Raw genomic sequence first — 72,089 nt, forward strand, 5'->3', positions numbered from 1 at the left:
ATTACGTATACGTAGACATAGAGATAGTGCATCAGTTTTGAAAGTTTGAACCCAAAGTTAACAATGCAATTTCTACTGGACTCATCCGAGGACCTAGGATGACGGGATTCGCAGCTACAGTAAAAACACCCGCCCCATGCACGAAGCATGTGAAGCTAGTACAAATAGTAGTAGCACTATTGTTGATTGGACTCATCCGATAACCAGTTGCAATGCACGTACAATTATGTATTCGGAAAATATTTTTTTGCCTCGTCGCAGCACCCACTTAGAGAAGCGAATCGAAAGCCATTCATAAATTTAGTAAGTCTATCACAGGCATATCATTTTATTACATACAACAGGTCATGAACCCACAACGACAACGACGATACATTCTAGTAAATACTAAAGTTCTCATCACACAACAAATAACAAGCAATGAAATGAACTTTAGCTCAACCACTCCTCGGTGTTGGAAACACTTTCTTTGAACCAGAAGTGATTCTCTGGGAAGGGGCAGCCACTGTCAGTCTCGAGACCAATGCAGGACTGATCATCCAGGATGAAGCGGGCTATGTCAGGACCCATAGTGCGATGGTAGGGAAGCATAGAAAATGACCAAGGTATAGATATAGTTGCTTCTCATAAATGGTAGTAACGTTGTGTCAACAACAGCTGGATCGCCTTTCACCATGATTGGATAGTTTTGTCCAAGGAAGAGCGAGTTTCCTCCAAGACTTTCAATACTGAACCAGGGAGAAGGTGTTGGCACTAGTACACTAGTATCCACCCCGAATGCCCTGCAACAGATGTTGGAATAGGTCCGGAGAGTCCGACCATGCGAGACAACACCTGCTTCCTTAGTAACATCAGTAGTGCCCTGTGTACAGACAAGAAGAGGTGATCCATCGGAATAAGTTGCCAAGCGCCACTAAGTATATGGGTCTTGCTCGTCCTCATGCTCGTGATCATCAGCATCGTCATCTCCCCCTTGGTTATTAATATTTTCAAGTATAGGTGGTGGGATGTTCGCATGACCTTGGAAACACAAGAAGGTTAATTAATTAGTAAATGGAAACTAGCTAACCCGCATGCATGTGGATGAAACAATTATAATTATGGTGGAAGACAAACATACCGAAAGCATGATGGTTCCATGCAAAAACAGTGCCATGAGTGGTGGCAGCAAACACAAGACCCTCGTATTGAATTGCATCACAATACTCATCCATGTACAGAAATTGATTTTCCAGCAATATCCATCGAGGCGTGGAAGTAAGGAAGGCAACAAGCTTGTCGAAGATAGCAACAACTCCATAGTTCGTGTAATCCCAAGAGCGGTTGGGAACTTGACAAATTCCTATCTTCCGTAGATGACAGTTACCATGATCATATTTGAAATCACATAGATCATCTGTGTGCTCAACCTTTGGGCAGTCTGAGATTTTTGGAAGTGGAACCCAGTGACGAGTGTACACATTCACAAGTTCCCACTCGCAGTTGTACCTAATATAAACAACCCAATCTTCATTTGCGCCTGCCCAAGCCTTGCCCTCAAGCGATGGCATCTTCACATCACATGTATCATTATCGAGCGACATCAACTTGCACAAGGCGAGGCTTCCGTCGTCCCCGCGCCAGTGAGCAGGGTCACGGTGAAGAAGATAGGGGAGATCAAACCGCTCCTGGACCCTTGGGTTCCTTGTAATGATGTTATTAGTTGAGTCAAGAATGGTCTTGAACGAATCTGCCATGCTAGCCAAGGTGATGACATCGCATCGATCAATGAGTTCCTCCACCGTGTCATCATTCAGATTAGGGCAAGAATAACGGGGTCATTTCCGGCCTATTCCCTCCATGGAGAAGACGATCGAATAATGGCAGAAGGAAGGGTGAAGGCAAATGGAGGAGGGAGGAAGAGCGTGCGACAGCAGTTCCAAATCAAGAGGGAAAGGCAAAGAGTCGGTGGACGGTTGCCACGGTACACGAAGAGGCGCCCCGGCCTACATAGGCGCCTGTTCGGAAATTGTACAAAAGGACTCGCCGTTGTCTCACTGACATGTGGGAACGGGACCACATGTCAACGAAACATGGTGTGTAATTTCTCATGCAAAATGCGACCGGGCCGCGTTGGCCCGAGGTGCCACATTAGTTATCAACCTTTTATTTTTTAATGGCGTGCTATTCAGTTTTGAAGCACGACTAACTGGTACTGTATGCAGAGAAAATATAAACTACTCTACCACTACTCCACCTCTAGGACTAGTAGTATAAAAAAGATATATAGGTTGGAGCTTCAGCGCTTTCTTGCTAAGGGCTGCCCACTTGCTACTCACACTATCATCCTCTCTCCAGATCTAAAAAAGACGGCCTCTCTCTCCCTCCTCACAGGTGGTCACAGATCCACCGGGGAAGAAAAGACGTGCAGCATTGACGCACTCATCATTGGCGAGCGAGGTCACGCACTGACGACAAGGCCGTCCTCTCAGACCTAGCACCCGCGCGGGATGGCCTCCTTCCCCAAACTCGCTACCATAGTGTTTGCGAAGGATGACGACCACGAGCGAAGCCACTTCCCACTGACCCTCAGGTATGCTACCTCTTTTCGAACCATACCCTTGTTCTATTGGCCCATCTTCCATGTCGCTGCATGTGGATCTTTTTCCACTCCACCATCTCCCCAATTTGCTATCCTCTGCTCTGCTGGTCACGTAGACGAAAACCTTAACTTGCACTATTAAAGGAAACCCTACTTCATGCATACTAATCCATGTCTGGGTTGAATAAGGAAAGGAAGGGAGACTGTACTGTCCAAGAGACTAGGCATCGAACCCGCATCTAGGTTGGAAAGGGGAAAATCAGTAGCTAAAGAGAACAAAAATGGGACATAATCCACATATGCTACCTGGATATTTGTTGCTCTGGGCAACCATACCTCCCTCACCACTCTATGCGTCCGTGGAGGTACATCGTACTGGTGCGTCCACTGTCCGAATGGACCTCCCATGCCATTATTGCCACTTTTTTGCTTTTAGTATAACGCCAACGGTCAAGTAAAGCAATGCTACTGCTAAAGTGATGCCACATTTAACTAATACCGCACTCAATCTAATGCCACCATTGTACTGTACCCTGTAATAAAATAACTACTATACCGTTGCACTAGCCACTGGATTAGTCTATATTTGTACTATTCGAATGGTGTTGCATTAGCGCATGGACATATATAAAGTCTGGCAAGCTTTCCCAGATATATGCTCAAGAAAACTACTACCTATTTTTCTAAATACTAGATGTTCTGGTACTTTAAATTGAACTGCGAAAACGTCTTATATTAAGGAACAGAGGGTAGAGATTTCACTCAAATTATCCCTATAAAGCTAGTCACACCTTTGTTAAAATTAAGTTTCATTATGTTATCGGAGGAGGTCTGTATGTTTGTCTTTAATGCCTGTCAACTACATACCTGACATCATGATGTAATGTTAAGTCATTTCCTTTTCTATAGTGTCACTGAATTGTTAAGGGGTTGATGGCATTTTATTTTAGTTGAGCTGCACAAAATATGCTTAAAATAAGAGGAAAGGTCAGGAATGGCTCAATTTTTTAGAAACAAACTATGTATGCCTTCCTGACATCAGCCATTGTTGCCTTATTTATTCCTTCAAGCAGGTGGTTAGAAACAGTCTTGCTACCTTTTCCCATTAAGAAATTGGAATGCTTATATTTGTGAGTCTATGCTTCAACTAGTGCCACTTTTATAGTAATCACACTTTCAATATCTATGCAAACAGGGATACTTGATTTTAGTGGAACTACACAAAATGTCCAAATGGTTCAACATTAGGAGCATGTTTTCTTCCAAACCTTTATATCCAATTGGTGGCACTATGAGCTGTTCATTACGAAGGTACATGGTTTGCTACTATCTTACTACTCTTTTTGTATTGTCATTAGATAGTAATACTAGTGGTTTGCATGTGAATTTATTGGCAGGGTGGACCTACATTGGAGGTGCATGACAGGATTCAATGTTTGGATGCTCAATTTCGGTTGTATCGATTTCACCTCTTCCATCACTACGAACATGGATATCCTTGGTCTGATGAAGAATAGGCGCTATATTTCTGCTCTAAACGAGCAAATTAGTTCAATATGAAATTGACCAGGGCAAAACATGATTGTATCAAATTGTCCAGTGCAAAACATGACATATGCTAAGCGGGAGAGACGTGTTTAAACCGAAAATACAAGGTGGGGTATATGTTTACTAGCTGCTTGATATTTGTGCAGATAAATATGTCTGCCCTTTGCTATTTGGCATACAAACAAAGTGACCGTAATTTTGGTTGAAATGCACAAGAGAATAGTATAGTCACTGCATGCAGTGCCATTTGAAAATAGACACAGAAAGATTGGATAGTCACTTCATGGACTGCAGAAAAGTAGTACTGTACTATTTATTGGCCAACACTAGGTGCTTCATTGCTTTGGTTTGATTATACAATGAGCATCATTTTGCCTAAGTTAAAGTTTGTATTCCGAAAATAGTCTCGCCGTGTGATTGAGAGAAGACCAAATCATATTGAAGTGGATGTTCCTCCATCATGTGTGGTTCATTCTCATGGTTCCAGCTGTTGGTGAAACCACTTACGTTTGTAAGAGGAATTGTAGACTTCACAAACAAATTTGTCTTTCACTCTGTACTGAATGTTGGCCAAGAGAAGAATCCATGTTAGTAGGAAGAACATATGTTTTTTCTAGATCTTTGCTTTTGGAGCTACATATTTGTATATGATCTGTGAATCATTGAGATGCATTCACATGTTGATCTTATGTATGGGAATCGTACTAGTTGGTTTTGAATTTGGGCTACTAATGTGAACATATTACAATGCCAGGCCTATGAGTCTCGTGTGAACATTTCAAACAGATCGGCTCTTACAGCTATGACAGCATGATCCTTATTTCTGTGTTCTCAGTGTTTACAAGTTACTAACAGTTCCTTATTTTTGTTCGCTCAGTGTTTATAAGTTACTGATCGATCACTAGCTAGCCTACTAATGCGCTCCTGGCAGTTTTAGTTATGACGCAAATCCGAAGTGGCAGTTTTTTGAATAAAAATGCCTACCTTTGAAGAAACTGACAAGCTGCTCTCAAGAAAATGCCATGAGAATCTGAAGAAACTGCGAGCAAAAACGTTCGCAAATGCCTTATCTCCTAGCGAACGTTCATCAGCTAATGCGGTCCTACACGTACACCATCCGACCTACTCGATCCTACACGTACACTATCCGACCTACTCGATCCTACACGGATAAATAGCGGATCACACACGTACTACCTCCTTTCCGGTTTGCAGGGCTCAATTCAAAAAACGACCTACTCGATCCTACACGAATAAATAGCGGATCACGCACGTACTACCTCCTTTCCGGTTTCCAGGGCTTAATTCAAAAATCTCACCAAACAAGGTAGATGATGAGTGGTGGAATCATTTTTGACAAGGAGGGAGTACCTCATCTGGATGATTCGAGTGCACTCGTTTGATCGTCATGCCGGCGTGCGACCCAGCACGGACGGGACGCACCATTGACGGGACGGGACGACACAGTCATAATTTCAGTTTTTTTAGTTTCCATGGCAAGCTGGCACGCTAAGCCATGCCTGCTTATGCATTGAATTCTGATGACCGCGATGACCGTCGCGTTTCCCGCGACACGCTGGTTCGCCTACCTTCCGCCTATAATTACTGTTTCCCGGGCTTCTCCGATGGCACCATCACCCAACTTGCCCTATCTTCATAAGCCCCCACCGGCCCGACGTTGCTCGCCACTTATCCTCGCTCTCGCCACGTCCGCCATGCCCCCGCCCGTTCGCGAGAGGCGACGCTGGAGGCGGTCACCGCCAGAACTAGTGTTCGGTTTTTCACCGGAAGGCAGACGGAGGGAGGAGGCATTCTATCGGTCTTTAGATGGCAATGCGGAGTATGAGGAGTTGTTGAAACGCGACCACCTTGCGGAGGAGTAGCGTATCGCCGATTTGCACCGCCAGAGGGACATGGAGCAGCAGCGCATCGACGCTCTGAGTCGCGAGCAGAGCGCCCGCAACTAGGCAGACTACATGGAGGCCGGCGCCCGGCAAATAGCCCTGGAGGCTGTCGGGCACGCACGCGTTCGCAATGCCGAATTTTACTACCTGCTCGTCAAGTCGGTTTCCCCCTTAGAAGCCGAAGCTTCGGTGGAGCACGCCGGCATGGAAAGGGCCAACGTGCACGAGCAATGCGCCCTATCACACCTCTGGTAAGTCCGAGGCGAGGCGGAGGACGCCGGTGCCGGCGTTTAGCATGTACCGCAGATGGCGGCCGTCATCGTCTAGTTAGCTAAGAGTAAGTTAGTACTTGTACACTACTAGAGTATTAATGGGAGTAGATAGTTAACTTGGATCTGATGGTTGTCAACGTGGAAGTTCAGTACTCTATATCTGGATCAAACCAATTACTTTGCTCTGAATGTTGAACTTTCCGATTGAACGTATGGAATGGGCTGTTATTTTTTAAATGGGTTGTATTTGTCCGCCACGGGTTTAGAGGCTGACTTGTGGGCCTACCAGGTTGAGGCGTACACAATCAGGAGATGATTGTACGTGGAGAGGATGACAACAGGGACCCACCAAGGTCATGGCAATATGCAAGCAAGTGCCTCCTTATTTCAAGCCAATAAAAAAATGGCTCCTCCTAATGGATTTTTGACATCTGGGTCCCATGCCATTGTCAACGTAGTCAATAAACTAGAGAATTGCACAACGAGCGGCTGACACCAGGGACCCAACAACTCGCCTAGTTATTTTATACTTTGGGTTAATTTGATAAATGCCACTCCAAATCTGGTGATTCCGAGAAATGCCACTACAATTTCCATACTTTGAAAAATGCCATTTCATGCCATTTCCAGTGGCATTTTTCCAAGTCCGGAGTCACGTTTTTCAAAGTTTGCAAAAATTGTAGTGGGGTTTTTCAAAGTTTGCAAAAATTACAGTGGCATTTTTCAAAGTTTGGAAATTGTAGTGGCATTTTTATGAATCGCCATAATTTGAGTGGCATTTATCTAATTTGTTTTTGAGACGGAAGAAGGGTGTCAACTGGGCTGTGCGGGGCAGTCTGGCCTATCTAGACAATCTTTTCTTTTATGTTTACCACAGACTAGCCCAGTAGTTTTTTTCTTTCTGACAATGGCTAGCCCATTTTTTTGTGATTTGTCAAGTAAGTCACTTTGCCAGGCCTGTTGGGCTGCAAATCTTGCAAGACGGGGAGAGCTTCATTCGGCTGGCCGAGAAAATGGCCTATCAGTAATGAGAAATGGGCTGTACATTTTTAAAGCACATCAAACCGACAATTAGTTTCAATTTTTATTTTCATTTTGAGATTTTAAATTGCATTGATTTTTATGCGTGAACATTTTTTTGGATTTTATATTGATATACATTTATTTTTAAAATCAGTTTGAATGTGATTCGAAATTTCGGGATTAAAAACAGTTCGGACCGCACCGAAATATGCAAAATTTCGTATAATTTTTTAACAGTGGCCACAATATGGGCTGTAATGGTAACAAAAAGAATATGGGATCCAAAAAAACCTTAAGAATTAGCAAATGGACTGTAAATTATTAGAAATAATGGCACATGGGCTGTATGCTGTTTTCCATAGATTTGAGGCTTTCAAAAAAAAAGATTGACGCACAAGCAGTGACTGTTGGATGTCCATCCAACGACCGTCGTGCTTCTTCAATTTCTGCTCTTCCTGCTCCAGCCGCTCAAACAAGCGCCGGCGGGACTGCCTGCTTCCTCCTCCCACAGCCGGATGTGTTACCGCGCAGGCCTCACCACCCCATTGTACACCCATCGCTGGCCTAGCCATCCCTCTACTCACCCACACCTGCTGTTATTCTCCAGCGATGACAGACGAACCAGTAAACCCTCGTACTCCCCTCCGCCTGGGAAACAACTGCCGAGTCTTCCCTGGCTCCGTGTCGTTCCCTTCCTAGTCCTCGCCGTCGTCCACCGCCCAGGAATGACATGCATCAGAAGTGGACTGTACGTGGAGAGGCTTACAGCTGGGTCCACGGCTACATGCAAGGAAATGCCTCCTTAATATGAGCAAAATAATGATTCCTCCATCTGACAGCTGGTACCCACCGGAAGGGCCTCTCTATTTCACGAAAAAACATTCCTCCGCTGACAGGTCGGACCCACCATCTATATCTTCGCACGCAAGGAAGTGCCTCCTTATTACGCACAAAAAATGAACTCCCCTGCTAGCTAGGACCCACCATAGTGGGAGGCTGACTTGTGGGCCTACTAAGATGATGGGGACGGAGAGCTTTGTCAACTTAGTCAATATGAATGATTCTAGCTCAGTGACCGTACAATGTCCATCCAACGGCCGTAGTGCTTCTTCAACCTCTGCTCTTCTTGCTCCAGCCGCCCAAACAAGCGCCGGCCGTGCCGCCGGCTCCTTCCTCCCGTGTCCGGCTGTGCTGCCACTGCTGGCCATGCCATCCCTCTATACTCACCGACACCTCATGTTATTCTCCGGCGACGGCATCCTCACACCGCAGCCGAAGTAGTCAACCCACGTACTCCCCTTTGCGTGGGCATCCACTGGCGCGTCTTCCCCGGCTCCATGTCATCCCCTTCCTAGACCTCGTCGTTGTCCACCACCCTGGTGCTCTCGGCGCGGGGTGGTCAACGTGGTCAAGGAACGACTTCCATAGGAAGAGTACTCTACGTGGAGAGGCTAACGGCTGGGTCCACAGCCGCAACAAGGAAGTGCCTCCTTATTATGCGGAAAATAATGATTTCACAAAAAAATGTTTCCCCCCTGACTGCTGGGACCCACCAGCTACATCTTCGCACGCAAGGAAGTGCCTGACAGTTGGGACCAACCCGGTCGAAGCATACGTAGCGTTGTCATTCTGGTCGCAAACGTGTACGTACATACTGGTCGATGTAGAGGCGCACACGTGTGGTAGTAGAGGCGCGCACGTGTCACAGTAGAGGCGCGCACGTAGCATGTACACGTACGTACATCGGCCAGGGTGCAAGAAATTAAATACGGCCACATACGTACATAGGGCGGGGTCTCAAACGCCTACTCGCGCATACGTACGGCCAGGGCTCGTGTACATGGTTGTGGCTGGGTCAGAATGAAGAAACTGCATCGTCGTCGTGTTCATGGGGAGGCAACAGAATGCGTTGTGTTCATGGGGAGGCAACGGAAAGCATGCTGTTCATCGGGAGCCAACCGGCTTGGACGGAACAGTCGATGGAAACGAGGCCTGGCGTACCGCAAAACGGAGGAAACAACCTTGTGTTCGACCGGCCATGGTTGAAACGAGATCCTGTTCATCGGGAGGGGTCTGGCGTACCGCAAAACGGAGGAAACGGACCTCCTACGGTCGAAACGGGGTCCTATTGATCGGGAGGGGTGTGGCGTACCGCAAAACGGATGAAACGGACTTGTGTTGGAGCGCTACGGTCGAAACGGGGGTCCTATTCATCGGGAGGGGTGTGGCGTACCGCAAAATGGGACTCCACGGGATACTGTTCATCTCCACCGTCGACCACCTCCAGCCTCCAAGGGCTACTGTTCATCCATCATCGACCTCCTCTAGCCTCCACCTATGATTGTTCATCCACGAGCTACTGTTCATCCAGCCTCCACCGACTACTATTCAACCAGCCCTCTCCAGGGGTCCTGTTCAACCACCCCTCCACGGGCTACTGTTCATCCAGCCCTCCACCGGCTACTGTTCAACCAGCCCTCCACCGACTACTGTTCAACCAGCCCTCCTCGGGGTCCTGTTCATCCAACCCTCCACGGGGTCCTGTTCATCCACCGGCTCGATCGATCGGGGTACTGTTCATCCAGCGGCAACGGCCTCTACTACCACGGGGTCCTGTTCATCGAACCCCCACCGGGAACTGTTCATCCAAACCCCCCAACAATGCTCACTGTTCATCAAGAGGCAGCATCGATAGGCTTCAGTTAGCAGCAATAGCGAAGGAATCACTCAGGTTCAGTTAACAGCAAGGGATCTATCGATCGCTCGGGTTTAGTAACGCGTAGCCTGCAGTGCAATCGCTCGGGTTCAGTTAGAGCAACGCCTTGCTCGGGTTCAGTTAGAGCGCAACGCCTCGCACACACGCACGTATGTATGAGAGAAACACGCATCGCTCGGCCCCTCACCACCCACCGTAACCGGGAACTCCCCCGATATTTTCCTTGCCCTCGCTTCTAGCATGGTTTTCTCCATCATGGATGGCCCAAAGAATGTCATGCAGCTGCATCTCCGGCCCGCCCAGGACGAAAAGCCCATTTCCTGTCATGATTTTTGTCAAGAAGTAGGACCCCACCACATCAAGATGATACCGGGTTTTGTCACAATTATCGTCATAGAAGTGGCATAAGCATGACAGAAAAAAATTTCGTTCGGCCCAAAATGTCACGGATGTGTCTTTTTTTGTAGTGGAGGGAGCCGGCCCTGCCGAAGGTGGTATGTTGCCGTGTCAGGGAGGAGGACGAGCACGTCCGTTGCTACATGGCTGCTATGGACGTCAGGTTCTCCAATACCTGGCAGGTTCTTCGGGGATCTCACCCGAGCTATGATCCTGTGATGGTTCCTTCTCTTTGGGTGTGCGCCGCCCGCGCCTGAGGAACCACGAGTGAACTAGATTATTCTGTAGTATTCGATCTTTATTAGCTAGCCGATCGATATATAATATTCGAGACGATGTATCCGAGATTATATATATTATTCGAGACGATGTATTCGAGATTATATATATATTATTCAATAATATTCGAGACAATGTATTCGACATTATATTCGATGATGCATATTATGTACTATGATTCAGTTTTTCCTTATTGATTGCATGCATGCATTGTAATTTGAATACTAAATTGTTTTATATTTCTTCTGGATTAGTTAAATAAAAGCTATGGAGGACAATACCGTCAGAGAAGGAGAAGAGGCCCTGATCCAGATCATACGCTCCCCTGGACGGCCAGATGATCAGAATGAAGAAGATGACGGCTCCCAATATCTGAACAATACCGGGGAGGGTGATATGATATTCGATCGTGATGACTGAATTGATGAAGTCTAGAACTATGATTATGTTGACGAAGAAAATGTTGATCTTGAAAGGACAGAGACCGGCGAGGTATATTTATATAAGCAAGCATCTGGTGATCATTGATACGTCTCCAACGTATCTATAATTTTTGATTGTTCCATGCTATTATATTATCTGTTTTGGATGTTTAATGGGCTTTAATATGCTCTTTTATATTATTTTTGGGACTAACCTATTAATCGGAGGCCCAATGCCAGTTTATGTTTTTTTCCTATTTTAGAGTTTCGCAGAAAAGGAATACCAAACGGAATCCAAACGGAATGAATCCTTCGCGATGATCTCTCTTGGATCGAAAGCAAACCAGGAGACTTGGAGTTGAAGTCTGGAACGCCACGAGGCGGCCACGAGGCAGGAGAGCACGCCCCCACCCTCGTGGGCCCCTCGTAGCTCCACCGACGTACTTCTTTCGCCTATATATACTCTTATACCCTGGATCGATCGCAGAGAGCCACGAAACCACTTTTCCACCGCTGCAACCTTCTGTACCCATGAGATCCCATCTTGGGGCCTCTTCCGGCGATCTGCCGGAGGGGGAATCGATCAAGGAGGGCTTCTACATCAACACCATAGCCTCTCCGATGAAGCATGAGTAGTTTACCACAGACCTTCGGGTCCACAGTTATTAGCCAGATGGCTTCTTCTCTCTCTTTGATTCTCAATACAAAGTTCTCCTCGTTGTTCTTGGAGATCTATTCGATGTAATACTCTTTTGTGGTGTGTTTGCCGAGATCCGATGAATTGTGGATTTATGAACAAGATTATTTATGAATATTATTTGGTTCTTCTCTGAATTCTTATATGCATGATTTGATATCTTTGCAAGTCTCTTCGAATTATCAGTTTAGTTTGGCCTACTAGATTGATCTTTCTTGCAATGGGAGAAGTGCTTAGCTTTGGGTTAAATCTTGCGGTGTCCTTTCCCAGTGACAGTAGGGGCAACAAGGCACATACTATATTGTTGCCATCGAGGATAAAAAGATGTGGTTTATATCATACTGCTTGAGTTTATCCCTCTACATCATGTCATCTTGCTTAATGCATTACTCTGTTCTTATGAACTTTATACTCTAGATGCATGATGGACATCGGTCGATGTGTGGAGTAATAGTAGTAGATGCAGAATTGTTTCGATCTACTTGACACGGACGTGATGCCTATATTCATGATCATTGCCTTAGATATTCTCATAACTATGCGCTTTTCTATCAATTGCTCGGCAGTAATTTGTTCACCCACTGTAATACATGCTATCTTGAGAGAAGCCACTAGTAAAACCTATGGCCCCCGGGTCTCTTTCTTATTATATTGCATCTCTTTTATTTACATCACATCTCGTTTACTATTTTGCAATCTTTACTTTCCAATATATACAACAAAAATACCAAAAATATTTATCTTACTATCTTTATCAGATCTCACTTTTGCGAGTGACCGTGAAGGGATTGACAACCCTTTATCATGTTGGTTGCAAGGTTCTTGATTGTTTGTGCAGGTACTAGGTGACTTGTGCGTTGTCTCCTACTGGATTGATACCTTGGTTCTCAAAAACTAAGGGAAATACTTACGCTACTTTGTTGCATGACCCTTTCCTCTTCAAGGGAAAACCAACGCATGCTCAAGAGGTAGCAAGAAGGATTTGTGGCACCGTTGCCGTGGAGATCTACGTCAAGTCAAGACATACCAAGTACCCATCATAAACTCTTCTCCCTCGCTTTACATTATTTGCCATTCACCTCTCGTTTTCCTCTCCCCCACTTCTAAAACGAGTTTCGAAAACCTTTGCCTTTTCTTCACCCTTTTCCGTTCGTCTCGTTTCACTTGCTTCTTGTGTGTCCGTGTGTTAGATCGTTTGTTTCTCCTTCATGGCTAGTTCTCCTATAATTTTTAATACTCCCGATAATGAAGTTCTTAATTTTAAACAAAGGGAGGGAGAAAACCTAAAAGATGCTTGGTATAGAATTTGCAATGCTCAAAATAGATCTACTAGAAAGCAATCTACTTCCGTTCTTCTTCGTAGTTTTTACGTAGGAATCACTCATTGGAATAGATATGTTCATGACACCATTACCGGAGGGAATTTGTTGGGAAGCCATACTTTTGATTCTTATAATGCTATGATAGATTTGTTAGGCCCACCACATCTTTTGGTCAATGGAACTATTTTAACTTTGGAACATGTGATGCAAAGGCTTGATATTATTGAAAATAAAATTGCCACTATAGAGTTGATCAAAAATTTGGATAAAAAGATCCACAACCAAATTACCAAATATGGATCTGAAGTGGGAGTTACTCTGAAAAATCTTAGGGAAAAGGAACCCATAGTTAATGAGAAGATAAACTTGAAGATATTATTACCAACTTGGGGACCGCTTTTTCTGCCGTTAAAAATACCTCAAATCCTCCTCCTACCAAAGTTTCCAAGTTTATCTATGTTCCTAAAAATAAGGGTGAATATTCTAGTAAGGAAAATGAAGACCTCAAATCAATAAGTGTTCACCCCAACTTTTTCGATATCGTTAATGAACCTTTTGCTACAAATGAATTTCTTGATTTCTTGCCTAGGAGTTTGATCATTACCAAAAACAAAGAACCTCCTAGGGGTTATGTGTGTTCAATTGAAGAATTGCATAACAAAGATGACAATACCTAGATCTATTATTGTTTTTATGCCTAGCTAGGGGCGTTAAACGATAGCGCTTGTTGGGAGGCAACCCAATTTTATTTCTGTTCTTTGCTTGTTGCTCCTGTTTAGTAACATATAATTCATCTAGTTTCTGTTATGATTGTGTTTTTTATGTTTTAATTAGTGTTTGTTCCAAGTAAAGCCTTTAGGATCTTCTTGTGTGAATGTTGTTTGATCTTGCTGATAAAAACAGAAAGTATGCGCTCATGAATTTTTTTTCATTTTTTTACCAAAGAGTGATAAAATATCAATTCCAACTGCAGTAGATCAATATACAAATTATCCTGGTCTTCCTAATTTTTCAGAATTTTTGGAGTTACATAAGTATTCGAAACCTCCATATTGCTACAGACTATTCTGTTTTTGACAGATTCTGTTTTTCGCGTGCTGTTTGCTTATTCTGATGAATCTAAGAGTAGTATCGGGGGGTATGAACCATAGAGAAGTTGGAATAGAGTAGGTTTAACACCAATATAAATAAATAATGAGTTAATTACAGTACCTTAAAGTGGTGGTTTATTTTCTTATACTAACGGAGCTCATGAGATTTTCTGTTGAAGTTTTGTGTTGTGAAGTTTTCAAGTTTTTGGGTAAAGATTTGATGGATTTTGGAATAAGGAGTGGCAAGAGCCTAAGCTTGGGGATGCCCAAGGCACCCAAGGTAAAATTCAAGGACAACCAAAAGCCTAAGCTTGGGGATGCCCCGGAAGGCATCCCCTCTTTCGTCTTCGTCTATCGGTAACTTTACTTGAGGCTATATTTTTATTCACCACATGATATGTGTTTTGCTTGGAGCATCTTGTATGATTTGAGTCTTTGCTTTTTAGTTTACCACAATCATCCTTTCTGTACACACCTTTTGGGAGAGACACGCATGAATCAGAATTTATTAGAATACTCTATGTGTTTCACTTATATCTTTTGAGCTTGAATAATTTTGATCTCTCATGCTTCACTTATATTATTTTGAGAGTCTTTTAGAATAGCATGGTAATTTGCTTTGGCTATATAACTAGTCCTAATATGATGGGAATCCAAGATGGGTATAATAAAAACTTTCACATAAAGTGCGTTGAATACTATGAGAAGTTTGATACTTGATGGTTGTTTTGAGACATGAGGGTGGTGATATTAGAGTCATGCTAGTTGAGTAGTTTTGAATTTGAGAAATACTTGTGTTGAGGTTTGAAAATCCCGTAGCATGCATGTATGGTAACCGTTGTGTAACAAATTTGAAACATGAGATATTTCTTTGATTGTCTTCCTTATGAGTGGCAGTCGGGGACGAGCGATGGTCTTTTCCTACCAATATATCCCCTAGGAGCATGCGCGTAGTGCTTGGTTTTGATGACTTGTAGATTTTTGCAATAAGTATGTGAGTTCTTTATGACTAATGTTGAGTCCATGGATTATACGCACTCTCACCCTTCCACCATTGCTAGCCTCTCTAGTACCACACACCTTTTGCCGGTACCATAAACCCACCATTTACCTTCCTCAAAACAGCCACCATACCTACCTACTATGGCATTTCCATAGCCATTCCGAGATATATTGCCATGCAACTTTCCACCGTTCCGTTTATTATGACACGCTTCATTATTGTCATATTGCTTTGCATGATCATGTAGTTGACATCGTATTTGTGGCAAAGCCACCATTCATAATTTTTTCATACATGTCACTCTTGGTTCATTGCACATCCCGGTACACCACCGGAGGCATTCATATAGAGTCATATTTTGTTCTACGTATCGAGTTGTAATTCTTGAGTTGTAAGTAAATAAAAGTGTGATGATAATCATTATTAGAGCATTGTCCCATGTGAGGAAAAAAAAGAGAAAGTCCAAAGAAAAAAAGAGAAGGCCCAAAAAAAGAAAAAAAGAGAAAAAGAGAGAAGGGACAATGCCACTATCCCTTTTCCACACTTGTGCTTCAAAGTAGCACCATGATCTTCATGATAGAGAGTCTCTTATTTTGTCACTTTCATATAGTAGTGGGAATTTTCGTTATAGAACTTGGCTTGTATATTCCAACAATGGGCTTCCTCATAATGCCCTAGGTCTTCGTGAGCAAGAAAGTTGGATGCACACCGACTTAGTTTCTTTTGTTGAGCTTTCATACATTTATAGCTCTAGTGCATCCGTTGCATGACAATCCCTACTCACTCACATTGATATCTATTGATGGGCATCTTCATAGCACATTAATACGCCTAGTTGATGTGAGACCATCTTCCTTCTTTTTGTCTTCTCCACAACCACCATTCTATTCCACCTATAGTGCTATGTCCATGGCTCACACTCATGTATTGCGTGAAAGTTGAAAAACTTTGAGAATACTAAAGTATGAAACAATTGCTTGGCTTGTCATCGGGGTTGTGCATAATTTGAATATTTTGTGTGACGAAGATGGAGCATAGCCAAACTATATGATTTTGTAGGGATGAACTTTCTTTGGCCATGTTATTTTGAGAAGACATGATTACTTTGTTAGTATGCTTGAAGTATTATTATTTTTTATGTAAATATTAAACTTTTGTCTTGAATCTTTCGGATCTGAACATTCATGCCACAATAAAGAAAATTACATTGATGATTATGTTAGGTAGCATTCCACATCAAAAATTCTGTTTTTATCATTTACCTACTCGAGGACGAGAAAGAATTAAGCTTGGGGATGCTTGATACATCTCCAACGAATTGTTTTGATTGTTCCATGCTATTATATTATCTGTTTTGGATGTTTAATGGTCTTTAATATGCTCTTTTATATTATTTTTGGGACTAACCTATTAACCGGAGTCCCAATGCCAATTTCTGTTTTTTTTGGCCTATTTTAGAGTTTCGTAGAAAAGGAATACCAAACAGAATCCAAACGGAATGAAACCTTCGTGATGATCTTTCTTGGACCGAAAGCAAACCAGGAGACTTCAAGTTGAAGTCTGGAACGCCACAAGGCGGCCACGAGGCAGAAGGGTGCGCCCTGGGGGGTAGGCATGCCCCCATCCTCGTGGGCCCCTCGTAGCTCCCCCGGCGTACTTCTTTCGCCTATATATACTCTTATACCCTAGATCGATCGCAGAGAGCCACGAAACCACTTTTCCACCGCCGCAACCTTCTGTACCCATGAGATCCCATCTTGGGGCCTCTTCCGGCGATCTGCCGGAGGGGGAATCAATCACGGAGGGCTTCAACATCAACACCATAGCCTCTCTGATGAAGCGTGAGTAGTTTACCACAGACCTTCGGGTCCATAGTTATTAGCTAGATGGCTTCTTCTCTCTCTTTGATTCTCAATACAAAGTTCTCCTCGATGTTCTTGGAGATCTATTCGATGTAATACTCTTTCGCGGTGTGTTTGCCGAGATCCAAAGAATTGTGGGTTTATGAACAAGATCATCTATGAATATTATTTGGTTCTTCTCCGAATTCTTATATGCATGATTTGATATCTTTGCAAGTCTCTTCGAATTATCAGTTTAGTTTGGCCTACTAGATTGATCTTTCTTGCAATGGGAGAAGTGCTTAGCTTTGGGTTAAATCTTGCGGTGTCCTTTCCCAGTGACAGTAGGGGCAACAAGGCACATACTATATTGTTGCCATCGAGGATAAAAAGATGTGGTTTATATCATACTGCTTGAGTTTATCCCTCTACATCATGTCATCTTGCTTAATGCATTACTCTGTTCTTATGAACTTTATACTCTAGATGCATGATGGACATCGGTCGATGTGTGGAGTAATAGTAGTAGATGCAGAATTGTTTCGATCTACCAGCCCAGAATTGTTGTTTTTTGCCTATTTCAGAGTTTCGTAGAAAAAGAATATCAAACGGAGTCCAAACGGAATGAAACCTTCGGGAACGTGATTTTTGGAACGCACAAGATCCAGGAGACTTCAACCCTACATCAGGCAACCAACAGGGAAGCCACGAGTAGGGGGGTGCGCCTACCCCCCCCCCCCCAAGCGTGCCCTCCACCCTCGTGGGCCCCCTTTTGCTCCACCGACGTACTCCTTCCTCCTATATATACCTACGTACCCCCAAACGATCAGATACGGAGCCAAAACCCTAACTCCACTGCCGTTACTTTATGTATCCACGAGATCCCATCTTGGGGCCTGTTCCAGAGCTCCACGGGAGGGGGCATCGATCACGGAGGGCTTCTACATCAACACCATAGCCCCTCCGATGAAGTGTGAGTAGTTTACCTCAGACCTTCGGGTCCATAGTTATTAGCTAGATGGATTCTTCTCTCTTTTTGGATCTCAATACAATGTTCTCCCCCTCTCTCGTGGAGATCTATTCGATGTAATCTTCTTTTGCGGTGTGTTTGTTGAGACCGATGAATTGTGGGTTTATGATCAAGTTTATCGATGAACAATATTTGAACCTTCTGAATTCTTTTATGTATGATTGGTTATATTTGTAAGTCTCTTCAAATTATCAGTTTGGTTTGGCCTACTAGATTGATCTTTCTTGCAATGGGATAAGTGCTTAGCTTTGGGTTCAATCTTGCAGTGTTCTTTCCCAGTGACAGTAGGGGCAGTAAGGCACGTATTGTATTGTTGCCATCGAGGATAAAAATGGGGTTTATATCATATTTCTTGAGTTTATCCCTCTACATCATGTCATCTTGCTTAATGCATTACTCTGTTCTTATGAACTTAATACTCTAGATGTATGCTGGATAGCGGTCGATGTGTGGAGTAATAGTAGTAGATGCAGAATCGTTTTGATCTACTTAACACGGAAGTGATGCCTATATTCATGATCATTGCCTTAGATATTCTCATAACTATGCGCTTTTCTATCAATTGCTCGGTAGTAATTTGTTCACCCACCGTAATACATGCTATCTTGAGAGAAGCCACTAGTGAAACCTATGGCCCCCGGGTCTCTTTCTTATTATATTGCATCTCTTTTATTTACATCACATCTCGTTTACTATTTTGCAATCTTTCCTTTCCAATCTATACAACAAAAATACCAAAAATATTTATCTTACTATCTTTATCAGATCTCACTTTTGCGAGTGACCGTGAAGGGATTGACAACCCTTTATCGCGTTGGTTGCAAGGTTCTTGGTTGTTTGTGCAGGTACTAGGTGACTTGTGCGTTGTCTCCTACTAGATTGATACCTTGGTTCTCAAAAACTGAGGGAAATACTTACACTACTTTGCTGCATCACCCTTTCCTCTTCAAGGGAAAACCAACGCATGCTCAAGAGGTAGCAATCATCACATGTTTTAAATGATTTGAAGATATATTAACCAATCGATCTTTCTTCTTCCAGCCCTCCGGATCGAGCAAATCTGACATCAGGACAATGCAAGGCCCGGCCAAAAAGTTGAAGTCGGGCGTAAAGTTCAACATCGATGCCATCAAAACTGATGGCGAACCAATCTTGCCTAAGAATAATGCGAACAAGTTCGTTCGTCAGTGCGGAGTTCTTGTGAAGGACCAACTCCCGATCTCCATGTAAGAATGGAAAAAGCTAGCAAAGCAATGTCCAGATCTTACTTGGGTCGATGACAAAGCAAAAGATCTGCTTTGGGAATCTCTCATGGAACATTTCACCCTACCAGATCATTTCATAGATGCAGATGTGCACATAATTAAGACCGCTGCTCTTAGGAAGATAGCAGTTGCATTCAATAACCACAATAAAAGTATATGGGCCAGGTACGTTGATGGAGGAAAGAAGACTCCAGAGTTCACGGGAACACTAGAGAATCAAAGAGAGCACTGGTCCGATTTCATGAAATTCAAAGAATCGAAATTATCTAAGGAACGGTCGAGAGTAAACAAGGCCAATGCCGCAAAAAGGAGCAGTTCCATAAGCTAGGGCCAGGTGGCTACGCGGTGGCAATGCCTAAGTGGGATAAATCTGAGCAAGAGATGGTGAATGCGGCGGTCACTTCAGTTACATTGAGCTGCCCCCAGGTGCAGGACTTGGTTCTATGTGCATGGGGGGCGTTGGACCTGAAGACAGGAAATGTTTCAAAGAGGGCATGTCTTAAAGGAGTCGAGGACAAGTTACTTGTTGCAATAGAAGAGGCCCGAACGGGGGTGTTCACGCCCAACAGAGAGAACGACGAGCTTACACGCGCCCTGGAAAATCCTGAACACACGGGAAGAACACGAGGCAAAGGCGTTGTTCCGTGGTATGAGGGGTTTGCGGACTGGAACGCCAACTACAGAAGCCGTGTGAGAAGGAAGATGGAGGAGGAGAAGAAGAGGAAGCTGGAGGAGGAGCATAGGAAGCAGGAAGCAGAACGCCTTAAATGCCTAGAATCAAAGCACGCGGAGTTGGCACTCCAATTCCAGCGGCAGCAACCGCAAATCGACTCACTTAGCCAAGTAGGGGGTCTCAGCAGTGGCGGAAGCTAGTGGATGATCCAACATTGGATGGCACCGTCCCATCCGTGCCGAGAAGCAGCATGGGTTCCGCCCCGGGCGAGGCACAACTGCTAAATAGATACCCTGTGGATGACATCATGGAGAACACTAATTGTGAGCTACACTTCGAAATGAAGAACATATCCATGAAGGTGGTGGATGCCGTTGCTTATACAAATTCCCCCGAAGCAACCTTCCATTGCAACCCGATTCCAGCTGGCTATGCTTGTGTCGTGGTTGATGAAGTGGTGGACCAATATTCGGGGCTAGAGCTTGACATTCCTGGAGGTGACGAGGAGCACACACTCGGAGAGGCCAAACATCGTATCATCCTATGGAGAAAGGATTGCATCATCTTTCCAAGGCCACCGATACCGTGTCAGCTGACTCCTCCTCGAAGTACGCCACCGTGTCAGAAATCTCCTGCTCCTCCAAGTGATCATCAACCACCGCCTCATCATAGTCCCGCTCCTTTAAGTCCGCCAACGTGTCAGGCCACTCCTCCTCCTCCAAGTCCGGCATCGCGTCAGGCCACTCCTACTTCGAGTCTGGCACCACATCAGCCCACCCCTCCTCCTCCAAGTCCGGCACCACGTCAGTCCACTTCTCCTCCAAGTCAGCCACATCAGCCGTCTCCTCCAACTCAGCAACAGTGGAAGAGAGCCGCCGCAGCTATGGTGCGTAGCGGTACAAGTCGAGGTAGTACAGGAGGTACAGACGGAGGCAAGTGATTTCAATATGGTCCAAGCCTCGAGCCTCTTCCACAGAGGCCTTACGACATGACCGAGGAAAAAAACGCAACCATAGTGAAGGCCCAAGTGGATGCCCATTTTGGACCGAAACCGCCATCGCCGCCAAAGGAGAAAGTGCCTGAGCATGTCGTTGACCACTTTATTCGTATGGCTGAAGCACCAGCTCCCAAGCCCGTTGACTCAGACTATGAGCGCAAAATCAGAAAGGCACATTGAGCACAACGAAAGGAGTCAAGCTCGAGCTCGAGCCAAGCAGCTGCCAAAAATAGCGGGAAAACCGTTCCCCGGCTGGGAGAACAGGCGGTGCAATCGATCCCCCCGCTCATTGTACCAACACATGCGAGTACCGGCGCCGATCAGCTGGTAATAACCGACGACCATATAAGGCAGGCTAAAGAGATCGGATGCACTGTAGGACAACTCCTAGGCTTGGAGCCCATGGAAACTTTTAAAGAGGAGGAGCTAAAATGGAAATATGTCCGTGGAGAACCTCTGGTCAAGCCTGAGGAGGTCAAGAAGCTCTCAACAAGAATGTATGAATTGCATCAATGGTACATGGAAATTACCAAGACTACCAATCGAGAGTCCCTCATGGTGAAAGCCAAGGAAGATCATTACTTCCATCAGCTAGCTCTGTCAGTTGAGTATTCAGAACTATTTCGGTTATTCAATCAAGACGCACTCAACAAATCTATCATCAGTTGCTATTGTCTGTAAGTGATTTCTTTCTGTAATTTAAGTCTCATGCTAGCTGTAGTGCTCTCGTTGATCATTACCTGTAATTATCCTCACTATATTCTTTTCTATGGTATTATGTATAGGATGAAGATATATGAAATGAAAAAAGCTGGACGCTATGGCATTGGGTTCATTGACCCAAATATCATTAATGAATAGACATGGAGCTTAGAATGGTATAAACAAGAAGTAGAGAATAACATGCTAGAGTTCTTGAAGCGCCTCAATACCAATCTAGATATACTACTTCCTTACAACTTCCAGTGAGTCACTGTCTTGTACTACAAATTCTGTTTTTGCTTACTAGCTAGATATTAATAAGTGTATAGGGTTTAGGGTAGTTGATGAGTGTTATGCACATGCCCGCTTAATTTATAGATGCAAACGTATGCGCATGTAGGTACCACTGGATCTTGTTAATCATTCAAGTTGAAGAAGGAATAGTTGAAGTACTTGACTCACTACTTAAAAAACCTTCTGAATACTCAATCGTGAAGGGGATAGTCAACAGGTAATTTCAATCATTATTGAACTTTATGTCGGCCTCTTTAGTTCGTCATTTCCTGATATCAACTAATTAATAACTCATTTATTCATTTTCTTTGCCCATGGGCAGGGCTTGGAAAAAGTACATCAAAACGGTTCCAGGCGAATGGAAAAAAGAGTTGTATTGGTTTCGACCCAAGGTAAGTAATTAAGTAGTACTAGCTATAGCTAGCGAGCTCATCTCTTTAATTCTAGTTTCAATACCATTAATTATCATGCTTGATTAATTATTATCTGGTTGAATCCTATTCTCGTAAAGGCCATGAAGCAGGCGTCGGGGACTGATTTATGTACATACTACGTGTCGGCGTTCTGGGAACGAGGGTCCCCAGACTTGCCTGCCTGCGGCCTGCGGCGTGGCTCAAAGGGGGGCCCAGCGCAGCCCATCTTCACCAACACAAACCCAAGACCCTCGCGAGGGGCCAAGCCTCGCGGGGCGGACGACGCGGAGCTTCCTCAGGCGCAGCCTCATCAGGCTGGCTCACGAGGAGGCGGAGAGATCAAGGTGGGGTACCTCACGAGGTGCCCGTGACGCAAGCCATGACGACCGGGGGCGCCAGGCGGGTGCCAGCCCGCGTAGCGTCCTCCCTTCCTCTTTGGTGCAAAGGGGGCAAGCGCAGCCGCGGAGTACCGAGGCATCAGGCAAAGGTTGCCATTTCGGTGCAACGAGACCAAGACCAGGAGGATTACGAGACGGAGGTCACCGTGGAGCCCAAGACGGCATCATCACTAGAGCTTTGCGCAGGCGAAGACTACTTTTGTCAGGGTAGCTTGTACTAGCTGTCCCCCTTCAAATTAGCCCGCCATTGTTGGCTCCCTTCCCGCTTGATATTTGGGAAGAGGACCAGGGCCTCTATAAATAGGACCAGCCACCCACATCGAAGGGGGGGCGTGTTTGGAAGGATAGAGAGATACACGAAGAGAGAGGATAGACAGAGAGAGAGAGAGAAAGGTGACTGAGCTCCTCCCAGCAGTTCATTGCCCCAGCCAAGAACAGACCCTCGCGAGGCTGTTCTTCCTTGTATTGTTCATCATCGTCAACCCAAGAGACAATCCACCACACCGCACACTGGAGTAGGGTATTACACCACAACGGTGGCCCGAACCAGTATAAACCCTGTGTCTCTTGTGTCGTTCTTTCCTTAGTTTAGATCCTAGCAAGGCGGAGGGGTGCAGGTAGGTAGGAGGCGAAATCTCCCCGCGCACCCCAGTGTTCGAACCTCAAGGGTCTGCCGGAACCCGAAATCCGACATTTGGCACGCCAGGTAGGGGTGCGTCGGGATTCGTCTTCCACCACCCCGTTCTCCTCCGACCACCACGCCCATGTCTGACACTCGTCGGGCCCGCGCCGAGCGCCGGGCCGCGCTCGCTTCCCGCGTCGCCCAGACGGCCCCCGTCGGCGGGCGACCTCGCCGTTCCCCGTCACCTGCCGTCAACGCCGCCACCGGCCCAGCGGGGGACGAGCATCAAGCATCGTCCCAGCACCCGTCCGTGCGGCAAGACGGCCGCACCGCGACTCCCTCGCTCACCCCAGCTGTTTCTTCGTCCCGCGCGCTCCGCGCGCCCATGGAGGCTCGGGCTGCACTCATCGCGGCGAACGAGCTCCTGCGCTACCGTCCCGTCGACGACGTCTACGAAGAATGGCTCGACCGCGTCGCCGAGCTCGTCCGCGCCGCAGGGGGCTCTCCTGCGCCGTTCGTTCCACTGCACCGCACCCCGCCCCGCGCGGGCAGTGAAGCTCCAGTGGAGCCCCGACCGCCTCCTCAGGAAGGCGCCATGGATCCAAGGCGCGTGGCCCCTGCGCGGAACCCGCTCCGTCAGGCGCCAGCGCAACAAGAGCAGAGCTGTCAAGAAGTCCCTCGCCCGCAAGAAGCTGCCCGGGCGTTCCCTGCTCCAGCACGTCGCGACCATGCTCCTGCTCCCGTGCGTCAAGACCCCGCACTGCTCCCAGCTATAGCGCATGGGGACATGCAAGACCAAGTTCCCCATCATCCAAGGCCTCCCGTGGCCACAGTAGGCTGCCGCGCCTTCACCGCCGAGCTATGCAACGTCGCGTGGCCCGGCAAGTTCAAGCCAGACCTGCCTCCTCGCTACGACGGCACGGCTGACCCTGCGGAGTTCCTCCAGCTCTATGAGCTGGGCATCGAAGCTGCCAACGGAGACGAGAAGGTCATGGCGAACTGGTTCCCCATGGCACTCAAGGACGGGGCCCGCACCTGGCTCCTGAACCTGGCTCCAGGCACAATCTCCTCCTGGGACGAGATGCGCACCCGCTTCATCGCCAACTTCCAAGGCACTCGCGACCGGCCACCCGCCGTGAGCGACATGCGCCGCATCAAGCAACAGCCCGGGGAGACCCTGCAGAAGTACATCCAGCGCTTCAACAACGCGCGCCTCAAGATTCCCAAGGTGACTGAGGAGGCCATCATCTCGGCCTTCTCCGAGGGCGTGCGCGACGTCAAGATGAAAGAGGAGCTGGTGATGCATGAAGACCTGTGCACTTCCCTGGAGCTGTTCAACCTGGCAACCAAGTGCGCCAGGGCTGAGGAAGGGCGTCTCTCCCTCCTCGAGCTACCTGCCGTAGATCCAGAAGAGAAGAAGCCCAAGGCCAAGGATGTGAAGCGCAAGGGGGCTGCTGTGCTCACGGCAGAACCAAACACCAAGCGGGGTAGAGATCAGCTCGAACCCTCCAACGGCAGCCGGTACTGTGTGTACCACGACCTCCACACCCACAACACCAACGAATGTCAAGAGCTCCGAGCCGTGCGAGAAGGAAGGATCGGCCGTCGCCCTGACCGCAGTGACCGGGGCTACGGCCGAGGAGGAGGAAGGAACGCAGGACGCTGGGAAGACCGTGGCCCGCGCCAAGGGTGGCGTGATCAACCTCGCGAGGATCGCTGGCAAGACCCGCCTCGTGAGGGAGGCTGGAGAGATCAGCCTCGCGAAGGAGACTGGAGGGATCAGCCTCGCGAGGATCGCTCGCAAGGCAACGCAGGCCTCCCACCGCTGCCGCCGCAGCCAAGGAGAAACGAGGACCGCCACCAGGACGAGGGGGCTGGGGGCCTCCAGGAGCCGCGCGCGATCGCCTGCATCCTGGGCGGGGCACAAGCCCCAGCCTCTCAGCGCATCTTCAAGCAGTTTGCCCGCGAAGTGAACGCAGTCCTCCCCAGGCTCGAAGCCACACGCCCTCTCAGGTGGTCGGCGTGCGCCATCACGTTCAGCTCAGTAGATCAGCTCAAGTGTGCGCCTACAGCCGGAGTTCTCCCGATGCTTTGTTCCCCAATCATCAGCAACGTGGTGGTCACCAAGACCCTCATCGATGGCGGGGCAGGGCTCAACGTCTTGTCCGTGGAAACATTCAACAACCTCCAAGTGCCCTACAGCCAGCTTCAGCCAACCAAGCCTTTCTCCGGTATCACTGACGGCTCCACGGTCCCGATTGGGCAGGTCCGCCTCCCTGTCACCTTCGGGGCACGCGACAACTACCGCACCGAGCTCATCGGCTTTGACGTCGCTCACATTCGCCTGCCGTACAACGCCGTCCTTGGGTACCCAGCGCTGGCCAAGTTCATGGCCGTAACTCACCACGGCTACAACATCCTCAAGATGCCAGGAAGCGGCGGAGTCATCACGGTGCCATGTGAAGAAAAGGACGCGGTGTGTTCCGTGGAACGAGCCTTTCAGGCCGCGTCACTGGAAGACCCGGATCGTGGAAGCAGGAGGCCTCCCGAGACCGCCCCTAAGAAGAAGAAGACATCGTCCGGCCCGACCCCTCAGGAGGCAGGCCCCTCTGGGCCCGCGCCTGCCCAGGGGGAACCTCCTTCCATCGCATAGGAAAGCGCGCCTGGCGCCCTCCTTAGGCAGGGCTCGGGGGCTCTCCCCTGGAGGGCCATTGACCTAGCCAGGGTCACGAGGGAGGCGCTTGGGCACCACATGGAGGCGTGTTTCGAAGCACATTTCCCTCAAGAAGGAGCAAGGCAAGGAGACCCAGACCCTCAGGAGTTCGTCGGCAAGGCCATTCAGGAGCTACAGGAGTCAAGAGTCATGAAAGGCGGCCGCCGCCTACCCGCAGTGGCTCCCCATCCAGGCGAGGATGGTGGGCTGCGCGTCTGCATCGACATAACAGGGCTCAACCGAGTCGCCTCTCTGGAGCGCCTCTGGCCCTCGCGAGTGGGGCGCTGCGGAGGCCCACCCCACAGCTACGTTCGCATGCCTTACGGCATGCCGAATGCGGCTGACACGTACCAGCGCCTCATGAGGGGCATCACGGGGGCACGAGAGGCCAGGCGTCCCGCAGCCCTGGCAGGGATGGAGATGGCCCGTGAGGAGCCGCCAGCGCCTCCGGAGCCTCCCGAGGCCCCTGGGCATGGGGGCTCATGAGGATAGGCTCCCGCAGCCCACCGAGCCTGCTACATCAACGCTCCTTCGCCCTCAACATCATCAGGTGACACCTTTCTAGTTTTATTTCCACCTGGGAGCGCCCCCACAGGGCTGCATTATTCCCAGGCCGCGTGGGTCCGTCCCTGCGGCGTGTATCCGCTTTTTATTCCATGTTGTTAGCTTACCTTGTTGGGGGCGCCCCTTAGGCTGCATGCTCCCCAAGCCGCTCGGGCCAGGCCCAGTGGCATGTATCCCATTTGCGTTTATTTCCGATTATGCGTTAGACCCACCATGCTTGATTATTTGATGCCGGTCCACGGCACCTCTTCTTCTCCATGCCGACCACTTGCACGTTAAAGGGGGGGTACCTGAGCATCGCGACTCAGGGCTCTTACTGGCTCTCCAGCCCTCGCCCTCTGGCCTTGTCCATGGCATCGCGACCTGGCATACCAGCGACGGCTGAGACCATCTCGAGGGCCGGGACCCGAGGATGTAGAGTGCCGACATCTAACCAAATTTGCAGGAACGCATCACAAGATAAGGCCCAGTGCCAGGCGCAACCCGCCTAGAGGTAGGGCCCCGTGAGTCCCGCGCTAGCTCATGGGTGCCCAGATACACCTCGCCAGGCCCTACCGTGCCAGCCACGTGTCAGGGCGGGGCTGTACACGCCCCGGGGGATCCTCCCAGAGGGGGGCACCCTCCCACGTACCAGTGGAAGCACCATGCTCCGCGCTGGCTGACGACACCTCCGAGGAGCGGCTATGCCCGTACACATACGGTAGCACTATGCTCCGCGCTGGTGATAAACAACTGAGGGTGGCCCCAAGGCCGCATCAACCTCAGGGAGCCCAGAGCTCAGTGTCTAGCCTCATCATAACACCTCCCCTCGGGAGTGCCGCGCGAGGGGGCTGGGCACGGGGGCTGCGCCTGGGTCACACCCAGACGCACGCCGCTCATCTAGGTCCCCCCGGGCCTGGTTCGTCATGCGTCTCTCCCCGAGCGGAGCCAAGGTACGAAGGCCGTTTGAGCGTCAAGGGGGACTCCTGAGCATCGCGACTCAGGAGCCTAACTGGTCACGTAGCCCCTCACTCCGTGGCCCTGTCCCGGTTTCCGGTCGGGACCATCGCTGGGTGAGGCACGCGCGCGGCTGGGCCCTACAGACGTAGAATGGTAGATTCACCCGCATCACGCCTCCTTACTTGTTGTTCGCGCGTCAAGGGGGACTCCTGAGCATCGCGACTTAGGAGCCTAACTGGTCACATAGCCCCTCACTCCGTGGCCCCGTCCTGGTTTCCGGTCGGGACCATCGCTGGGTGAGGCACGCGCGCGGCCGGGCCCTGCAGACGTAGAACGGTAGATCCACCCGCATCACACCTCCCTACTTGCTGTTCGTGCGCCAAGGGGGACTCCTGAGCATCGCGACTCAGGAGCCTAACTTGTCATGTGGCCCCTCACTCCTTGGCCCCGTCCTGGTTTCCGGTCGGGACCAATGCTGGGTGAGGCATGCGTGGGGCCGGGCTCTGCCGGCGTAGAACATAAGCAAGTAGGAAGGGAAAGCACAAATTTCAAGGAATTCAAAAGCAAATATTACAGTCCACACTGTTATCTCAATGCCAAACGCAAGTTTAAACGCCTCCCCGAGGCATGATACATGTGCAGGAATTAAAGGTAGGACAGGAGCCGCGACGGAGTCACTTGTCGGTGATGGAGCGGCGCGGATTGGGTACGCCTCACAAAGCGGTGGGGTCGGCAGAGCCTTGCTCCGGCTTGGTGCTGAAGGCCCGTAACTTCCGCAATAGGGCCTCTGCGCGACCCTTCACGGCCTCGGCAGCGGCAGCGGCACGCTCGCCGCTCACTGGCTCCAGCAGGCTGTCGAGGTCAACACCGGGATCGCAAAGGTAGATGTGGGTGAGGACCCGCGTCATTGCTGCAGAAGACAGGACACGCGCCTCGGCCTTGGCCGCGGGGCCAAGGACAAGGGCGACATCTTCAAGGGCGTGAACCAGGAAGGGAAGCAGCTTGGCGGGGCCGTCCTCGGCGCCAGCCAGTGGGCTCTCCAGGCTGCTGTCGTAAAGCGTCCTCAGTGAGGAGCGAGCCCTCGCCTCCATCTCCGCGAAGGCCACGCGGTCCTCGGCAAGAACCAGGGCCTCATCGTCCCGCTTGGCCTTCCTCGCCCCCAACTCCTACTCCAGCGCGCCTAGGCGGTCACGGCGTTTCTTGAGCTTGACCTCCCTCTCCTTGAGAGTCGCCTCGCGAGCCTTCACGCCTTCTTCCTGCTCTTGGCGAAGGCGGACCTCGTTCGCGAGCTGGTCCCGCAAACCTTGCAGTTCGCCCTCCAGCGCCTTGCAACGATCACGGACGTCGACCACCTTCCCCAGGGCTGCATCACGAGCGGCCTTCGCCTCAAGGACGGCCTGCTTCTCCTCGTCGCATGCCGTCGAGGCCTAGACCAGCGCCGCCCGAATCGAACCGTCGGAGCGAACCCATCCTAAAGCCAGCTCCAAGCGCCCGGCCACCAAGCGGGGGTCGGCGCCAAGAAGATCCTGATGCAGTCGGTCCAGCTCAGCAACAACACGATCCAGAACGGCAGAAGGAGTCGGAGAGACAGCAGCCGGTGGAGTAGGAGGAGAAGACGGCAGCACGGCCACAGCATCCTGAGGCGGAGTCTGCCGCGCCCCGACAGCTGAAGTGGCGGCAGCAGGCAAGAGCACCTCGGGAGCCACTTGGGCCGTGGGGGCTGAGCTCGCCCCAGCCGGCTCAGCCAGGCCTCGCGCGGACGACCGGGCGGGAGAAGCCTGTGCGTCGCGGTCACCCTCCTTCGCAGGCAGAAGCGCTGCCACGGATGGAACCTCGGGAGCCCCCTTCGGCTTCTTTGCAGCGGGCGCCAGCCTACCCAAGAGATGCGGACGTCAAGCTTCAGAAGCAGAGCAAGAGATAAAGACAAGAATCGAACGCTTACGGGTCGTCGCCAGTGAGCTCAAGCGGCCTTCGGCCAAATTTGAAGCCTGAAAGCCGGCTGGAAGGGTCAACCTCGGGAAGCTTGGAGGCGGAAGGCGCATCTGCGGTCCGCCCCGGGGCCGGGGCAGACCCGCGGGAGATCAGCCCGGTTCTGTCCTTCTTGGGGATTGGGGGTGAGCTCCCGCCGTCCTGATCGTTGTTGTCCTCATCGTCGTCTTCGTCGTCATCCTCGTCGCCATCGCTCGAGAGAGGTGGAGAACGCGGGACTGGCGCCGGGGGAGGGGAGCCCTCGACTCCCCATCAGTCGCCTCGGAGTCAGGCCCTTTTCCTCGCTCCCCTCCTTCCTCCTCTTCGCTGGGGTCATCGGAGGGCACGTCCACCGGTTCCTCGGGAGTTTCCACGGGCACGGGCCCATCCCCGTTGAAGACGGGCATGGACTTCACTACCTGCTCCTAGTCGTCGCGAAGGAACAAGGGCATAGGAGCGCCCGCCAACCTCGCCACATCGCCCCCGACCAGAGATTAGAGGACAGCAGCCAGATCTCCGTCGGCTAAGGCCGCGGGGCTCGGACGGGGCCTCCACATCGGAAGTGAGTACTGCCGAAGCGGAGCCAGCTGGTGCTCCAGGAATTCCCTCAGCAGCGACGCGCCGGTCAGCTTCGCCGCCGCCATGTTGGTCGGCCTCAGATCCGCGTCCATCTTCTCCAACATCAGCTTCGCGCGGGGGTCCGTGAGCTCCGCTCGACCCTAATCGTTGGAGCTCGTGGGCTGCTCCGTCGGCAAGATCAGCCGAGGATGGATGCGCCCAGCATCCACCAAGACCCACTTGCTCCTGAAGCCCTCAATCCTTTTCCCGGGGTACGAAATGGCAATGGCGCCATCGTACGCGGCGAAGCTCGCGCACGCGGAAGCAGTACCACGAGAGGTCCGAAGGTAGAAGTAGTGGCGCAGCAAGGCCACTGAGGGCTGCACCCCTATGTGAGCCTCGCAGTAATAGGCGAAGATTGCCAGGAGAAGGACGGAGTTGGGGTGGAGATGCAGGGCTTGTAGCTTATAGTGGCGGAGGACAGAGAAGAAGAACTCGGAGAAGGGAGGCACTAAGCCAGCAGCAATGGCACTTACGAAGAGCGGATAGAAGGTGCTCCCTTGACCCTCAGGGGTGGCGGAGCCGGCTTTGAACACCTTCGCCTCGTTGACGCCCCGCGCCGTCGCCATCCGGCGCAACCGGGCGAGGCTCGCCTCCGACACATTCGGCGGATCCAGGGCAGACGAGTACCAAGCTACGGCCGGGGGCTGACGAGGTGCCATGGCTTCCTAGGTCACACGGTCGGAGTGGATCTGGAAATTTTGGAGGAAGGAAGGAGAGGCGCAAGAAAGGGGATCTGAGCAGCAACCGGGGAAAGCAAGAAGCAAAGCCTAGGTGGATGCCACTCCTTTATCAACTCGTGCGGTTGCTAGGGCGCCCACGTCCAGTCAACCGCCACACGGCGCCCAAGGCCGCAGGCTGTTAGGGCCCGCGGCGCTTCGCCCTTGCCCTTCCGCCTCCCTGCACGGCCAAGTCCGGGCGCGCCTTGGGCCCGGGGGCTACTGTCGGCATTCTGGGAACGGGGGTCCCCAGACTTGCCTGCCTGCGGCCTGCGGCGTGGCTCAAAGGGGGGCCCAGCGCGGCCCATCTTCACCAACACAAACCCAAGACCCTCGCGAGGGGCCAAGTCTTGCGGGGAGGACGACGCGAAGCTTCCTCAGGCGCAGCCTCATCAGGCTGGCTCACGAGGAGGTGGAGAGATCAAGGTGGGGTACCTCACGAGGTGCCTGTGACACAAGCCATGACGACCGGGGGCGCCAGGCGGGTGCCAGCCCGCGCAGCGTCCTCCCTTCCTCTTTGGTGCAAAGGGGGCAAGCGCAGCCGCGGAGTATGGAGGCATTAGGCAAAGGTTGCCATTTCGGTGCAACGAGACCAAGACCAGGAGGACTACGAGATGGAGGTCACCGTGGAGCCCAAGACGACGTCATCACCAGAGCTTTGCGCAGGCGAAGACTACTTTTGTCAGGGTAGCTTGTACTAGCTGTCCCCCTTCAAATTAGCCCGCCATTGTTGGCTCCCTTCCCGCTCTATATTTGGGAAGAGGACCAGGGCCTCTATAAATAGGACCAACCACCCACATCGAAGGGGGGCGTGTTTGGAAGGATAGAGAGATACACGATGAGAGAGGACAGACAGAGAGAGAGAGAGAGAAAGGTGACTGAGCTCCTCCCAGCAGTTCATCGCCCCAGCCAAGAACAGACCCTCGCGAGGCTGTTCTTCCTTGTATTGTTCATCATCATCAGCCCAAGAGGCAATCCACCACACCGCACACTGGAGTAGGGTATTACACCACAACGGTGGCCCGAACCAGTATAAACCCTGTGTCTCTTGTGTCGTTCTTTCCTTAGTTTAGATCCTAGCAAGGCGGAGGGGTGCAGGTAGGTAGGAGGTGAAATCTCCGCGCGCACCCCAGTGTTCGAACCTCAAGGGTCTACCGGAACCCGAAATCCGACACTACGTTTGCGAGAACATTCGCATGATGGTGTCCGAAAGGACCAAAGATGCTAGACAACAATGGGTACGTTTGTCATAACACTATTCACAATTTTTACATCATTATCAATATCTAATCACACAACGACTAATACATGCATATTGATCTCCTTCTTAAAAGTTCACTGAGGTGCGGGATAAGCTCCTACCAACGGATCGCGTAGCGGCAATTCAAGAGGAAATAGCGATATTTTTGCTCGACCAGGTCATTGATCCCAAAGGAGAATACCATTACCCGCTACCGCCGCTAAAGCAGTAATGCCTCCATATATATGTAGGAGAAATTGTATATATATATACATGTGTATGTGTGAATGGTACGGACGTGCGAGGCATTCGATGATATATATGATCGGTTCTACGAGAAATTCTATTTTTATATATGCATAACGTGTATAATATGTAGTATCGTAAAATACCAGCAAATGAAAAACAATTAAATGGAAAACACAAAATTAAAGGAAAAATAAATCGTGAACCCCAAACCCCCCAAACATTTTAGTACCAGTTGGTGTTACCAACTGGAACTAAAGGTCTCCCCGCCCCCGGCGCTGGCTCGTGCCACATGGTGGACCTTTAGCGGCGGTTCATGCTGAACCGGTACTAAAGGGGGGACCTTTAGTCCCCAACCTTTAGTGCCGGTTACAGAACCGGCACTAAAGGGCCTTACAAACCGGTGCTATAGACCGGTTCGGCACTAGTGAGGAATGCTAAGCAAAGCCAAGTATTGTTGATCGATTCAGAAAAAGCCAAGAATTTAGAAATGTATTTTCTAAAGTGGGATCATATGTATCCGGGTTCATCCATGCACTTCTTGGGGTGTATGTTCCAAGACAACACCTTGTTGATGGAATCTCCAATTGCCCACTTATGTTGACTTGTCTTACGAGACTAGGGGCTAACATTCCTGATGCAGATCTACATATGAATACCTACAACTACGTAACGATGTGGAATATCGACTTTCAAACCATTTTCCTGTAAGAGAATGGTTTCCATTACTTTGACAAATGGATTTTTATATCAAATAATAGCTATTGCATTAAAGAAGAAAAAAACTAATAAAAGTCAAAGACTTATAATCATAGTGAATAGAGAGAAAATTCTTTTAATTTTCTTGTTCCCGAAAATATTCTATCTATCTATTAGATGCCGTAGAGAGTTAACAATTTTCATGTCTTTCAATTCTTGTGCTCGTAATTGGACACACGGATGCCGATACTCGCTAATCAACCCAAAAGGCTAGATCGCGAGTTTTCACCCAGAGAGTATGCTACCTCTTGAGCATTGCGTTAGTTTTCCCTTGAAGAGGAAAGGGTGATGCAGCAAAGTAGCGTAAGTATTTCCCTCAGTTTTTGAGAACCAAGGTATCAATCCAGTAGGAGGCTATGCGCGAGTCCCTCGCACCTACACAAAAAAAATAAATCCTCTCAACCAACATGATAAGGGGTTGTCAATCCCTACATGGCTACTTACGAGAGTGAGATCTGATATATATGATAAGATAATATTTTTGGTATTTTTATGATAAAGATGCAAAGTAAAATAAAAGGCAATGAAAATAACTAAGTGTTGGAAGATTAATATGATGGAAGATAGACCCAGGGGAGATAGGTTTCACTAGTGGCTTCTCTCAAGAGCATAAGTATTTTACGATGGGTGAACAAATTACTGTTGAGCAATTGACAGAATTGAGCATAGTTATGAGAATATCTAGGTATGATCATGTAGATAGGCATCACGTCCAAGACAAGTAGACCGACTCCTGCCCGCATCTACTACTATTACTCCACACATCGACCTCTATCCAGCATGCATCTAGAGTATTAAGTTCATAAGAACAGAGTAATGCCATAAGCAAGATGACATGATGTAGAGGGATAAATTCATGCAATATGATAAAAAAACCCATCTTGTTATCCTCGATGGCAACAATACAATACGTGCCTTGCTGCCCCTACTGTCACTGGGAAAGGACACCGCAAGATTGAACCCAAAGCTAAGCACTTCTCCCATTGCAAGAAAGATCAATCTAGTAGGCCAAACCAAACTGATAATTCGAATAGACTTGCAAAGATAACCAATCATACATAAAAGAATTCAGAAGATTCAAATATTGTTCATAGATAAACTTGATCATAAACCCACAATTCATCGGTCTCAACAAACACACCACAAAAGCAGATTACATCGAATAGATCTCCACGAGAGAGGGGGAGAACATTGTATTGAGATCCAAAAAGAGAGAAGAAGCCATCTAGCTAATAATTATGGACCCGAAGGTCTTAGGTAAACTACTCACACTTCATCGGAGGGGCTATGGTGTTGATGTAGAAGCCCTCCGTGATCGATGCCCCCTCCGGGGAGCTCCGGAACAGGCCCCAAGATGGCATCTCGTGGATACAGAAAGTTACGACGGTGGAATTAGGGTTTTGGCTCCAAATCTGATCGTTTGGGGGTACGTAGGTATATATAGGAGGAAGGAGTACGTCGGTGGAGCAACAGGGGGCCCACGAGGGTGGAGGGCGCACCTGGGGGGGGGGGGGTAGGCACGCCCCCCTACCTCGTGGCTTCCCTGTTGGTTGCTTGATGTAGGGTCCAAGTCTCCTGGATCTCGTTCATTCCAAAAATCACGTTCCTGAAGGTTTCATTCCATTTGGACTCCGTTTGATATTCTTTTTCTGCGAAACTCTGAAATAGGCAAAAAACAACAATTCTGGGCCGGGCCTCCGGTTAATAGGTTAGTCCCAAAAATAATATAAAAGTGACTAATAAAGCCCAATAACGTCCAAAATAGAAAATAATATAGCATGGAGCAATCAAAAATTATAGATACATTGGAGACGTATCAAGCATCCCCAAGCTTAATTCCTGCTCGTCCTCGAGTAGGTAAATGATAAAAACAGAATTTCTGATGTGGAATGCTACTAGGCATAATTTCAATGTAATTCTTCTTAATTGTGGCATGAATATTCAGATCCGAAAGATTCAAGATAAAATTTTAATATTGACATAGAAATAATAATACTTCAAGCATACTAACTAAGCAATTATGTCTTCTCAAAATAACATGACCAAAGAAAGTTCATCCCTACAAAATCATATAGTTTAGTCATGCTCCATTTTCGTCGCACAAGAATGCTCTCATCATGCACAACCCCGATGACAAGCCAAGCAATTGTTTCATACTTTAGTAATCTCAAACTTTATAAACCTTCACGCAATACATGAGTGTGAGCCATGTATATTGCACTATGGGTGGAATAGAGTATAATGATGGGGGTTATGTGGAGAAGACAAAAAAGGAGGAAGTCTCACATCAACGAGGCTAATCAATGAGCTATGGAGATGCCCATCGATTGATGTTAATGCAAGGAGTAGGGATTGCCATGCAACGGATGCACTAGAGCTATAAATGTATGAAAGCTCAACAAAAGAAACTAGTTGGTGTGCATCCAACTTGCTTGCTCACGAAGACCTAGGGCACTTAAGGAGGCCCATTGTTGGAATATACAAGCCAAGTTCTATAATGAAAAATGCCCACTAGTATATGAAAGTGACAAAACAAGACTCTCTATCCTGAAGATCATGGTGCTACTTTGAAGCACAAGTGTGGAAAAAAGGATAGTAGCATTGTCCCTTTTCATTTCCCTTTTTTTGGGACTTCTTTTTTTTATTTGGCCTTTCTCTCTTTTTTTATTGGGACAATGCTCCATTAAATGATGATCATCACACTTCTATTTATTTACAACTCAATGATTGCAACTCGATACTAGAACAAGGTATGACTCTATATGAATGCCTCCGACGGTGTATCGGGATATGCAATGAACCAAGAGTGACATGTATGAAAGAATTATGAACGGTGGCTTTGCCACAAATACTATGTCAACTACATGATCATGCTAAACAATATGACAATGATGAATGTGTCATGATAAACGAGATGGTGGAAAGTTGCATGGCAATATATCTCGGAATGGCTATGGAAATGCCATAATAGGTAGGTATGGTGGCTGTTTTGAGGAAGATATAAGGAGGTTTATGTGTGAAAGAGCGTATCATATCACGGGGTTTGGATGCACCGGCGAGTTTGCACCAACTCTCAATGTGAGAAAGGGCAATGCACGGTACCGAAGAGGCTAGCAATGATGGAAAGGTGAGAGTGCGTATAATCCATGGACTCAACATTAGTCATAAAGAACTCACATACTTATTGCAAAAATCTACAAGTCATCAAAAACCAAGCACTACGCGCATGCTCCTAGGGGGATATATTGGTAGGAAAAGACCATCGCTCGTCCCCGACCGCCACTCATAAGGAGGACAATCAAAGAACACCTCATGTTTCAAATTTGTTACATAACGTTTACCATATGTGCATGCTACGGGACTTGCAAACTTCAACACAAGTATTTATCAAATTAACAACTACTCAACTAGCACAACTTTAATATCACTACCTCCATATCTCAAAACAATCATCAAGCATCAAACTTCTCTTAGAATTCAAAACACTCATAAGAAAGTTTTTACTAATCTTGAATACCTAGCATATTAGGATTATTTAAGAAAATTACCATGCTATTTAAGACTCTCAAAATAATCTAAGTGAAGCATGAGAGATCAATAGTTTCTATAAAAAAAATCCACCACCGTGCTCTAAAAGATATAAGTGAAGTACTAGAGCAAAACTATATAACTCAAAAGATATAAGTGAAGCACATAGAGTATTCTAATAATTTACGAATCATGTGTGTCTCTCTCAAAAGGTGTGTACATCAAAGATGATTGTGTTAAACTAAAAAGCAAAGACTCAAATCGTACAAGACGCTCCAAGCAAAACACATATCATGTGGTGAATAAAAATATAGCTCCAAGTAAAGTTACCGATGGATGTAGACGAAAGAGGGGATGTCTTCCGGGGCATCCCCAAGCTTTGGCTTTTTGGTGTCCTTAGATTATCTTTGGGGTGCCATGGGCATATCCAATCTTAGGCTCTTGCCACTCCTTGTTCCATAATGCATCAAATCTTTATCCAAAACTTGAAAGCTTCACAACACAAAACTTAAAGTAGAAAATCCCGTGAGCTCCGTTAGCGAAAGAAAACAAAACACCACTTCAAGGTACTGTAATGAACCCATTATTTATTTATATTTGTGTTAAGCCTACTGTATGCTAACTTCTCTATGGTTTATAAACTCTTTTACTAGCCATAGATTCATCAAAATAAGCAAACAACACACGAAAAACAGAATCTGTCAAAAACAGAACAGTCTGTAGTAATCTGTAGCTAGCGCAAGATCTGGAACCCCAAAAATTCTAAAATAAATTTATGGAAGTGAGGAATTTATATATTAATCATATGAAAAAATAATTAACTAAATATCACTTTCCAAATAAAAATGGCAGCAGTTCTCGTGAGCGCTAAAGTTTCTGTTTTTTACAGCAAGATTAACAAGACTTTCCCCAAGTCTTCCCAACGGTTCTACTTGACACAAACACTAATTAAACACAAAAAACACAACCAAAACAGAGGATAGATAAATTATTTATTACTAAAGAGGAGCAAAACACAAGGAATAAAAATAAAATTGGGTTGCCTCCCAACAAGCTCTATCGTTTAACGCCCCTAGCTAGGCATAAAAAGCAAGGATAGATCTAGGTATTGCCATCTTTGGTAGGCAATACATAAGTGGCTATCATAATAGATTCATAAAGTAATTTGATTTTATTTCTAGGAAAGTGTTCCATGCCTTTCCTTAACGGAAATTGGAATCTAATATTTCCTTCCTTCATATCAATAATTGCACCAATCGTTCTAAGGAAAGGTCTACCAAGAATAATAGGACTTGAAGAATTGCAATCTATGTCAAGAACAATAAAATCTATGGGCACATAGTTCCTATTTGCAACAATAAGAACATCATTAATTCTTCTCATAGGTTTCTTAATAGTGGAATCCGCAAGGTGCAAGTTTAAAGAGCAATCATCAAAATCACGGAAACCTAACAAATCACACAAAGTCTTTGGAATCGTGCAAACACTAGCACCCAAATCACACAAAGCATAGAATTCATGATCTTTAATTTTAATTTTAATAGTTGGTTCCCACTCATCATAAAGTTTTCTAGGGATAGAAACTTCCAACTCAATTTTTTCTTCATAAGATTGCATCAAAGCATCAACGATATGTTTGGTAAAAGCTTTATTTTGACTATAAGCATGGGGAGAATTTAGCACAGATTACAACAAGGAAATACAATCTATCAAAGAGCATCTATCATAATTAAATTCCTTGAAATCCAAAATAGTAGGTTCATTAACATCTAGAGTTTTAATCTCTTCAATCCCACTTTTATCAATTTTAGCATCAAGATCTAAAAACTCTGAATTTTTGGAACGCCTTCTAGGTAAAGGTGGATCATATTCAGTCCCATCATTATCAAGATTCATATTGAAAAACAAAGATTTAATAGGGGACACATCAATAACTTTTAGATCTTCATCTTTATTATCATGGAAACTAGAAGAACACGCTCTTATAAAGGAATCTTTCTTAGCACGCATCCTAGCGGTTCTTTATTTGCACTCATCAATGGAAATTCTCATGGCTTTGAGAGACTCATTGATATCATGCTTAGGAAGGAATAGATCTAAGTTTTAAAGAATCAATCTCAAGAGAAATTCTATCAACGTTCCTAGCCAAATCATCAACTTTAAGCAATTTCTCTTCAAGCAAAGCATTGAAATTCTTTTGTGAATTCATAAATTCCTTAACACTAGTCTCAAATTCAGAGGGCATCTTATTAAAATTTCCATAAGAATTGTTGTAGGAATTACCATAATTATTAGAGGAATTACTAGGATAACGCCTAGGATTAAAGTTTCCTCTATACGCGTTGTTACCAAAATTATTCCTACCAACAAAATTCACATCCATAGATTCATTATTATTCTCAATCAAAGTAGACAAAGGCATATCATTAGGATCAGAAGAAACACTCTTATTAGCAAATAATTTCATAAGTTTATCCAACTTTCCACTCAAAACATTAATTTCTTCTATTGCATGCACTTTTTTATTAGTAGATCTTTCAGTGTGCCATTGAGAATAATTAACCATAATATTATCTAGGAGTTTAGTAGCTTCTCCTAAAGTGATTTCCATAAAAGTGCCTCCCACGGCCGAATCTAAAAGATTTCTAGAAGCAAAATTCAATCCGGCATAAATTTTTTGTATAATCATCCACAAATTCAAACCATGTGTTGGGCAATTACGTATCATTAATTTCATCCTCTCCCAAGCTTGTGCAACATGTTCATGATCAAGTTGCTTAAAATTCATAATACAGTTTCTAAGAGAGATGATCTTAGCGGGAGGAAAATACTTAGAGATAAAAGCATCTTTGCACTTATTCCAAGAATCATTACTATTTTTAGGCAAAGACGAAAACCAAGCTTTAGCACGATCTCTAAGCGAAAATGGAAATAGCTTCAATTTAACAATATCACTGTCCACATCTTTCTTATTTTGCATATCACACAAATCAACGAAGCTATTTAGATGGGTAGCGGCATCTTCACTAGGAAGGCTGGAAAACGGATCTTTCATGACAAGATTCAGCAAGGCAGCATTAATTTCACAAGATTCGGCATCAGTAAGAGGAGCAATCGGAGTGCTAATAAAATCATTGTTGTTGGTATTGGTAAAGTCACACAATTTAGTGTTATCTTGAGCCATCGTGACAAGCAAGCAATCCAACACACAAGCAAACGAGAAGCAAGCGAAAAAGAGGCGAACAGAAAAGAGAGGGAGGATAGAGAGAGAGGGCGAATAAAACGGCAAGGGTGAAGTGGGGGAGAGGAAAACGAGAGGCAAATGGCAAATAATGTAATGCGGGAGATAAGGGTTGTGATGGGTACTTGGTATGTTAACTTTTGCGTAGACCTCCTAGGCAACGGCGCCAGAAATCCTTCTTGCTACCTCTTGAGCACTGCGTTGGTTTTCCCTTGAAGAGGAAAGGGTGATGCAACAAAGTAGCGTAAGTATTTCCCTAAGTTTTTGAGAACCAAGGTATCAATCCAGTAGGAGGCTACGCGCGAGTCCCTCGCACCTACACAAAACAAATAAATCCTCGCAACCAACGCGATAAGGGGTTGTCAATCCCTACACGGTCACTTACGAGAGTGAGATCTGATAGATATGATAAGATAATATTTTTGGTATTTTTATGATAAAGATGCAAAGTAAAATAAAAGGCAATGAAAATAACTAAGTGTTGGAAGATTAATATGATGGAAGATAGACCCGGGGGCCATAGGTTTCACTAGTGGCTTCTCTCGAGAGCATAAGTATTTTACGGTGGGTGAACAAATTACTGTTGAGCAATGGACAGAATTGAGCATAGTTATGAGAATATCTAGGTATGATCATGTATATAGGCATCACGTCCGAGACAAGTAGACCGACTCCTGCCTGCATCTACTACTATTACTCCACACATCGACTGCTATCCAGCATGCATCTAGAGTATTAAGTTCATAAGAACAGAGTAACGCCTTAAGCAAGATGACATGATGTAGAGGGATAAATTCATGCAATATGATAAAAACCCCATCTTGTTATCCTCGATGGAAACAATACAATACGTGCCTTGCCACCCCTACTGTCACTGGGAAAGGACACCGCAAGATTGAACCCAAAGCTAAGCACTTCTCCCATTGCAAGAAAGATCAATCTAGTAGGCCAAACCAAACTGATAATTTGAAGAGACTTACAAATATAACCAATCATACATAAAAGAATTCAGAAGGTTCAAATATTGTTCATCGATAAACTTGATCATAAACCCACAATTCATCGGTCTCAACAAACACACCGCAAAAGAAGATTACATCGAATAGATCTCCACGAGAGAGGGGGAGAACATTGTATTGAGATCCAAAAAGAGAGAAGAATCCATCTAGCTAATAACTATGGACCCGAAGGTCTGAGGTAAACTACTCACACTTCATCGGAGGGGCTATGGTGTTGATGTAGAAGCCCTCCGTGATCGATGCCCCCTCCCGTGGAGCTCTGGAACAGGCCCCAAGATGGGATCTCGTGGATACATAAAGTAACGGCAGTGGAGTTAGGGTTTTGGCTCCGTATCTGATCGTTTGGGGGTACGTAGGTATATATAGGAGGAAGGAGTACGTCGGTGGAGCAAAAGGGGGCCCACGAGGGTGGAGGGCACGCTTGGGGGGGGGGGGGGGTAGGCGCACCCCCCTACTCGTGGCTTCCCTGTTGGTTGCCTGATGTAGGGTTGAAGTCTCCTGGATCTTGTGCGTTCCAAAAATCACGTTCCCGAAGGTTTCATTCCGTTTGGACTCCGTTTGATATTCTTTTTCTACGAAACTCTGAAATAGGCAAAAAACAACAATTCTGGGCTGGGCCTCCGGTTAATAGGTTAGTACCAAAAATAATATAGAAGTGAATAATAAAGCCCAATAATGTCCAAAACAGAAGATAATATATCATGGAGCAATCAAAAATTATAGATACGTTGGAGACGTATCAGAGTACAACGGCGATGCCTGATGCCATAGTCTCCGTCCACCACTCTACTGGCTTGATCACATAGAGATAGCGCACCAAAGGCCAGAGAACGTTGGAAAGAAAAATGTCGTCGTGTCATTCCGATCATTGTTGCAATGCCATCTTGCGAAAGGTTGTCGTGTGTGCCATGACAAGAACCATAAACTACCACCACTAGATGTGCCACCTAGATACCAATGTCCAAAAGAGGGCACTCCAGCCCGCGATCAAGCCAGAGCCAACTCGAGGTTCGTAGGCATCAGTGCTGAAGATGAGAGTCACACCACCAAACTCCATATGGTACCGAGCCGGACTACAGCACGGTGAATCCACTCTATTCGGTAAGCATTGCCACCATTTTTCCATGCTCGGTGCCACATCTAATTCGCACATGGCATTGTTGGATCCATGCATCATGTCCACCATGTCACCACATTTGATCCACATAAAGGGGTGCCAACCCTCGCGAATAGCCAAGGCAACATGCTGTGGATATAACTATTAGGTATGACCCGCCCAGGAGGGACCGGGTCATCCCAATGATGATTCATCACAATGAAGCCCAAGGTCATATGGCGGTTTATAGATAGGCTTAGTAGAGGGCCCAGACACGAAGGCAACTTAAGGCCCATAATTGTAAACCTCCATGTATGTAAACTTGTATTGTAAGGCATATGAGAAAGGTCACCGAGCCGGATACGTTGTACAAACCGGCCGGGACTCTGAGGGCCGCAGGGCATCAACCCGTGTATATAAGGGGACGACCTAGTGGTGGCTTAGGACAAGACACAAAAAATCGAGAGCCGGGTCAAGCGTATCTGCTCCCTGCTCATCGAAACCCTAGCAATACCATCTACAAACTGGACTAGGCTTTTACCTTCATCGTAAGGGGCCGAACCAGTATAAACTCCTCGTGTCCTTTGTCCTGATTAACCCCTTTAAGCTAACCTCATCGCGATGACTCCACAACTAAGTCCTCACACTAGGACATCTTCCGTGACAATTCCATGACAGTTGGCGCCCACCGTGGGGCTATCACACGATGGTTTCGAGTTCTTAAAGGGCAACTTCGAAGGGATCAAGGGATACGCTGTGGGCCGGATGACCAAGAGTCATCGCGGCAAGCTCTACATCGACGATGCAGGCTGGGCCCCGAGGCCGGCTCAATTGAGTACGGGTACCGGGTCCCCTTCGGTGGAATCCACGTTTTCATCGGCAAGATCGGTGAACCGGGCCCTGAGCCGGACATCTGCACCGACATCATCGAGACGGCTCAACGTGCGAGACCAGCCCGGATTCGACCTGCCATGAATCGTGCCTTCGTGGGATTTATCCATGGAGTGGAATCTGAGGACAAACCGACATCTGGTGGTGAGACCGTCGTTTACTCTGATGGTAAGTCATCCACCGGTGAGACAGAGTCATTGTATCAACTGCCAGATGGCCGGCTTGGGGGATGTTCCGATGGCGACAGTATTGCGGACCCCTGTGAGCCGCCGAACTGGGTTGCAATCTTCATGGCCGGTACACAGCCTGTGCAACACTCATCAACATCGGCAGAGTTGATTTCCGGGTCAGCAGTGGCAGCAGCTGCCGGGGAAGGAGGCCCTGAGCGCCCGCCGGTTCAGGTCTTAACCGACTTACTGGACAAGCTGACAGCACTGTTAACAACGATGGTTAACCCGGCGGATCAAGATCAACATAATGCGGCAATCACAAAACTGCATGATGAGATAGCGTAGGCAAAGGAGGAGCTAAACACAGAAAATGCCAGGATGGCCGAGGATCGGACCGCTTTGGATGCTCAGGCTCAACGGATTCAGTCACAATCTTACCGGCTTATGTTAGATCAGAACGCTTCCAATGAAGTCATGAGGAGTAGGCATCAAACTCATCTGCCTTCGGTTTATGAGGCAAGGAATCTCTTTAACACGCTAGGAGCAGGAACCAGTAACCCGGCAGTACCAAACCGGGTCGAAGCACCTGGGACTAGTACACCGGTTCAGCCACGCACAATGGACCCGCCTCGTCAGAACACCAACCCACCGCAGCACGTACTGATGCCACCGGGTCATTATTCTAACCCTTTGGATAACATGATCGCTGCGTCGTCATGACTGACGGCTCTTCCAGTTGATGGTGAGTTGCCAACGGCGGTCGAGACACGGAGAGCCAGAGAGCTTCTTCAAACAACACTGACCCAGCATCAGGCTTATTCTTACAGCCGTGATAGGATTCATTCCACCCCTCGCCCAAGCCGAAGTTACAATAGACATCTTGATGAGCCAGCGGTGTCAAGCAGTGGACGTAACCATAACCCACCGCATGGACATAACACGGCGGGTGTGGTGCTGATGCTCAGAATGTGGTGGATCAAGGAAGAGCCCGTTGAGAGGCCGAGTTAGCGGCACAGTATGCGGCCCGTCAGCCCACTCCGGTTCGTCCAACCTCTTCTGTGGAGCCAGGTGTAACCTTTAGAAATTTGGGCATGCCATGCTTAGTGTCGGATCTGCGTAATGAGCACCTACCCAAGGATTTCAAAGGTCCTCGCAAGGTACCTAACTATACAGCCAATTTAAGTCCCGAGGCATGGATTGAGAGTTATGAAATGGCCATGGAGTTGCTGGATGTCAGCGAGGCTGCATGTGCTAAATAGTTCCCCCTGATGTTAGAAGGGATGGCCCGCACTTGGTTGAAGGGGCTCCTTGCTAATTCCATCCGGTCATGGGCCGAGTTAAAGGCCCGATTCATCCAGAACTTCAAGTTACCTACAGAGGAGGATTTGGCTATTCCTTACCCGGAAGCTCAGTTGGTGGTGGCTCTTCATGTAATCCCGGATTGGACAGTACCTTACTTGGCTTATATGACCCGGGGCGAGTTACCTGAGGATGAAACCTTAGCCAGGTAGATAACCCGGCGGTCTAAGTCAATGACAATTGTTAATGGAGAGTTACATCATCGTAGTGTCACATGGGCGTTTCAACGTTGTGTTTCTCCAGAAGTGGGCTGTGAGATCTTACGAGAGATTCATGAAGGAGATTGTGGTCATCATGCCAGTTCAAAATCCCTTGTGGCCAAAGCTTTCCGCCATGGGTTTTATTGGTTAACAGCTCATGCTGATGCAGAGGACCTTGTCAGCAGGTGTGATGGATGTCAGAAATTTTCACGACGAGCCCATGTGCCGTCTCAAGAATTGAGGAGATTCCAATTACTTGGCCGTTTGCAGTTTGGGGGCTTGATATGGTTAGACCTTTCAAAAGATCCAAGGACAAGAAGACCCACCTTTTGGTGGCGGTTGATAAGTTCACTAAGTGGGTAGAGGCAGAGCCAGTCAGTAAGTGTGATGCAGCAACGGCGGTTCAATTCATGAAAAAGGTGATCTTCCGCTTTGGCTTTCCACACAGCATTATAACAGACAATGGCACTAATCTCTCTAAGAGTGCTATGGAAGAATTTTGTCAACGTGAGCATATCCGGCTTGATGTATCGTCAGTGGCTCACCCCCAATCCAATGGTCAAGCGGAGAGAGCAAACCAAGAGATCTTGAAAGGCATCAAACCCCGGCTTATGGTTCCCCTGCAGAGGACGCTGGGTTGTTGGGTGGAGGAGTTACCTTCCGTGTTGTGGAGCATCAATACCATCCCAAACAGATCTATGGGATATACACCCTTCTTCATGGTTTACGGAGCTTGAGCTTCTTCTTGGTCGCCCCATGAACAATTTGAACCTCTCCACCTTTGTATCCTCATTGATGTTAGAGCGCTTGACGTATGCCTCCTCCTTCTTCAACCAGATGTCCTCAAACCACTCTTTCATCTTGGCCGCCGCACCTTCTCGCTTCTTCCTCTCCTCTTCCCACTTCTTTCCTCGGAACCATCTTCTAACCTTCTTGGGCAGTTCTTTTGTTGGGTCGGTTGGGTCACCGATTTCTTCCTCGGTGGCTTTGGCGATGATCTTGGCTATGTATAGGTTCCACTTTGGTTGCCCATTCAACTTCAACCAACAATGCATGATAGTGAAGTTTTTCTTTTCCAACTTCTTGAACACCGTACACGGACGAGAAGGCTACAAAATAAAACATTGTCAAAAACTATGCATAGATATCTGGCTAAAAAACCGTGCATATCAGAGAAGTGATCAACAAAACTATGCATATCGGGCAACTGACCAACAAAGCTATGCATATCCGGCAAGTGACCAACAAAACTATGCATATCCGGCAAGTGATCAACAAAACTATGCAATCCCACTATAATACTATGTATATCCGGCTAGTGATCAACAAAACTATGCATATCCGACAAGTGACGAACAAAACTATGCATATACGGCTAGTGATCAACAAAACTATGCATATCCGGCTACGAAACTAGACATATCCGGCAAAATGAACTTATTTGCTCGGTGATTTGCGCACCACTAGGTCACCGTGCGATGAGATGCTTCAAGTGGTTGCAATACTTCGAGACGGCCTCTTGGTTGGTATGCCATCGATGGTTAAGGGACTTTAATTCATGGTTGTGGATGACCGCGTCGGAGTAGGGCGCGAAATGCTTGTGTTCATGGAACCATGTGTGAATGTTGACCCAAAACGTCGTGCCCCTTTGCTCCATGCCATGCAACAGATCGAGACTAGTGGCCAACCATGCATCACACAACAACTCCTCCCATATGCTGAAGCTTTCTCCTCTACGCCTCCTCTTCAGATCACCGGCAAAATTATCTGGATCATCGTCATCGCCGTCCTCCACCTCCTGCTGTCCGGAGACCCAATCTTGCTGCTGCGTGCCCATGTCAGTATGGGTGTAGCCCTGCTGTGTGCCGGTCTGTGTGTAGCCCTGCTGCGTGTGGTGTAGTTGCTGGACTGAGTGTGATCCGAGTCTTCCACCTGTCTGTCCTCTTAACCTCCTCTTCCGCCTCCGTCGTGGATGATGCCAAACGTCTCCCTGTCGACGTTGCCGTACGCTGGCTCCCTCGCTTTTGGCATATACAGCAGCGAACAGCGTGCAGGCATCCATCTGCTCCGCGCCCGCCATCCGCGCCCGGACAAGCTACGGCGAAGAACAATCCAAGAAGAGCAGTGACACTGCTTTTACGTCGATGATGTGATGCACTTGCTTGGCGGCGGTTGCCGTGGACTGCCTACCGATCTACTTGGCAGCGTAGAAGTACAGAGCCTTGTAATGCTGGCGGCATTTGTATGGTGGGAAACACTATTGGGGCACCTCGTCCGTGACTAGCATGACCACCACCACGTCCGCCACCAGCACGGCCTCCACCGGCCTTCTGCTTCTAGAGCGTGTCCTCCTTTGCGGCCTTCGCTTTGACGCGTCGATTTTGCCAAGTCACCGAGTTGATCTTGTGGGCGAGCATGATGTCGGGATCCTCCTGCACCTCCACCACCTCCATCTTCGGCAGGCTATCCTCCAGTTCCATGCGTTGACGGTGGGAGGGAAGAAGAGAGTGGGAGAAAAGGGCGAGAATTGGGTGGAGAGCGGCGGGATGAAAGAAGAGAGTGGGGCCAGGGGTGTCAGTGTCTTGTGTTTGGACTCCCGCAAAGCCCCCCCCCCCCCCCCCCCCCCAATGTTTGGTTCCAGTTTGCGGGAAAACCATGGTCTGAACTACTCCGCGGACAAATGGGTGTCGGTGTTGGATGGCTTTCAAGGTCTAGACGGATACTATCATTTTGAAGGTCCGCTTTGAAGATGCCTTGACAAATTCTACCAACACCTATCTTTCTAATATTGGGATGCCCTTAGGAGATCATTTGAGCTGAACTCATGTTCAGGCAGCTCCCAAAGCGCGTGTACCGCCTGTAAATGTATGTTCAGCCAAAGAGAAGGACCACCCTGCTGCTAAGTACTCCTACCGAGTATCTAGTTAGTTATAAGTTTCTGTGCACCGCTAATTAACACCTACTATAGTAGTAGTAGACTGCTGTCGAGAGATAGAGTTATGTGCAAGCATCCCTTGATTAATGGCTTTTGCAACTTTTGATACACCGATATGCAATTTAATACGTTAGTAGCGGCAATGATTTGATAATATACTGGTGGGAGTTATTCTGAAAGGATTCATCTACAGAAATGATTCTAGGAGTGTGCACACGTCAAACACCTAGCTATCTAGACTTGTAGTAGCCCTATATGACCAGAATATTACCGAGTTATTATTATTTTCTGTGATGTGATATGGTTGGTACGAGAATAACATGCATATGCTTGTTTTTTCAAAAAGGCTGGCCAATTGGAATGGAGAACAGAAGAATATAGACTGAAGTGTCGATCGGCGGATGGAAGCTGGGGAGATATATCAGTAAGTCTATATAGCGCGTATCGTCGGCCAAACAGTATTCCGATTTCCGTGCCACCCACTGCTCACTGCTAGTCGTTTGATCGGGCGACGTGTTGGATGGCCTGCGTGCTATGGTGGATCAGCGCGACGCCCGACGATGCAGGATGGATCGTGCGGACGTACGTAACTTATGATAAGGGTTAGTCTAAACCAGTGTTCCCATTCCGGGCCCGTTTCATAAGGGCTCTAGCCATCTAAGCCGATCGATCAGCGAACAACATGGACGTATACGGGTGTGTTTGGTTTAAGAATGAAGTGGAATGAAATGTCATGATTTCATTCCATTAGAATGGGTCCATCTCCAACATCCATCCCAAATCAGATCTCCCATCTGTCCACAGAGAAGATGATCAGACCATAGACATGCATGCTGGAGCTGGCCATTTAAAACTATCTGCATATGTCCAATTACATTTTGGAAAAAATCAACAAAATTTAATAAATTTTATGCATATTTAAATATACCGGTGATATTCACTCATGCTTAGATAATTATCTAAGTGACTGTCGGCGCCCGTTCCCCATATCCAATAGGCCATGAGCCCCAGGAACCGAAGCTCCGCCTCCACAACCTGCAAGCGGCTAATCGATCAACAATGTGAGCCTGCCAAGCTTGGCTTCAGCGGGAGCGAAAGAGTGGCGGCCTTCCTGGGACCCGAGCGCTGGCGACCTCCCATGCTTCACTCTTAAGCTTCCTCGTTGACGGCGGCACCCGCGGATGTGCCGACTGTGGTTGTGGTGGCGGGGTGCGGCCGTGGCAGAGCTGACGACCTCGTCCTCGTCCTCGCTCTTGCCGTACACTTCATCCGACGCCTCGTCGATCTTCTTGAAGGCAGCTTCTAACTCCGCCTGATGGAGGCGGTACCGCCAGCGGTCGTGGTGGATGTCGTTGGCTGTGCGATAGGAGTTGAGAAGCGCCTCCTGCTCAGGCACATCCACGTCCAGTGCGATGGCCGTGCCAGCTGTGAGTTGCTCCTCCATGAGCCAGTGCTCGTCTAGGTGACAAAGGTTGTACTCCTGGTCGGCATTTGCCTGCGGGAGTGCAGCCCGCCGCTCTTCCAACACCATCTCGATGTAGTGAGCACGAGCCTCGCCCATGGTAATGTCGACCTTGGCCGCGAGGACGGGGGGTGTTGGCTCGTCGTATCTGTAATTTTTTATTGTTTCATGTCAATATTCTACAACTTTCATATACTTTTGACAACATTTTCAATTATTTTTGGGACTGAGATATTGATCCAGTGTCCAGTGCTAGTTCCTGTTTGTTGCATGTTTTTTGTTTCGTAGAATATCTGTATCAAATAAAGTCCAAACATGATAAAAATTTACGGAGTTTTATTTTGGAATATATGCGATTTTTGGGAAGAAGAATCAACGCAAGATGGTACCCGAGGTGGCCACGAGACACCTGGGCACGACCAGGGGGTAGGGCGCGCACAGGTGGCTTGTGGGCACCTCATAAGTCGGTTGGACCCCTTCTTTCGCCGCAAGAAAGATAATATCAGAAAAAATCGTGTTAAAATTTTAGCTCGATCGGAGTTACGGCTCTCCGGGAATATAAGAAACGGTTTTCAGTCAGAAAACAAGAACGCGAAACAGAAGAGAATGGAAAGAGAGATCCAATCTTGGAGGGGCTCCTACCCTCCGGGAGCCATGGGGACTATGGACCAGAGGGGAAACCCTCCTCCCATCTAGGGGGAGGCCAAGCAAGAAGATGTAGGGGGGCTCTCTCCCCCTCTTTCCCAGTGACGCGCCACCGGGCAACCATCGTGACGGTGATCTACACCAACAACTTCGCCGCCATCAACACCAACTCCCCCCCCCCCTCTATGCAGCAGTGTAACACCTCTTCTACCCATTGTAATCTCGACTTAAATATGGTGCTTCATGCTACATATTATTATCCAATGATGTGTTGCCATCATATGATGTTTGAGTAGATTCATTTTGTCCTATGGGTTGACTGATGATCGTGATTGGGTTGAGTTGTATGTTTTATTTTGGTGTTGTCCTATGGTGCCCTCCGTGTCGCGTAAGCATGTGGGATTTCTGCTGTAAGATGTTGCAATACGTGTTGGAAATATGAGCAATTTACCAATAATTTTATTAACAGAAATACTAGATAAAGCATGACTAATATAGTAGAGATAAAACAAGTCATGCGTTTTGACAGAGAGAAGGTAAATAGCTTCTGCATATATGAACCGTAGCCTATCATATCTAAAGCAGACAGTATAGCAAGTAGCATATATAAAGTAGAACCTATCATGTGTAGGACAAGGACTAGAACAAGGAACTGCGGTAGAACCTTTAACAGGAAAGACAAGAACACGTACGGGACAGCAGCAGCAGAAGCGCTGGACTTGGGGTCGGTGTCCTTACCTGCCATGTCGTCGAGGAGGTCGTGGACGTCGGGGAAGAAGTCGTCGGCGACCGGATCATCCGTGATGAAGCAGCCAGTAGTCGCACTGAGAGCTCCCCAAAAACCTTATCACCCTTCTCCCGTACAAGACTCAAAAGGTGCGGTTTCGGAGGCCTACTGTCCCGACCTGCGGTGCACGCCGCAAGACGGGATGGGGAAGAACGTAGCAGAAGCGCAGTGGTCGGAACTTTGTGGCGAGAGGAAGAGGAGCTTCTGTTGTGTCTCTCTGGAGAGGAGCGGCCTCTCTTATATAGGCACAGGGGAGGACGCGAAGAGGCTGCGGCAGGAGGTGAAGCAACGAAGGGAGACGAATCGAACAGGCAGCGGCCGAAGAGGCGCGCCGTTCGAATTCAGTGTCCACTACAGTAACATTTCAACTCCCACGTGACCTTTCGTATACCCGTCGTGTGTGGCAAAAATTTACATATCGGCTCGGCTCATTCCCGCAACCCGCGGCGCGGCGCGGCGCGTCGCGTCGCGTCGTGACGTGGCGAGGCGGGCGGCGGAGGAGGAGCGCGCGTGGATATCCCTCTTGTTCTCATGCTCGTACAAGTGGGGAAAGAACCTCCCTTATAAGGAGGTCCAACTCCCACTAAACTAGCAATGTGGGACTAAACTTTAGTAGTATCCCTTGCCTTGCACAAATGGGCTAAGTGGACCTCTAGGATTTATTAGGAATTTCTGAAATAGTTATTGGGCTGCCCAAAATAGACTAAATTCCAGCAATCCCCCACTAGATCCCAGAGGCACACAGAAATTTGCTTTTGGTTCCAAAACACTGTTTTATATACCGGTACTGCAGTGGAGACTGTTAAGTTGAACTTCCACCTAGAACTCTATGCTACACTAGTAAGCAACTTGAACAGTGGACTGGGCCTTGAACTGCAAGTTTTCTGCGAATCTAGCTTCACATAAAGCCTTGACCAATACGTGGCTACCGTGGATCTTCCCCGCGGGTGGAGCTTATGCGTCATACTCCGTGACCTTTCATGAGTTTACTAGAGAGAACCCTACTCTCATAGATTGCGACGTTTGACAATCAGACTCATATATGTGTGTTCTTCAAAAGATGTTCTGCAGGATAACATCTCTGCTTAAATAAGCCACTTAGAACACATTAAGATATACATCAACCTGCCATGCAGATTAGGAGAGTATTGCATCTTCATGGAGTGGTATTGTGAATAGTAAGGATACTCTCCTCTCAGTTGACCAACAGCTTGTCTTCCACATCTAATTCACGGGATCTCCGATCACAAAGAATAGGTTACCACTGTGAACAACTCATATTGTGGGTCTCATACCCATCTCCCTCGATGCATTATCTATAACATTACGTGATAGACCCTTGGTAAAAGGATCTGCCAGATTTTTAGACGTTTGGATATAATCCAACGCAATAACCCCGGAGTTTTTCATTTTCCGGACAGACTTTAACCTTCTCTGGACGTGTCTTGATGACTTCATGTTATCCTTTGAACTGCTCACTTTCGTGATCACAGTTTGATTGTCGCAGTTCATAAGGACACCCGGTACAGGTTTCTCAACAACCGGCAAGTCATTCAAGAGCCGGCGAAGCCAATCTGCTTCAACCGTAGCTGTATCTAGTGCTGTGAGTTCTGCTTCCATTGTTGACCTCGTTAAGATGGTCTTCTTGCAAGACTTCCAAGAAACAGCGCCACCTCCATGAGTGTATACATAACCGCTCGTGGCCTTTATCTCATCAGCATCTGAGATCCAGTTTGAGTCACTATACCCTTCAAGCACCTTTGGATGTCCGGTGTAGTGAATTCCATAATTTGCAGTGCCTTTCAAAAAAATGCAAAACTCTTTCTAGAGCTTTCCAATGCACATATCCTGGTTTTGAAACAAACCGACTCAGTTTGCTAACAGCAAAAGAGATGTCAGGTCTTGTAGCACTGGCTAAGTACATAAGCGAGCCAATAATCTAAGAATACTTCAATTGGTCTCTAGCAATTCTTCGATTCTTTCGAAGCAACACACTAGCATCATATGGTGTTGGAGAGGGCTTGCAGTCACTATAGCCAAAGCGACTCAAGATCTTTTCCACATAGTGAGATTGAAGCAATGTAATCCCACCATCATCGTCTCTCAACAACTTGATGTTCAGAATGACATCAGCCACTCCTAAATCCTTCATCTAAAAACAACAAGATAGGAAATCTTTGACCTCCTTAATAACATTCAGATTGGTTCCGAAAATCAGTATGTCATCAACATACAAGCACAGGATAACTCCCTCGCCCCCACCATGGCGATAGTACACACATTTGTCAGCTTCGTTCACAACAAAGCCTACAACTGTTAAAGTTCTTTCAAACTTCTCATGCCACTGTTCGGGTGCTTGCTTAAGTCCGTACAAAGACTTCAGCAACTTGCACACTTTCCCTTCCTGACCATCTAGTACAAACCCATCTGGTTGTTCCATATAAATTTCCTCGTCCAACTCTCCATTTAGGAAAGCAGTCTTAACATCCATTTGATGAACGAGAAGACCATGCGAGGCAGCTAGTGAAAGTAGAACTCGAATAGTGGTCAGTCGAGCCACAGGTGAGTAAGTATCAAAGAAGTCTTCACCTTCCTTTTGGGTATAACCCTTAGCCACGAGCCGAGCCTTGTACTTTTCAATAGTACCATCAGGCCTAAGATTCTTCTTGAATACCATTTGCATCCTATAGGTTTGCACCCATAAGGACGATCAGTTATCTCCCAAGTTTCATTTGCCAAGATGGAATCCATCTCGCTACGAACCGCTTCCTTCCAGTATTCAGCATCTTCAGATGCATAGGCCTGTGAAATAGAACTGGGAGTGTCATCTATGAGGTACACAAGAAAATCATCACCAAAGGACTTTGCAGTCCTCTATCTCTTGCTCCTAATAGGAACTTCATTGTTCTCCTCCACAGGACTTTCAAAGTGTTCCATTCAAATTGTAGGTTCGGTAATTGTAACTGGTTCCTGATTCGATGAACTAGGCATCTCCTGATTAGATGAGGTAGCCATATCCTTCATGGGAAAGATATCTTCAAAGAAAGTCGCATCATTCGACTCCATGATCATACCGACATGCATGTCAGGTACCTCAGATTTTACAACCAAGAATCTATAGCCAATGCTATGAAAAGCATATCCCAGGAAAACACAATCCACAGTCTTTGGTCCAAGCTTCCGCTTCTTTGAAATTGGAGCATTGACTTTCGCCAAACAACCCCATGTTCGCAGATAAGAGAGTTTTAAATATTTCTTCTCCCATTCCTCGAATGGAGTTATCTCTTTGTTCTTTGTGGGGACTCGGTTCAGGACATGACATGCTGTCAATATTGCCTCCCCCCACCATGCCTTGGAGAGACCCGATGTATCTAACATGGTGTTAACCAAATCAGTTAGAGTACGGTTCTTTCTTTCGGCCACCCCATTTGACTGAGGTGAGTAGGGAGGAGTCCTCTCATGGATTATACCATGTTCCGCACAAAAAGCATCAAACTCATTGGAAAAATACTCTCCACCACGGTCGGACCTAAGCCTCTTGATTTTTCGATCAAGTTGGTTTTCCACTTCAGCTTTATAGATCTTGAAAAAGTTCAAAGCCTCATCCTTAGATTTCAGAAGATACACATGGCAGTATCTAGTGGACTCATCAATTAACGTCATGAAATATTTCTTTCCACCTTTTGTCCACACACCATTCATTTCACATACATCTGAATGTATGAGCTCTAGTGGTGCAAGATTTCTTATTTCCGCAGTCGTGTGAGACTTACGAGGTTGATTAGCTTGCACACACACTTGACACTTAGATCCCTTGACGGTGGTGAAACTAGGGATTAAGTTCAACTTCGCTAGTCGCGACATGCAACCAAAGTTAACATGACAAAGACGTGAATGCCACACATTGGATTCACTATTGTTGCAAAGATGATTAACAACTTTATTGCAAACGTCTGATAAGGATAAACGAAACAAGCCTCCTGACTCGTAGCCTTTACCAACAAAGGTTCCATAATTGGATATTACAAATTTATTCGACTCAAGGACAAGCTTGTAGCCATCTCTACACAGAAGAGATCCGCTAACAAGATTTTTATTGACGGAGGGGACATAATGCACGTTCTTCAGCCGCACGATCTTCCCCGAAGTAAACTTCAGATCGACCGTGCCAACACCACGAACAGAAGCACTTGAACCGTTGCCCATCAGCATGGTTGAAGTCCCTGCGGTCTGATAAGACAAAAACATGGAAATATCACCGCATACATGCACATTAGCACCCGTGTCAATCAACCAGTCAGGAGAATGACATACTGAAAGAATAGTGGGAAATATACCATACCCAGCATCCTTCATGTCAGTGTCTCCAATGACAACATTAGGGTCTTGTCGCCTTTCCCAGGATGACGCTTTTCATAGCGATTAGGGCAACTAGGAGCCCAATGATCAGGATCCCCACACACATGACAAGCACCTTTCTTCTTGCCATTCTTCTTCTTGAAGTTTGTGTGTTACACAGCCTTGTTCTTCCCATCAAACTTTGCTTTTCCATCAAAATTGCCCTTGTTCTTGAACTTGTGGGGCTGGAAGTTCTGCTTCTGTACCACATTGGCACTAGATCCTCCCTCAATACCTCGAGCACGTGTGTCCTTTGCTCTCGCCTTTTCTTCCACATCAAGAGTGCCAATGAGATCCGGGACGGAAAACTCCTGCCTCTTATGCTTCAGCAAGGTAGCAAAGTTCCTCCATGAAGGAGGAAGCTTAGTGATGATACCTCCGGCAACAAACTTGTCCGGTATCATACAACTGAAGTGCTCAAGTTCTCTAGCAAATGACTGTATCTCATGAGCTTGCTCAACCACGGAGCGCTCTTCAGTCATCCTGTAATCATAGAATTGCTCCATGATGTACAGCTCAGTGCCAGCATCTGAGACCCCAAACTTGGCCTCGAGTGCATCCCACATATCTTTTCCATTATCAATTGACGCATAAGCATCAACTATGTTCTCACCAAGAACACTCAAGAGATGTAACACCCCGAGACCGATGTGTCAGGTGTCCTCCAGTTATTCGCTGTTGTTGCCTTGTCATTGCTTGCGTGTCATGCATTTCATATCATGTCATCATGTGCATTTCATTTGCATACATGTTCGTCTCATGCATCCGAGCATTTTCCCCGTTGTCCGTTTTGCATTCCGGCGCTCCTATCTCCTCCCGTGGTCATTTCTACCTTCTTTTCATGTGTGGGGATTAAACACTTCTGGATTGGACCGAGACTTGCCAAGCGGCCTTGGTTTACTACCGGTAGACCGCCTGTCAAGTTTCGTACCATTTGGACTTCGCTTGATACTCCAACGGTTAACCGAGGGACCGAAAAGGCCTGGTGCGTGTTGCAGCCCAACACCCTTCCAATTTGGCCCAAAACCCACCTAAACCTCCTCCATCATCTCGGTCGTTCGATCACGATCGCGTGGCCGAAAACCGCACCTCATTTGGACTCTCCTAGCTCCCTCTACCTATAAATATGTGCAACCCTTCCAAACTCGCGGACGAAACCCTAAAAATTCCTTCCCTCGCGCCGCCGGACGCGTCCTCACCGCGCCGGACAATGTCCGCCCTGCCGGCCACGTCCTCCCGCCCAATGGCGCTGTGCCACGTCACCCACCGCCGCCTCCCGCGCCAATCGGCGAGCGCCACCTCAACCGGCAGCCTCCCTCTCCACCGCGCGGCCCGCGGGGCCCGGTCACCGCCGCCGCCGCCCGCAGGCGTGTGCCCACACCCGCCGCCTCGCCTCTCGCCGGTGCGCACCTCCGCCGCCGTGCCATTGCAGCTCCGCCCCGGTGCCGCTCTTCGCCACCGGCCGCTGCCGCCCGGTCGCCGCCACCTCGCCTCCGTGGGCGACGACCTCCGCCGGCGCCTCTGCTCGCCGGAGCGCGCGCCACCGCCGCCCTTGCCGCGGATCCGGTCGGGCCGGACCAGATCCGGCCGTCCTCGAGCTCCCCGGCCATCCTCCAGCGCCGTCCCGCCGCCACATCGCCGGAGAAGCCACCGGCATCGTCGTTGACCTCGGAACCCTAGATCTAGATCTGGAGGTGGTAATTTCTTCTAAGTCCCCGATTTCCAGATTCAAATGCTCATGTTCATCATGTCGTAACTTTGCATCCGTAGCTCCGTTTCGTACGTGTAGCATATAAAAATGTTCGTCTCAGAGAGTACATCATTTCATCTCATTGCATCATTTTCATTTGAGCTCATCTTGATGCCCGAAATGCTGTTGGAAGAGAGCTATTTGAGTTAATTGTCAGATCTGCTGCACCAAATAGCTATTTGTCATTTTTCCATGTTTATTGTGTGCATAATATGCTTCTGAGCTCTACATGTGTTTTGTTATGTGCTTTTCCATCTTTCCAGAGGTGCAATCCATGTATTTTTTTGATGTGTGTGGTGACTAGCACAATATTGTAAAGTGGTGCATTCGTTAATGCTGATTTCAAGGACTTAGCAATTCCACTAAGTCCTTGATCTGTTCTTATCAATATGCCATATGTTCATGTTGTTTTCCTAGTGATCCGTGCCTTTTTCGAGGATGATCAGTAAGGATGTTTTGTTAATCTTGTAGTGCTATATCCATCCATGTCCTTGTTTGCAATTATGGAGCACCCTAGCTTGAGTTAATCGAGCTCTACTTTTGCTATTTCGTGAATCTGGGCAGATTGTCTACTTGTTAGCGATTTTGCCGAGGATGTTGTAGTTGATCCGTGCATGCTATGCTATTGTTCTTGCCATGTATAGCTTATACAATGCGTATTCTTGATGGGTGTATGCTTAGATTGTCATGCCATACTCTGTAGTGACTGCATCGAGCTCGTGAACATGCCTACTTGCTATCTATTTTGCATGCTCCAGTTTTCACTAAGTCTGTGATCTGATTATGTTTTTGCCATGTTCACATGCTTAAAATTGTATTTTCTGATCCCTTTTGGCTCAAGGTCACTAAGGGACTTTTGTTAAGCTCTTTGAGTAGCTTCATGCCATGCCTTGATTTGCCATGTTAAGTTTCTGTAGCTTATAGTTTTCATGCTCCAAAATGTGCTACCTGATCTGAAATTTCAGGCTTGTGTTAATTTCACTAAGTCTGAAACCTGTTATCATTTGCACTTTTGCCATGCTTGTTTAAACCTGTTAATGGATGAATTGGCCGTAGCTCAGTGTTCATCTTTTGTCAACCATCATGAATGGATCCCTGCCATGTATTTTGTTGCCATGTTTGAGTGCCGTAGCATGTTTAACTTGTTGCATTTAGATGGCTACTTGCTGTTTATCGCAGACCGGTGCCATATTTGTTTTGCTCGCCATTTCCAAACCGTGCCTCCGATTCCGGTTATCTTTATATCCATTTCAACCGAAATCACCTCACCTTCCCAGTGGAACTCTTGGATTTACAAGTTGAGGCCAGGTTCAATCATTCCTTGTCAAATCATGCATATGCATCGCATACCGCATCCCGCATATCATACCATGTTCATGTGTGGTTTGTTTACTATGTTGTGTGCTTCTCTTCGGTGTTTGCTTCTTCGGGTTGGTTCCGGTTACGTCGCATTTGTGAGGACCCGTTCATCTACGTCCGTTTGTCTTCTTCATGGACTCGTTCTTCTTCCTTGCGGGATTTCAGGCAAGATGACCATACCCTCGAAATCACTTCTATCTTTGCTTGCTAGTTGCTCGCTCTTTTTCTATGCCTATGCTGCGATACCTACCACTTGCTTATCATGCCTCCCATATTGTTGAACCAAGCCTCTAACCCACCTTGTCCTAGCAAACCATTGTTTGGCTATGTTACCGCTTTGCTCAGCCCCTCTTATAGCATTGTTAGTTGCAGGTGAAGATTGAAGTTTGTTCCTTGTTGGAACATGGAGATGTTGTTCCTTGTTGGAACATGTTTACTTGTTGGGATATCACAATATATCTTATTTAATTAATGCATCAATATACTTGGTAAAGGGTGGAAGGCTCGACCTTATGCCTGGTGTTTTGTTCCACTCTTGCCGCCCTAGTTTCTGTCATATCGGTGTTATGTTCCCGGATTTTGCGTTCCTTACGCGATTGGGTTATAATGGGAACCCCTTGACAGTCGCCTTGAATAAAACTCCTCCAGCAAGGCCCAACCTTGGTTTTACCATTTGCCACCTAGCCTTTTTCCCTTGGGAGTCGCGCATCCCGAGGGTCATCTTTATTTTAAACCCCCGGGCCAGTGCTTGTCTAAGTGTTGGTCCAACCCAGAGCACTGTGCGGGGCCGTCCCTTGGCAACTTGGGTTACGTTGGCTCCCGTACGCTTAGCTTATCCGGTGTGCCCTGAGAACGAGATATGTGCAGCTCCTATCGGGATTTGTCGGCACAGCGGGTGGTCTTGCTGGACTTGTTTTACCATTGTCGAGGATGTCTTGTAACCAGGATTCCGAGCCTGATCGGGTCTTCCCGCTAGAAGGAATATCCTTCGTTGACCGTGAGAGCTTGTGATGGGCTAAGTTGGGACACCCCTGCAGGGATTTGAACTTTCAAAATTCATGCCCGCGGTTATGGGCAGATGGGAATTTGTTAACGTCCGTTTGTAGAAAACCTGAAGTTGACCTTAATTAAAATGCATCAACCGCGTGTGTAACTGTGATGGTCTCTTTCCGGCGGAGTCCGGGAAGTGAACACGGTGTTGGAGTTATGCTTAACGTAGGTTATTCTAGGATCACTTCTTGATCATACTTTTATCGACCGTGCTTTGCCTTCTCTTCTCGCTCTCATTTGCGTATGTTAGCCACCATATATGCTAGTCGCTTACTGCAGCTCCACCTCATACCTTTACCTTACCCATAAGCTTAAATAGTCTTGATCGCGAGGGTGTGAGATTGCTGAGTCCCCGTGGCTCACAGATACTTCCAAAACCAGCTTGCAGGTGCCGTTGAACCGTGCAGATGATGCAACCAAGCTCAAGGAGGAGCTCGATGAAGATCTTGTCCTTTGTGTTGTTTCGTTCTAGTTGATCAGTAGTGGAGCCCAGTTGGGGTCGATCGGGGACCTTGTCGCATTTGGGGTTCTTCTTTTATTTTGGTTCCATAGTCGTACCTTGAATGTATATGTTTGATGTAATGCTTTATTCATGTAATTGTGTGAAGTGGCGATTGTAAGCCAACTATGTATCTCTTTCCCTTATGTATTACATGGGTTGTGTGAAGATTACCTCACTTGCGACATTGCTTTCAATGCGGTTATGCCTCTAAGTCGTGCTTCGACACGTGGGAGATATAGCCGCATCGAGGGCGTTACAAGTTGGTATCAGAGCCTTCCCCGACCTTAGGAGCCCCCACTGCTTGATCGAATTAGCTGACGAGTTGAGTCTAGAAAAATGTTTTGAGTCATTTAGGATTATATATATCGGAGAGTTTAGGAATTCTTTTTACTCACCAGTCCCTTCATCGCTCTGGTAAGGCATCCTGACGTAGAGTTTTGACTCTTCTCTTCTCAAATTTCACTAAAAAAAATTTAGGATCACGCAGGTATCTTGGAATCGTTTCGATCGATTTGTGACGAGAACATTGTTCTTGGTGCCTCCTGTCATTTAGGGGTTGTGGCAGTGTCCCGGGGAGTTGAGCTCCGAGGTGTTGTCGTCACAATTTTATCGTTGCAGTTCTGGAATACCTGAGATTAGTTTCGCCGACATCGAAAATCTCTTTTATGCAGTTGTTGGTGAGATAACCTCGACGCCACCCAGTACTGGGGCGGGAGTTCGGGAGTATTGCCATAACTTGTATAACGGATGCTTTTCGAAGGTTGAGGTAGATGATTTCCGAAGGTTTCTTGGTTATGTGTTGAAGGATGGATACAGCTAGATGTAGGATTTGTTAGTTTGGGTGAGATATTATGCTTCCCCTGTATCCCCAACACTTGATTGCATAACCGGAAAAAATTCGGGAGTTTATAAGTGGGAATTCAAGTAGCTCTTAGGATATCTTTCTGACAGATGTATGATATGAAATTGGGGTTCGACGTCTAGTGGTCCGCCTATCCACGATCGGTTTTACAGTGGTCTCGTTGTGTCTTAAAGAGTCCTTGGCTATGCCGACTCGGGGACGCTTCGTATGTCATGTGCACTGCCTTGTACATGATGGTGCTGTACGATCGAGCCCGTGTAGGCCCCACCACAAAAACTTCGGATGAAATCTCTATCATATGTTTGTTCCGGCTTATTCTGTAAGCCAATCCTTTGTTTTGTTTTGAGTTGTGGTATTCGAGTTGCTTCGAAGTCAAGTGTGATTCCATACTTTTCCTAAACGGTGTTCTCATATTCCTATGTGGATACTAATCCTTCTCGATAATCGAGTTTGTCATATCACTCCTTTCAACCGGCATGGTTCTCTTCAAGTGAATCCGTTCGTTTTCAACATCCGCAAGATCAATTATCAGTTCTTTTCAACGGTGTTAATCTCATCTGCCCCAAGCTTGCCTTTGTTTTCCTGCCCACCCACCCCTTTTTTTCTCGAAGGACTAAGATTTCTTTATTAAGTATCCTTTTATTATTGTGAAGTCTCTCCATTCCTTTCTCCGTCAATGTTCTTACCCGGTGTTTTCCATGAAGATGTTCTACTAGCTCATCTTTCATCATTCTTTTTCTTCTCCGGTGGATTTCGATTCAAGCCTTGTTGATAATATCCTTTTCCTCGTTTCAAATACCTTCTCATGCCAGTACACCTCTTAATCATCCACTTCTCCCTATTCAATTGTTCCGGAGTGTTCAAGATATCTCGAAGATTCATGGTTCCACTCTATATTCATTCAAGATCTTTCGAGGATGTTACCTCATTCAAGCCATTTATTTCAACCGGCGCAATCTATCTTTTAAATCATTCAACGGTGTTCCTTTTGAGTGGGCCCTAACCCACAGGTCTTTTCCCAGGATCTTACCTGACTCTTCTTATTTTCCCGGAGCTATCCCCAAATTTCCTTTTCGAAGTTTGGCGTAAGAATGATTTATCATCAGTCAAATGTCTTTCTCCAAGATTTTTCAAATTCTTTTCATAGTTGGCTCAACCTCTTCGCTTTTGATTCTTCCGGAGTATCTCAACAATATATGGTGGTGTTTCTCATCGTCATTCTCAGAATTTGAAGACCGAAGAAGAGTTTTACCTCCATATCTTATCCGTTCTCTCAGAGATTCATGGTTCTAGTTCGAGGCCATCCTCTCATAATTGTTTTCGATCATCAAATTCTTTTCACCCATCCGGTGTAATTCAGGAGTCTTTTAAATTTGATTCTCTGGAGGCCATCATCTCATAATTATTCATTCTCAGCTTTCAACTCTTTTTCTCTAAATCTTACCGGTGCATCATTCAAATATTCTCCTATCAGTTCGAGATCTATTCATTCTCTTGTATCTAAATTCCTTAAAGTATCTTCTTTCGTTTTCCAATTCTTCCCGGTGAATTTGTGCTCTTGCTACTTTCATGTTCAATTCTTACGGTGGTTCTTCCAAGTTTCTTCTTCCTTCGTTTATCATATAAATGCATTTGTGTTTTCCTAATTCTACCGGTGGATTTTTGAAGACCTTCTCAAGCTTAAGTTATGCCTCTCCTTAATCTTGTCCACGAGAATAAATAGTATGCCAAATCTGTTGTTTGTCATCAATTTAAATTGGTGAAGGATACGCATAACGAAATCCTTATTCTTGTTCATCCAAGTGATTAATTCCCTATTCCGGAGGTGCATCAAATTCTCGATTCAAGTTGTCCATCTTTCTTTCCGGAGCTCAAAGTTATTTCAATTATATCATTCCAAAAATCTATCTAATCATTGCAAGGATTCACCTTGTGTTTTCAACTTGTCCTTCATCCCGTTTTGATCATCCTTTTGTTACCGGAGTTCTGCACGAAGGTTCTACATGCTGGTTCATCAAGGATTTAATTCCTTCTCGAAGTGTTCATCAAGTTTCTTTTCAGAGGTGCTCAAGCATTCTTCATCTTGCAATCCGGAGTGAATTTTTTTTTCTACCGCTCCATTGGAGGTGGTATTATGTCATTCTTGATAATTTGAGTTCATGTTTCATGATTCACATGTTGTCAAGAATGAGGTATTTAAACCCATCACTTTCTTCATTGGAGTTATCTTGTGTCATGTTGCACCTAAAGTCTTCCCGAAGGATTGTTGCTATTTATGTTGCTCATGATGACCCAAGTTCTTCATTTATCCTCCCGGTGAAAAAGTTTCTCGTTTCCTTGTTCTTATCATTCCAATCTATAGTTTCCGTCAGTGACAGAATTTCTACTCAGTTTTAAGATGTTTTCCATAAGCCCACTTAAAGCTTATCATTTCGTTGTTGGTTTTCCAATAACTCTGTTCGACCTTTCGCTTAAGGATGCCTTTTCAACTCTTTTGTGTCAGAAGTTGGCATTTTCTTCTCCATTCTCCTAGCTCAATTATCTATCTTCTATTCTTTTGTTCCGGAGGCATTGTCATGTTGCTTTCTTCAACCATCATCTCATTTTGTCAAAGATCATGTTCTTTTCATGCCTATCCATTTAACCGGAGTGTTGTGCCCTTTTGCTCAAGTTCTTTTCGCCTTGTCAAGCCTTGCATCTCTTTTCAATTGGAGTGCTACCCGAATTTGTTCCTTCTTGTCCCTCTTTTCTAACGGAGTGTTTTCAACTTCGTTCATCTCCGTTGTATTCTTTTCTCGAAATGGCTTAACCTTTTCAAGGTTCTTTGGTTTCACTCGTTTGTCAAAGATGCAACTTAGTTTTACCTCTTCTTTTTCTCTTCCGTTTTCCCTCCGGTGCCATTCTAGATCTCGGGACGAGATCCTCTTGTAGTGGTGGAGTGTTGTAACGCCCCGAGACCGACGTGCCAGGTGTCCTCCAGTTATTCGCTGTTGTTGCCTTGTCATTGCTTGTGTGTCATGCATTGCATATCATGTCATCATGTGCATTTCATTTGCATACATGTTCGTCTCATGCATCCGAGCATTTTCCCCGTTGTCCGTTTTGCATTCCGGCGCTCCTATCTCCTCCCGTGGTCATTTCTACCTTCTTTTCATGTGTGGGGATTAAACACATCCGGATTGGACCAAGACTTTCCAAGCGGCCTTGGTTTACTACCGGTAGACCGCCTGTCAAGTTTCGTACCATTTGGACTTCGTTTGATACTCCAACGGTTAACCGAGGGATCGAAAAGGCCTAGTGCGTGTTGCAGCCCAACACCCTTCCAATTTGGCCCAAAACCCACCTAAACCTCCTCCATCATCTCGGTCGTTCAATCACGATCGCGTGGCCGAAAACCGCACCTCATTTGGACTCTCCTAGCTCCCTCTACCTATAAATATGTGCAACCCTTCCAAATTCGCGGACGAAACCCTAAAAATTCCTTCCCTCACGCCGCCGGACGCGTCCTCACCGCCCCGGACAATGTCCGCCCCGCCGGCCACGTCCTCCCGCCCAATGGCGCTGTGCCACATCACCCACCGCCGCCTCCCGCGCCAATCGGCGAGCGCCACCTCAACCGGTCGCCTTCCTCTCCACCGCGCGGCCCGCGGGGCCCAGATCCGGCCCGCGCGGGCCCGGTCGCCGCCGCCGCCCGCAGGCGTGTGCCCGCACCCGCCGCCTCGCCTCTCGCCGGCGCGCACCTCCGCCACCACGCCATTGCAGCTCCGCCCCGGCGCCGCTCTTCGCCACCGGCCGCTGGCGCCCGGTCGGTGCCACCTCGCCGCCGCGGGCGACGACCTCCGCCGGCGCCTCTGCTCGCCGGAGCGCGCGCCACCGCCGCTGTTGCCGCGGATCCGGTCGGGCCGGACCGGATCCGGCCGTCCTCGTGCTCCCCGGCCATCCTCCAGCGCCGTCCCGCCGCCACATCTTCGGAGAAGCCACCGGCATCGTCGTTGACCTCGGAACCCTAGATCTAGATCTGGAGGTGGTAATTTCTTCTAAGTCCCCGATTTCCAGATTCAAATGCTCATGTTCATCATGTCGTAACTTTGCATCCATAGCTCCGTTTTGGACGTGTAGCATATCAAAATGTTCGCCCCAGAGAGTACATAATTTCATCTCATTGCATCATTTTCATTTGAGTTCATCTTGATGCCCTAAATGCTGTTGGAAGAGAGCTATTTGAGTTAATTGTCAGATCTGCTGCACCAAATAGCTATTTGTCATTTTTGCCATGTTTATTGTGTGCATAATTTGCTTCTGATCTCTACATGTGTTTTGTTATGTGCTTTGCCATCTTTCCATAGGTGCAATACATGTTTTTTTGTGATGTGTGTGGTGACTAGCACAAGCTTGCAAAGTGGTGCATTCGTTAATGCTGATTTCAGGGACTTAGCAATTCCACTAAGTCCTTGATCTGTTCTTATCAATATGCCATATGTTCATGTTGTTTTCCTAGTGATCCGTGCCTCTTTCGAGGATGATCAGTAAGGATGTTTTGTTAATCTTGTAGTGCTCTATCCATCCATGTCCTTGTTTGCAATTATGGAGCACCCTAGCTTGAGCCAATCGAGCTCTACTTTTGCTATTTCATGAATCTGGGAAGATTGTCTACTTGTTAGCGATTTTGCCGAGGATGTTGTAGTTGATCCGTGCATGCTATGCTATTGTTCTTGCCATGTATAGCTTATACAATGTGTATTCTTGATGGGTGTATGCTTAGATTGGCATGCCATGCTCTGTAGTGAGTGCATCGAGCTCGTGAACATGCCTACTTGCTATCTGTTTTGCATGCTCCAGTTTTCACTAAGTCTGTGATCTGATTATGTTTTTGCCATGTTCACATGCTTAAAATTGTATTTTCTGATCCCTTTTGGCTCAAGGTCACTAAGGGACTTTTGTTAAGCTCTTTGAGTAGCTTCATGACATGCCTTGATTTGCCATGTTAAGTTTCTGTAGCTTATAGTTTTCATGCTCCAAAATGTGCTACCTGATCTGAAATTCCAGGCTTGTGTTAATTTCACTAAGTCTGAAACCTGTTATCATTTGCACTTTTGCCATGCTTGTTTAAACCTGTTAATAGATGAATTGGCCGTAGCTCAGTGTTCATCTTTTGTAAAGCATCATGAATGGATCCCTGCCATGTATTTTTTTGCCATGTTTGAGTGCCATAGCATGTTTAACTTGTTGCATTTAGATGGCTACTTGCTGTTTATCGCAGACCGGTGCCATATTTGTTTTGCTCGCCATTTCCAAACCGTGCCTCCGATTCCGGTGATCTTTATATCGATTTCAACCGAAATCACCTCACCTTTCCAGTGGAACTCTTGGATTTCCAAGTTGAGGCCAGGTTCAATCATTCCTTGTCAAATCATGCATATGCATCGCATACCGCATCCCGCATATCATACCATGTTCATGTGTGGTTTGTTTACTATGTTGTGTGCTTCTTTCCGGTGTTTGCTTCTTCGGGTTGGTTCCGGTAACGTCGCGTTTGTGAGGACCCGTTCTTCTACGTCCGTTTGTCTTCTTCATGGACTCGTTCTTCTTCCTTGCGGGATTTCAGGCAAGATGACCATACCCTCGAAATCACTTCTATCTTTGCTTGCTAGTTGCTCGCTCTTTTGCTATGCCTATGCTGCGATACCTACCACTTGCTTATCATGCCTCCCATATTGTTGAACCAAGCCTCTAACACACCTTGTCCTAGCAAACCGTTGTTTGGCTATGTTACCGCTTTGCTCAGCCCCTCTTATAGCGTTGTTAGTTGCAGGTGAAGATTGAAGTTTGTTCCTTGTTGGAACATGGAGATGTTGTTCCTTGTTGGAACATGTTATTTGTTGGGATATCATAATATATCTTATTTAATTAATGCATCTATATACTTGGTAAAGGGTGGAAGGCTCGGCCTTATGCCCGGTGTTTTGTTCCACTCTTGCCGCCCTAGTTTCCGTCATATCGGTGTTATGTTCCCGGATTTTGCGTTCCTTACGCGGTTGGGTTATAATGGGAACCCCTTGACAGTTCGCCTTGAATAAAACTCCTCCAACAAGGCCCAACCTTGGTTTTACCATTTGCCACCTGGCCTTTTTCCCTTGGGAGTCGCGCATCCCGAGGGTCATCTTTATTTTAAACCCCCGGGCCAGTGCTTGTCTAAGTGTTGGTCCAACCCAGAGCACCGTGCTGGGCCGTCCCTTGGCAACTTGGGTTACGTTGGCTCCCGTACGCTTAGCTTATCCGGTGTGCCCTGAGAATGAGATATGTGCAGCTCCTATCGGGATTTGTCGACACAGCGGGTGGTCTTGCTGGACTTGTTTTACCATTGTCAAGGATGTCTTGTAACCGGGATTGCGAGTCTGATCGGGTCTTCCCACTAGAAGGAATATCCTTCGTTGACCGTGAGAGCTTGTGCTGGGCTAAGTTGGGACACCCCTGCAGGGATTTGAACTTTCGAAAGCCGTGCCCGCGGTTATGGGCAGATGGGAATTTGTTAACGTCCGGTTGTAGAAAACCTGAAGTTGACCTTAATTAAAATGCATCAACCGCATGTGTAACCGTGATGGTCTCTTTCCGGCGGAGTCCGGGAAGTGAACACGGTGTTGGAGTTATGCTTGACGTAGGTTATTCTAGGATCACTTTTTGATCATACTTTTATTGACCGTGCTTTTCCTTCTCTTCTCGCTCTCATTTGCGTATGTTAGCCACCATATATGCTAGTCGCTTGCTGCAGCTCCACCTCATACCTTTACCTTACCCATAAGCTTAAATAGTCTTGATCGCGAGGGTGTGAGATTGCTGAGTCCCCGTGGCTCACAGATACTTCCAAAACCAGCTTGCAGGTGCCGTTGAACCGTGCAGATGACGCAACCAAGCTCAAGGAGGAGCTCGATGAAGATCTTGTCCTTTGTGTTGTTTTGTTCTAGTTGATCAGTAGTGGAGCCCAGTTGGGGTCGATCGGGGACCTTGTCACATTTGGGGTTCTTCTTTTATTTTGGTTCCGTAGTCGGACCTTGATTGTATCTGTTTGATGTAATGCTTTATTCATGTAATTGTGTGAAGTGGCAATTGTGTGAAGTGGCAATTGTAATTGTGCGACTTGCGACCTTGTCACATACCTTTACCTTTTATTAATGTTTTATCTCTTTCCCTTATGTATTACATGGGTTGTGTGAAGATTACCTCACTTGCGACATTGCTTTCAATGCGGTTATGCCTCTAAGTCATGATTCGACACATGGGAGATATAGCCGCATCGAGAGCGTTACAAGAGAGCAGCCTTAAACAGAGTATCCATTTTCTGAAAAGCTTGTGCATGTTGAGCATCAAGCTCTCCTTCAGGTTTGCCGAGAGTGGCGTCATAGCAACTCATGGTTTGAAACCATAAGACTGCTCTCACGCGCCACCTCTTATAGTGGATACCCTCAAACATAGGAGGTCTCATGGAAGCAACAAAACCACTTGGGGTAAATTGCCTATAATAAGGTTTTTGGATTGTTGGAAATATGAGCAATTTCTCAAATTATTTTATTAACAGAAATACTAGATAAAGCATGACTAATATAGTAGAGATAAAACAAGTCATGCGTTCTGACAGAGAGAAGGTAAATAGCTTCTGCATATATGAACCGTAGCCTATCATATCTAAAGCAGACAGTATAGCAAGTAGCATATATAAAGTAGAACCTATCATGTGTAGGACAAGGACTAGAACAAGGAACTGCGGTAGAACCTTTAACAGGAAAGACAAGAACACGTACGGGACAGCAGCAGCAGAAGCGCTGGACTTGGGGTCGGTGTCCTCGCCTGCCATGTCGTTGAGGAGGTCGTGGACGTCGGGGAAGAAGTCGTCGGCGACCGGATCGTCCGTGATGAAGCAGCCAGTAGTCGCGCTGAGAGCTCCCCAAAAACCTTATCACCCTTCTCCTGTACAAGACTCAAAAGGTGCGGTTTCGGAGGCCTACTGTCCCGACCTGCGGTGCACGCCACAAGACGGGATGGGGAAGAACGTAGCAGCAGCGCAGTGGTCAGAACTTTGTGGCGAGAGGAAGAGGAGCTTCTGTTGTGTCTCTCTGGAGAGGAGCGGCCTCTCTTATATAGGCAAAGGGAGGACGCGAAGAGGCTGCGGCAGGAGGTGAAGCAACGAAGGGAGACGAAGCGAACAGGCAGCGGCCGAAGAGGCGCGCCGTTCGAATTCAGTGTCCACTACAGAAAACGTTTCAACTCCCACGTGACCTTTCGTATACCCGTTGTGCGTGGCAAAAATTTAGATATCGGCTCGGCTCATTCCCACAACCCGCGGCGCGTCGTGACGAGGCGAGGCGTGGCGTGGCGAGGCGGGCGGCGGAGGAGGAGCGCGCGTGGATATCCCTCTTGTTCTCATGCTCGTACAAGTGGGGAAAGAACCTCCCTTATAAGGAGGTCCAACTCCCACTAAACTAGTAATGTGGGACTAAACTTTAGTAGTATCCCTTGCCTTGCACAAATGGGCTAAGTGGGCCTCTAGGATTTATTAGGAATTTGTGAAATAGTTATTGGGCTGCCCAAAATAGACTAAATTCCAGCAATACGTTCATAATTTTCTTATAGTGAGTGGCGAGAGTGACAAAAAATTATAACCGAATAAGGGGGTTGTTGCGTATGGGAGTAAAGAGGACTTTTTACTTAATAATATGGTTGATTTTAGTTGCAGAAGCTTGCTTATGCCTCTCTCTCATATAAAATTGCAATAATGATTACCGGTCTAGTTATCAATTGCTAGGGACAAATATTTCTCTTTGTGTTCAAAAGCTCTCTACTAAAACTAACTTAATTGATTATTTATCTAAACAGCCCCTAACTTTTATTTATCGTGTTCTTTATTATCTTCAAGCCTATCCCTTTACATGTACAAAGTACTTCTAGTTTTATACTTGTTCTAGATAAAGCGAATGTTAAGTGTGCGTAGAGTTGTAACGGTGGTCGATAGAACTTGAAGAGAATATTAATTCTACCTTTAGCTCCTCGTTGGGTTTGACACTCTTATTTATCGAAAAAGCTACAATTGATCGCTATACTTGTGGGTTATCACCAGTTGCCTCGTCCGTTGGGCCGTCCGCGGCGCTGGCCTCCGTCTGCTACAATGGTGGCGATCTCTTGCTTCTAATCGGACGAGACGATGTACCAGACAACTTTGGAGCTCAAGGGGACCATGGTGGGTATGGTGCCGAGAGCAGAAAGTGAGCAGAGGATGTCGGATGCGGCTACGAGCCGAGCCTAGAGTTTAAATAGCGGGCGGATGGCAGGGCAACCGACGAGGTGGTTAATGGTGGGCGACAGACTAACGGACCGATGGTGCCAGAACAGGCTTCTCAGCATCCGCACATGTTTTATGTACGTAGGCAAATGGACGGGTTGTTGTTTGAACGCGAAGCAACCGCATGCACCGGAAGCGGTGGCAACGGCGCTCTCGGTCGGCACACTGCTTCAATGCTGGAGCGACGTGAGAATCCATCACCGCATGCGCATGCTGTAGAATCTATCACCGCCTTCTTCCATAGTCCAATCTTCAATAGCAATCAATGCACTGATCTTGCCAAACCTTTCTGCCCTCAACATCACCCCGACGCAGGACATCGTCGGCCTCCTGTGCACGCCCGTCAAACAGTAACCAGCACAAAGACCCCGCCGCACCTTGTCGCCAAGACACACCGTCGTCGATACTGTAGATGGCACGCCGCTCCACCCTGGTCGCAGCACGCAAAGCATACGTAGACCTGTGCCCAGCCACCATGCCAAACACTTGTCCCTCTAGCTGATGTACAAACCCAAAGATGATGCACCAATGGGGGTGACGATGCAGGGACCTCGCCATCATCCTATCCGGAAGCCCGAATCTGGGATTTCCCCCGGGCCATACAAGGAATGTGAATCACCCCACAATGCCTGTAAAGAGGTAACGATGCCCACGGGCGCCGCCGTTGATGGTTCTAGCCAAGGTTGAACCAAGCTTTCGCTGGCAAATTCGCGCCCATCCCTGGCTGGACCACCATACCAGCCTCCTCCGTCATCCAACACACTCATGGGTGACGTGTGCTATTGGGAAACCTCAAGACCGGAGCCGCACCACCGCCCGGAACCGTCGCCCCGCCTGGGTGAGCCATCGACGGTGGAGGGCCCTCACCACTGCCCCGCTAACGTTGCATGACGCACATGTTTAGGACACTCGCGTGGATCTCCACTTCAACTGCATCCCGGTGCCGCGGCGGAGGTAGACCCCGCCGCCTCCATCATCTCCCACCTGTGCTTTGCCCCACGGAGCTTCGGCGGCGGCGAGGAGAGGGGTGGTGGGCTCGAAGCCCTAGATCGGACTGGAAGGAAGGGGATTAGGAGGGAGGGGCGAGGGGAGGGGCGGCTGCGGCACCTCTGGTTTTGGATCGGGAGATCCCCCGTACATACATCTTTCAATGGGAGGAGTACCTTTTTAAATTCTCTTATTTTATATCCTAACCGTTAGAGATATATTTGAGTTACATGTATTTGGTGGTTTAGGATTTGTAATCCGTCTGCTACATTATCTCTAGGAGAGGCTTCTTGCCCTTCAAGTATGTACTCCTATATATACTCGCCCGTGAGGCTCAATACAACATCAACATATTCCGCCAATCTTCTCTCTAATCCCTAGGAGAGTCTTCTTGCCCTCCAAGTCTATATATGTTGGAACCGCCAACTCCTCACCTCACTCCTCCTAGCTCTCTCTGTCGCCGTGGCTCGAACCAACAAGGAAGAACAGGAAGGAGGAAGAAGAACAGGGACACGGCGAGGTGGTTTTTTCCGGTGCACGAACACCTTTTCTTGAGCACGAACTCAACAGACACACCGCAGCTATTACAATGGCCCTCGCGTGGCTTTATAGCCCCGAGCCGGCGCACCAGGCACGCACCCAACGCCTCCACTCGCTCCTGATCGCCCGCGCTCCGCTCACTCCGCTCGTGCCCGCGTCGCGCTCCGACGCGCGCGCCCCACGGCCAGCTCCAATGGCCACGCCCTCGATCGCCCACGCGACTCGCCCAACAGCTACACCTACACCCACGCACACGATGCACACGCGCACGGACATGCCCAGTGCTGCACCTGCACGCACACACGCGCTACTCGCCGCGGACCCGGCGCGCCCGACCCGGCCAGCCCGCGCCCATACACGCGCTGGTCGTGTCCGGTGCATCGTCGTGGCTTATTTGCCCTAACATTCGCGCCCTAAGCCGCGGCTCAGAGCAGCCCGAGGTCCTCGACGTCGGCGTCCGCCATCAGCGCACGCCCCGCGGCCGACTCCTTCCGCAGCAGGGGGCACTCCCTCTTGAAATGTCCTCTGACGCCGCACTTGTAGCACTTCCCGCGACGGTTGTCCCCTCCGCCTGATGCTGTGCTGGCCGCGCCGTCATCGTCGTCCTCTCCACGTGCACCGCCCCGGCGCCGCTCGCGCGCCCGCCACTGTGCCGCGGTGAGCATGAGCTGCTCACCGTCCGCCCACTCGCCGCCTGCCTGTCCTCGCCGACGCAGCCGCTC

General features: G+C 47.6%; 2 protein-coding genes across 2 annotated transcripts in view; one reads left to right on the plus strand and one right to left on the minus strand.

Annotated features, from left to right (window-relative positions):
- Positions 1 to 24,570: 24,570 nt before the first annotated feature.
- On the plus strand, positions 24,571 to 45,000 carry LOC147974751 (uncharacterized). Its single transcript, XM_087520130.1, has 2 exons — positions 24,571 to 25,533; positions 44,929 to 45,000. The coding sequence occupies exons 1-2, from the start codon at positions 24,571 to 24,573 to the stop codon at positions 44,998 to 45,000; spliced, it is 1,035 nt and encodes a 344-aa protein (XP_087376256.1).
- A 26,792-nt stretch (positions 45,001 to 71,792) lies between these two features.
- The window catches only part of LOC147974752 (uncharacterized), a 580-nt gene continuing 283 nt past the window's right edge, over positions 71,793 to 72,089 (minus strand). The window contains exon 1 of the mRNA XM_087519545.1: positions 71,793 to 72,089. This exon is cut by the window's right edge and continues 283 nt beyond it. Within this exon, the coding sequence (XP_087375671.1) occupies positions 71,793 to 72,089 (297 nt within the window).

This window comes from Triticum urartu, chromosome 4A (genome assembly GCF_056163025.1).
Source record: "Triticum urartu cultivar PI428250 chromosome 4A, HENAU_Tu73, whole genome shotgun sequence".
Taxonomy (NCBI): domain Eukaryota; kingdom Viridiplantae; phylum Streptophyta; class Magnoliopsida; order Poales; family Poaceae; genus Triticum; species Triticum urartu.

Excerpts from the sequence above, each read along its gene's own strand:
- LOC147974751 (XM_087520130.1), top strand. The coding sequence starts at position 24,571 with ATGCGCACCCGCTTCATCGCCAACTTCCAAGGCACTCGCGACCGGCCA. Across the intron at positions 25,534-44,928 it reads GCGCCATCACGTTCAGCTCA|AGGACCTTGTCAGCAGGTGT; the intron begins GTAGATCAGCTC and ends ATGCTGATGCAG.